The following is a 72089-nucleotide window of genomic DNA, read 5'->3' on the forward strand; positions in this document are numbered from 1 at the left end:
GAGTGAAGCCTGAGGTGGTGTGGAGAGAAAGTAAGGGTAAAAAAGAGGCTTCTGACAGCAGGAAGACGACTTAGCTTGGGGAATTTGGAGGACTCCACATTATTTGATGGAAGCACTTGGTGCAAAAAAAAAACGTGGCAGGAGATGAGGCTGAATTGGGTGAGAAGTTGCCTTTTGTAAAGGGCCTTGTAAAGAGTTTGATCCTAACACAACAAAACCCACAGGAAACTAGTGGAAAGTCCTGGACAGGGAACATAGATGAATTAGACATGTTTTCAAAAATTACTCAGGTCATAGAGTGGAGACAGACTGAACTAAGACAAAAGTAGGGGTAGAAACAAACCGGACAGAGGGGCTATTCTGAGAAGTGACCCTGGCAAAAGAGAAGACAGAGCTACTTGGAGGATAGGTAGAAAGTAGGATCATTAGGGCTTATTGTGAATTAGTGGGGAAACAGAGAGGGCTGGTTAGGGGCAGGGTAGTAGTGACAATCAACATGGCAATGTAGCAGGAGAGACCATTTGGATTTATGGACACTTCTCTTTTCGTGACTGTCCATTTCAGAATGGAAACCAAGTTTAAGAGAAGCACAGATACTTTTGAGATGCTTTTCAACTTCAGTGTTTGGGTTCTATTGCCTAAACTTAGGCAATTTTTCTTTTTCTTTCAGTAGGCTTCAAGCAAGGCAAAAGGAAGGTACTCACCTGTGTAACTTGAGAAAAGCTAGCATGCTGCATGCATTAGGAACTCAGGTGCCCACAAGACAAGAAATGATAAACATGCTCTGTCTTTAATGTAAGAAACTTTCCATCCCCGCCCTCAGCCTAGGCATCTGCTGCACACACAAATCAAGACCATGTTAAGTCATGGAATGAAAAATGAAATGAAATGAAATAAAATAAAAGCAAACAAAACATACTTCCTGTGGGGTGAATGGAAATTTTTGCCTGGTATATTTTCCAGGTACAAGACCAGTGATTCTGAATATTTGAAACCACAAGTAATTGTGTTCTTTAACTGAGATTTTAAAGAAGAAAGGATCACCTAAGGGGACCTTGACGTAAAACACATGGGCATAGAGGCAAGCCAGGCTTCCCAGTTACAACCAGATAGCCTACAAACCAAGAAGCATGATAATTAGGAAAAAGCAACAGATTCACATCAAATAAAACACACACACATCTAGTTGAACTAAAGCTGAATTTGACTGCAACTTGTACAACTTTTCTCCCCTTGAGTTAGAAACACAGCACTTTAATTTTATTAGGAAATCATTTTTTTTTTTTGGATTCAAATAATTTGGAACTTCCTCTAGGACCTAATTACACTTTCTCTCTGAAAATATAGAACCAAAAAAAAGTCATGTTACCATGGCCAGATAAATGAGGACTGGCCTCAGATTGTAGCATGGTAAGGAAGAGTATGGAACCCAGAATCTCATTGGTCGGTTTGACCTGGCTCCATAACTTTTCAGCTATGTGATCCAGAGTTAATTGCTTAATTTCTAGAACTCTCCATGTCCTTGTCTATGATGTGAGAATAATAATGGGATCTTTCTGGTACAGCTGTTGTGAGAAATGAATGGGTTAATGCATGTCAAACACAGGGCATGTGTTCTGTAAATGTTCATTATTTGGTTCCTGCCTTCTATCTTCCTTTGAAACTGCAGCTGAGGTCTAGAATTTGGGTCAGTTTTGTTCACATAAAGTTAAAGCTCTCATTTTAGTTCTAGAGCAGGGCCACAACTAGGGCAGAAAGTCGTTTCCTTTCTACTACCTGTGTGTTTGCTAGAACAGGCCTCAAGCACAATGCCAGTGGGTCTTGGGGACTTCTTTTGATGCTCTTGGGGGACACAGGGGAAACAAAAGGGAGGAAATAAGGGTAGCAAGTTCCTAGGGTCCTGGGGGCCCAGTCTTTATTGCTCACATCCAGTGCTGAGACCCCGGAGTCCTGAAAAAGACACCTAGGGGAAGCCTCGGCAGCTTTAGCCATTACTCCCAGGTTAGCTTCCTCCTTGCCTTTCTGACCCTTTGGCTCTATCCAGTGCCCCTAATTGTGGTTCGATAACCCCAGACCTGGATCTGCTTCAGAACCTGGACATTTGGCTGCTGTACCTTGGTTTCTCTGCCTGACTGAGGTGAGTTTCTCATCTGAATGCCATCTCTGCAGGTTGAGAGTCAATACCTCCCCAGAAAGTCCAGACTGGATTGAGAATCCTGGAAGCCAGGTCAAACCTCTGGGTGGCAGGGTCAGTAGGCCTTGGCATAAATAGTTCCATCTGCTTTGGTTGAGTGAACCTCCGGAGCTATTTTCCAAATCCCAGTGCTGACACTAACTACATGACTTGGGCCAGGTCAGGCATTTTACCTCTCTGTGCCTTAGTTTTTCTCATTTGTACAATGGGGAGATGAGTGATTCCTACTTCACAGAGTGGCAGAGAGGATTAAATGAGTACACAGACACACACGTTATATATATGTACACAAATAATAATCCATTTAAATACATGCAAGACATAACATAAACATAATATTGGACTATATTCATGGTATATTTTGTACATATTAAATATTTTATGTGTGACTTTACATTTAATTTTATGTTTTGCACTAAGATGTATTTCATATAAAACATTAAGTACACATAAATATAATTATTTATATTATTCTTTTTGTCATCTCTACTTTATTTCTCTGCTGAGATAAAGGAACCATGAAAGCCTTTTCAACTTTCTTGCTTTTATCTGTGTCTATAACTGCAGAATCCCTATGATCTACAGATTGCTCTATCGTGCAGAAACTTGCCATCATTTGGAAACTTACAATCTACCATGAATGTCATGCAAATATAATTTCTAAGATTCCTGGGATGCTCTTCTTTCAAATTTCTTAATTTCAATTTCTGCAATAATTTCATTTATTTCTTGTCCTATTTCAATGACTTTCTCTTCTCTGGAGCAAATAACGTAAGACAGAAATGTGTCAAAACCTATGTCTTATTTATCACATAGTCTTTGTAGATCTTGTTATTCCCAATAGATATTGATTCAGTGGTACCTCTGAATGAAGTGGTTGTGAAAATAGTAGATTTTGTCTTTTTAACTTGTTTCTTTGGAGCCAGAATAAGGGTAAAGTTTTTTTCCTGTCTTCTCAATCATCAATAATCCATGGATTAAATCCTTTACCTCCATAAGCAGTAACCCTTCCTATATAGCTGTTGACATCAATGAAAAGATACTCCCTTGACTTGACGGTAAGTGTGACACTACATCAACTCCCACAGAAGCCACTTCCTTTTTCAGCAAATAGAACATAAACTTACTCTCATCTCTGAACACAGAAGGAAAGGACCAGATCTGATTCTTGCAAACATGAAGCCAGTCTTCTGGTATTTCTTTATTTTCTGCTTCCAAATTGAACTTCTAACGGGTGAGTGACCTTTTGAATATTTCTTACTAAGTTATAATTCAAGAGAGCTTAAGAAAAATGAAAAGTAGAAAAATAAGGCACCAAATAGAAAGTGGTTTTGTTTTTTGAAATTAGAAACTATTTCCTTGCAGCCCAACCACATGGTTGAGACCACCCTGTCCCTATGTCAGTGTGGATGGCACTGGGTTTGCATTACTGCCTTTGATACTGTGCTTTAAGATGAAAAATATGTTTCAACAGACCATTAAATTTTTAAATTACCTGCATGGAGTTACCTGTCAGAGGATGAAGTAGAAGAGTGGCTTACTGTTCTCAGAGAAAGATGAAAGGCACAAAAACTTGTGTCAACAGAATGAGAATTAAGTAGCCCTGGCATTTGGGATAGGAATTGTTCTATGGTAGAAAATAAACAGAAGTGCTTCAAAAGAAGGATTTTGATTTTAATCTTACCTGGATGGTCTGTTGTTGTCTAAAATACATAGGCTGTCATAAGGTTTTTATTGACACTAAGTTTGAAGATCCCCCTAAAAGGCCAAGGAGGAGTGAATGATTAAAAATCTTTGTAGCTCCTGTAGACATAAAAAAAAATCATTCTGGAGTCTTTGATTCTTCCTTTCATGTGATATACATTAGACTCTAAATGAACAACTTAAATAATGTGATGTGTAATGTAAATTAATATATGGGCTTCTGCTTCTTCTTACTCTGTACATTTTTCTTTTCTTTTGAACTCTAGGTTCTATTCTTGAGGCTGGGGAAAGCCAAGTAAAATTATGTTAAGTGGGGACGTTCTCTTAACAGGAAAAGTAAAGGCAGAACTTTTAGTAAGTCTAATTCCATCTAGAAATGCCTTTTTTTCCAGTGGTACAAAGAAATACACATTACTTTTCTTTTGAAAAAATAAAAAAGTTCCAAACCCAAACTGGATTGGTTCAATGTTTGATTGTGTCCTGTTTCAGAGTCATTCAAATGCTCTTAAGACTAATGAAGCATAAGGGTTTACTGTGTAGCAAGTCCCAAGAGCAGTTCTGGGCTACCTATTTGTTCTGGCCTTTCCTGTAACCTCACAAAGTCCTTCAGCATCATAAATAACGTGAATAACTCTGGAATTGAAATTCATTCATTCACTCCTTCATTCCCTCATACAGCACCAGCATTTGCCCTGTAGGAGGTGCTGTACTAGCTGCTGCATGTAGAAGAATGAGCAAAACCAGGTCACTCCCTGCTGTCCTGAAACTAACCGAATGCTGGGGAGAGAGACACTAATTAAACAGTCCCAGGAATTAACAATAGTTACAGGCAAAATGCAACCAAGAAGCCTGGCTAGATGGGGTGGGTGTTTAGGGGGGTTTGGAGTATAGGGTCATTGAAGTTTGTTTCTTTTTTTCCTGTGGAAATGGCACTTGGGACCTCAGCGACAAGCAGCAATCAATGAGGAGGAGGGTAAGAAGGTAGGGAAGGCCATTCTGTAGCATTTAGAGAGTGAGTTGTGACAGGAGGGAATGAAGTGTGGTCAGAGAGCTGGAAGGAGGTGGCTGAGCCTGAGCACAGAGAGGAAAGAGATTGGTGAAGTCACAAGGTGAGGCTGGGAAGGAAATCAGAGACCTGACCATTCAGATGCCCGTGTTAAAGATTTTGGATTGTTTTCCAAGAACATTTGTGCAAGTCTTTGAAGGGTTCATTTGTACTACTAAAAACCATTCCAATATGCCAAACCCATTTTGGCAGTTATGCTGTTGGTACTATACACGAGAGCTTTGAATTGGCATTAGTATTATTTCTGTGGAAGAATAGATCTAGCCTGGGGTAGGATTATTACCGTTGCCAGACTAAGCTGAGGAATAAATTGAACATTTGGAATGATATTCATCTTAGATCCCAAATAAATAAAACCAGTGTTCACTCTCATCACATGGAAAACCACACTATGTGACATGCTGTTTTCTAATCTGACAGGCAGCAAAATTAAGGCATGAGTGGCTAAATGATGATAATAAATACACTAAAAATCATCATATTCAAAATACCTTCATGATGATGTATCCAGCAACTACCATTATAAACACAATAAACACAAAGAACTAAAACAAGGTAAACTAAGCACCCACAGGTCCTCGGTCATATATTTTTAACCCTTCCAGCACCGAAGCCTTTCTCATGCTATGTAGACAAAGGTTTGCTTATCTTCTGTCAATGCTTGAAGACTGAGGCTCAGACCAGGAACGGCTAAATAGATTGCTACACAGCAGTTAGTGGCTGAACCAAGATTAGAACTCCATGTGTCTGATTCCAATATCCATGTTCTTTCTACACTCTGTGGAAGTAGCACAGCTATAACACAAATTTCAAGTGATAGAAGTTCTGGTCAATTTTGTTATTTGGTTGGTCAATTAAGAAGGTTGGGAATCTTGGCAATTTCCATTCTTTGATGGATCTCAATGTAAAATTTAACCAAGTCTTGATGTTGATTTAATGATTCTGAAATAGTTAAAGGCTCTTCCTTAGAGAAGAATTTGGAAAATGTGAAGCTCTTACTTCATTCAGAGGAGCCTCTTCCTAAGCTTTATGGGCAACAGAGACCTTGTGGGTGACCTGATGAATCCTGGTTTGGGGAAGCAGGGTGCAGAATGCAGCAGTGGGAATGCCAGATGTCAGATGGTGCCTAATGCATGTGTCTCAGGAGGTGTTGGGTCAGGAAGCAGGGAGCCCATCTAGAGCCTTGCTTTGTGGAGGGCACTGAAGGATTCTTGAATTCCACCTTCCCAGGGAGGACAGCACTGGGGGTTTCCAGCGCCTGGTCCTTCCCGCAGAGCTCAGAGGAAAGTCTGTGGAGATGAGTTGACCTTTGATTCTCTCCAATCTTTCAGGTCTGGGCAGAAATATCCCCTGAAACCTCCCCTTTCTATGTTTGTGCTACATTTTAAAAAGTTCAAAGTGCCAATGATGAATTTAAGCCATGTCCATCCAACAGGATAAGCCTGTACTTACTTGGTTTTATTCCTTCAACAGTATGTGTCTTTACTACTTATTTTCTATCATCTGTTAGTGAAATTATATTTATAAATATATATAATATATATATATATAATTATAAACATAAAATATATATAAAATATAAATGAAATTGTATATACACATACATGTGTGGGTGATTATACACACACACACACACACACACACATACACATATATATGTATTAGCTCTTCTCTTCTTGCCTCTGGTGAATTTGGAAGGTCAACTACCTTTCTCAGTTTACTAAGTCATTATCATGTTCAGAAGATCTTCATTGAATGTCTATATTTATTTATTCTTGTATCGAAACAAATATGACAGTGTCCTTGCCTGATATGTCTAGCCCCCTACACTGGCCTGAGAATTTAGGAATGTTCTTCCCTTCCCACACTGCCCCCGTAGTGCACCCTTGCTGCATACATGGATTTTGTTTAAATAATTTAAAACATCCAGCTGCAGATCACTGCTAGGTTTTCTCTTACAGTGTTTCTCTTCTGTTCCAAGAATCCTTTCCTGACACTCACATCACATCGCATCTCTGATGTGATAGCTCTATTCTGGAATTTGGGTCTAATCTTCTAATCTGTTCTGATATAAGGATCAGAGGATTCCCATTAATTTTTTTTTCAGATACTCCAAACTCTCTGAATCCAGTGCAGGTAAAGATGACTTTCTTTTACCCTTGTGGGTGACAGGTGTCTTTTCTAGCTACAGGATCCCTGGACTACAGTTTTTCCTGTCAAAGGTCTATGGATTTTCATCCCCTATTTGTTGGCTTGTAGGGTTGTGAGTGAATAGTTTTATGCTAGTTTGATTCTCATTCTTTTGAAAGTAATTTTAAAACAAAAAGTCTCTAGAATTTTGTAATCTAGAAAGTTGTTCATTTCGATATTGGAATGCAGGAAATGCATCTGTGTGTGCCTCTGTTTCTCTGTGTGTTTTCATTAATTTTTTTTTTTTAGGATTGGTTGAGCCTTTTAATCTGTAGACTCAAGCTTTATCTTTTATTTAAGGCATTTTATTTTCCCTCCTGGTATTTGTTTAATCATAGTTTCCTCTGTTTCTCCCCTCCCTTATAGAAATGCCCATTATTCTCATATAAGTTTCCAACCCCTTGTTTTCTCAATAGTAGGGAACAAAATAGATTTTATAACTTTGGTTGCTTGTTAACCACAACTCCTTCAAATGAAATGGAATGATATAGTTTTTAAGTCACTAGTAGCATATTCACTTGTCTTGGTAGACAAAAAATATAGGCATGTACTGAAGTTCTCGAACTAGTTTCATTCACAGTAAGTTCTTTAGTCTAGTTTGACTTAAAAAAAAATCAGACCATTATTCACAGTTGTAAACTGAGCAAAACCTCCATTTTATGCTAATTCCTCTTTTAAGAGTATTGATTTTGATATGTAAAAGGACTTTTGTTCTTTCCAAGTTAAAAAAAAATCATTTGTGATCTGCAACAACTAAAGAAAAGGTTGTATTTTCTAAGTGACACCTCTGTGCTACTGTTCTTCTAATGAACTGAGTCTGTCAAGTGGCATTTTTGAGGGCATTTTAAGTAAAACAAAATTTTTGGCATTTGAAACCATCTTATAAAAGTAAATTCAAAATTATATTGTTATATTTTGAAAGGTGAATCACAGTAGGTATAGAATATGAAACTCAAAACTGCTAATCAAGGAATTATTTTCCTTCTCACTGGTTTGGCCTCTAAGGTTGACAAAAAAAGATGAAGATTTGCCAGTTTAAAGAGTCAGAAATCAGAGCTAGGAATCTCCTATGTGTTGTGCAAAAAATAGTGATGCTTGTATCTATTTTGCTTGAGCAAAAGTGAAAAAGAAACAAGTTGTCTCCAAGCAGGGTGACCCCCAGAGCTGATATAATCTGTTTGAGCTATTTTGATACAGATATATCACTTCCTGTAAGCAACTAAAGACTGTTTAAAGGCAATGATTTTGAATTTAAGAAATCAAACTTTTTGCAGCTCATATTTATGTTGTTCTAGGATTCAGGATCAACTTATCCATTCATGCAACGACAGCAATGCTCCCTTTACTGTTCTCACAAATAAAGTTTTATTTATATTGTCCTATCTGGAGCTAAAACAAAAATTCCCATAGAAGTGCTAGTTTGAACTTGTTTAATGACAATGGAAAATTTTTTTTTGTATGTGTGAATCCCCTTCTGTGCATTTTTAGAAGCAGATAAGTTCCTGGGTGATCATTAAGAATTTCAACTCTGCCAGAGCCAGGATCCAGACTTTTATGTGGGTTAAAATATACAGGGCAGTGTAAAATACAATAGTCGGTGGATAAATGTCTAAGGGAAGGAGAGTGTTAAGCTCATATAACTGTATATCTATGAGATTGTTTTATGTATGTTGAGTGTGTAATAATACCTTCAATCACAGAACACATTATGTGGCACCAATCTGAAAACCATTTTGAGTATTGGGGGAAGTAATATATCTAAGATTTATTATATGATCTATATTATATAATACATTATTTTAATACTAAAACATAATATAAAATAAAGTTAATATAAAAAGAAATATCTGAGCATAATTTCCATATCTAGCCTGATGCTAAAAGCTTCTTTTTGTTTCTTATTCTGCAGCAAGTCTCTTTAGATCCTATGTTTTAGTTTCTGTAAAATGAGGGATTTGGATGAAGTTTTTGGACTAGGAGATTCATTAAGTTTGTGGACTCTGGAGTCAGATTGTCTAGGTTCAATTCATGTCTCTACAATTGAAACACAAAATTTGGTTTTCAATTTTCTCTGACTCTGGTAGAATTTCTAAATTGGAAAAATGATAATAAAGTCTACTTTTCAAGTGTTAAAAAAAAAATTCATGTCTCTACCAGATATTGGGTTCTGTTACTCTGGAACAGTTACGCAGGCCTCAGTTTCCTCATCTCTAGAATAGAAGTAAAAATAGGCAATCTGACTTAAAAGCTACTATAAGAAACAAATGGCATATTTTATGTAGTGCATCTCACACAGGACCCTACACATAAAGGCACTTAATACTTACAAGCTGTTATTGCAGCTATTATTTGGAAGTCACTGAAACTATTAGATTTCAAGAACTGGTTGGGCATCATCTGGGTTGAGTCTTGGTCTTTGGACTGGGAAATAAGTGTTCCCCAGTATCTAGTTAATTCAATCTCTTGCTGTTTTTCCTAATCTGTTCCTCAGACCATTCCAAGAACCTTTTTGCTAATATCATGCTCAGCCTTCTTTTTAAAAATATTGCAGTTCTTCTACTCTGTTCTAGGTCCTGGACTTATTTAGGTAACCATGATACAGACCTTATCCTTGTGGAGCTCATGGTTAAATGAAGAAGAAAGGCAAGATTAATTATGTTGTAAGGTGCTGTGCATTATTAACATATTGGTTTAAATAAGGCATTATTGAGAGAATAGAGATTGAAGTTTTGGGGGACCTTGAGAGAGGAGTTGGAATTTTAAATGGTTCTTAAAGAATGAATAAGGGTTTCTAGTCAGACAAAGGGGTGATAGGATATTGCAGTTTATGGAAACAGGTACTGATGTTGAAGAAATGGCAAAAATTTCATTGTGGTTTGCACAGATGGTCTATGGAGCACCTTGTGTCATGTCAAGGAGATTGGTTTCTTACTTTATAAGCAATAGGAGATGAATGGAAACTTTGAATCTGGGGAGTGAATGCTCTTTAGAAGCACAACTGTGGGAGCACCATGAAGGCAGGGAGAGAACTGGTTTCAAGAAGGCCAACAAAATAGCCAAAAAGATGTTTCTACAGATGAGGGAAGACATTAAAGAGGTTTAGACTGGCTGTAAGAATGGAGAAGAACAGAATTCAAGAGCTATCCAGGAGATAGGGTCAATTGAACTTGATGACCAATTAGATGAAGAGAGTCAGAGATAGAAATAAATGAAGATTCTGAGGGTCATAGGGTCTGAGTAGTAACTCCCTTGAAGAATAGGGTTTGGGTGTGATGAATCTTGAGTTAGATTTGGAAATGTTACACTTGATGTGTTATTGTGTATCCAGATAGAGACGCTAAAAGGAATTGGAAACCAAGAACTGGAGGGTTGAGTTGGAGATATAGAAGTGTTATTGTGGTCAAAATGAGAGCTGAAGCCATAGTAGTAAATGAGTTCACACAGCAAACACCGAGTCCATGTGTCCAAAAACCTCTACACAAGCAGCCGAGGAATGGGAAGCAATGTGTCTTTTGTGGAGTGTGGATAAACTCTCTCTCCTTGCCCCTCTATGGAGTGGAGCTGGGTTCATTTAATCTCTTGAGATTTACCTAGTATGATGGTTTCAAATCAATAGCAACAAAATAACTAATAGTCACAGTTAATTACTTTGTGACTATTGCTTCAAAGTTTTATAACACCTTTGGGATTTTTCCATTTTCACAGAGAAAATAACTTTAAAGGAGGAGAAAATGGATCTTTCATTTTTCTTATTACACATGGTTAGAGAACCGAGGGTTGTTTTATGCCCCCTGTGGAGTTCTTTAGAGAGTAAAAAACAATTTACACATTGTGTGTGTGTGTGTGTGTGTGTGTTCTTTTGGCTTTTTGGCTCTGTTTTCACTTTTCTTCACATTTCTTCGCTTTTTTCCACCCCCCTTCTAAATGTTATAAATTTAAATTAGATTGAATTTATCTTGCATACCCTCTCAACCTCCTTGAACTCAATCACTTCTTTAGAATATGAATGTCTTTGAATTGCAATATAAGTATAGAAATGATGCATATATAAAAATCTACGAACCAAGATTCTAAAAGTGTTAGTCAGTAAACTCATATGAAGTGATTTTGTGCTTATGAAAGGTGGAAACAAAGTGTGGGAATCACATTTTTGCAATGCCTGAATTTCTTTGAAAGTATCAAATGTGACACAAATGTAATATAAGCATGGCAATTTTAAGAAGTTTGCATCTTGCCTAACATTCTTGTGCTGTACCAAACTGAGGCTTATCATTGTTTGATTACAGAAAATGTGTTTAATAAGCACTATCAATAATTGCAAACTCAGGAGATCTTATCTTTCTATCACTCTGAGACCTTTGTAGAGGTTTGTGGTTAGCAGTCTGAGTTAAAGAGAATAAAATCACATTGCTGATCTGTTTTGCACCCTCTGCATTGTGTAGGTTCTCCAAATGTTTTCTCCAAAGGATTATCAACTAAGGGTAATACAGCTGCTTATAGAGTCTTTGCAGTATGGGTGAGATAAAAGAAATACTTTAAATAATAAAATAATCAACTTGCAAATAGATTCTTAAGCCATGGTACAATTCTCAGATAAATGATCTTTCTTCTGAAATTTTCTTGATAGCACCCCCAAAAAAGAGATATAAAGGTTCTTATCTTTGGAAAATTTGAAAACCTAAAAATCTCAAAAATTCTGATTTTACTCTTGAAAACATTAGTCTATTGATGTCCAAAACAGTATGATAAAAATCACAGTAGCCATCAACAGGTGGAGCCTCTATTGAGAAGAATATACCCTATTGGACATGGTACTCAATGTGATTAAGAAAATATAGTACTTATTCTCTGAGAATACGTTAGGTGTGTTAACTGAAAGTGAACAGATATCTTACATATAGTAGTCAGGTTTTCAGACTCATTACCAGGATTGAAGATAACATCTTCCTGTTTGTGTTTCTGACTATACATCAAGTGCTAAAAGATGTAGTGTGGTGTTTACCTTGAAAATCATTAGCATGCTGTAAATAAACATCTGGGAGTATCAGAATAACCACTTGTCCAGTGCTCACTGTCCTGGTCATACGTTGGGCAAGCCTAATTACTGTGCATGTTGAGGATCTAAAAAATCAACTAGATTTGAACTTGCCCTCTCCTCTACAGGCATCAATGAGCCAAGAGAACCATCAATCAGCTAAACAAGTTTTTATAAGCCTAGTGAGTATTTTCTTTAAAGCTCAAACAGATGATTTTTATTAGAATACGACATCCCAGTTGGGGTGGTGACTTGTACACATGATTGTATATCTTCATGTATTTGTTTCTAGAAGAAAAGAAAATGGTATATCTAACCTTGGGATAACATTCTAGCGATGAGTTTTTCAATCCTGGGCAAGATGCTCAGAGTTGTGACCCCAGTTTTACCTAATAAATATAATTGGAGAATATAAAATAAAAGTTTCAACTTGATCATTTCTAAGAGTTCTTTTAGTTCTTATATTCTATATTTCATGCTTCATCTCCCTATATTTATAATGTCTCAGAGATCTGTATATGCATTGCCCATCCATCCATCCATCCATCCATCCATCCTTCCATCTAATAAATATTTATTGGAACTTACTGTCTAACAAGTACTACTGTAGATACTTGGAATGGATGGTTGAATGCTCAACAAGGTCCCTGATTTTATCCTTACATTATAGTGAAGTAGCCAGACAATAAACGAGTAAACACACAAATAAACCATATAATTTCAGACAATGGTAAATATTTTCTCTCTCAGGTAATATGATAGAAAGTGACTTAGGTGGGTTGGGTGCCCAGTGGTTGCTGAAGAAGTACCCTTATTTTTTAATAAAGAGAAAGAAGCAGTAATATAAAGATTAGAGTAAATATTTCAGCTCAAAGCCCTAAAAATCATCTTCATGTGTTTGTGGAATAAAAACAGAAGGGCAGTGGGACTACAATGTGCTGAGTGACTGGTAGAAACAGGCAGTAGAGAGGTAGGATGGAAATTGGAAGTCATGGGGAAACAGGGTCAGGGGATAGGTTTTATTCAGCGTGATATGGGAAGGTCCTAGAAAATATGTAAGCAAGGCAGTGATACTATCTCATCCTCTATATCCGAAGATCATTCTGGTTTCTCTTGGTGAATAGATTATAAATGGGCAAGAATGAAAGCAGAAAAATTAGTGAGCTCTTGCAGTACCAGAGAGATGATGGTGATTTGAACCAATTGTAGCTGAGATGGAGAAATGGATCAATTCTGTTGGACATAAAACAGAGGAACAGAAAATTAGGCCTTCCTGCTGACAGATTTTTAGCAGTGGTCCTTTAACACTCAGTTATCAGCAACCACTCTCTAGGTTTACATGGCTTCCTGCTTTTATTACACTTCTATTTCATTGCTGCTAGCAATATTTTGTGAACAGAACCAAAAACCTTTCATGCACCCAAGAAGTTGTACAACCTCAGACAAATAATTTATTCTGTCTGGGCCTTCAGTTATCTGTACACAAGACTTTCTGTGTGATTTCTAAGTTCTCCAGGTTTGACTGTATTTGATGCTGGGAACTGTTGACTCATATTACAGGAAATAAGGAGAGTGAAAGTGAGGGTGTCTACAGGATGGAAACATGGACAGGGTGTATTGGAGGTGAAGGTGGTACCTTAGGAAAAGTGATGAACATCTCAAAGATAGTGTAAGAGAGGATATTTTGGAAAAGAATTTTATATTAAGAGACTGTATGTGAAGAAAATGTAAATATGAGAGAAATGAAAAAAATGGCAAGAAGAAAGAGCTCAAAGAGGATGACACTCATAAAGCTTTAACTACTGGTATAGCAGAGCAATTAATCAGACAGATTTGACATCCAACCAATCAAAGCAGACACTGGATATTAAAATTATACCAATTCTCCAGGTTGAATATTAGGTTCAAAGATCAGAACATCAAAAGGGGCGAAGAAACAATTCTAGCTATTTCTGCAGTTATAATACATGAACATATTCAGATTTCCCATAAGTTGTCTATTCACTAATTGTTAATCATTGTTGTAATGAGTGCTCTCCTTTTGATATTATTTTTACAAAATGCTATCAAAGACTGAGGAGAATTATTTGTGGTTTGGTATTTGAACATATCTGTTCTATAGGCATCAACATAATTTTGAAGTAATGGATTAATTACCATGGTTGAAAACCTTCAAATTGCAGACTTGGAGTCACCAAATGACTTCCAGATAGAAAGCTTAAGCATTGGGCATGGAGAAACCTGAGTCAGCCGTCTTAACTGCTACAGAGGTGGTTTTATAGCAAAACATGATAAAAGGAATAGTTAAGAGTGCCCAGTAGAAGTGGCAAGTTGGAATCCCTACTTGATGTCAATGGCACACAACTTGATACTATCATTCAAGAAAAATGAAACCCTTCCTGGCCCTTCTAAATACTTTTGTGGTAAGAAATGTAGTTGCATTCATTTTAATTTTCCTGACTTCTTAGAATATTCCATTTAAAGACAAGATTATGGGAATGTGGCCTCCTCTAAGGAGAACTCACCCAACTGCAATGTTTTAGCTCTCTTGGTTTTTTTGCAGTCTCAGGAGGGTATGTTCTTATAATCCAGAGAAAGTAACTTTTGGAAAGATATTTCCATTTTATTTCCTATTTCACAGATGAAGAGACTGAAGTTTAGAGGGGGATCCTAGTCACAGAGCCTCACTAGACCAGAATTTGTTTTTGGTTTCCTTGAGAAACAGTGCATTGTACATCCACCATTACATTTCAACTTATGTTGGGTGGTAGATCACAGAGTCTGCACAAAAGGGGGAAAAACTGCTGACCAAGTTATCTTCAAAAACAGAACACAATGCATCTATGTTCGTTTGTGTATACAGTGGCAGCAGACACCTTTGCCCCAAGACCTCTTTGTGGTTTACTTGCTGCCATCCTAAAGTCTCTGGGAAATTTGCTCTGAACAATTTCAAGAGAACCAGTCTGCTGATCTTATCTTCTGCAGTAGATGGTAGAGAAAAAAGCATCAAAATAACAATTGTACAACAAAATTCACTCTAGGACAAATAAATCCTCAAGCAAAATACCCTTCATTTTTATCTAATGTAGACTGCTGCTATCTTCTGCTGTCAGTTCTTTCCTTTTTGATTAATTTGTTCCTTCTGTTTAAAAAAATGAAACAAGGATTATTTCCTCTCCATATACTTGACATTTATTGTAAAACAAAATGTCTATATAGAAATGTGACCAAAACATAAATGCACAATTTAATAAATAATGGTAAGGCATATTATCCCACTCCTTATAATAACCACAGGCCAAGAAATAAAACATTGTCCACACACAGAAGGCTTTTCACCTCTATGTGTTTCCTTCATCATTCTAATCCACCCCTCCCAACTTTAGACAAAACTATTAGGCTGAGTTTTGTGATACTTATTTAGGGTATAAATTCTAGTTTTGTTCTTTTAGTGATCATGCAAGAAGTCTCAACATTCATGCTTCACCATCAAAGTTTCAAGTGGCAAATACCTTTACTGTCCTCCTAGAGAGAATGTTCTAGGTTGACAGGTAGTTTCTTTCAGCACATTGAAAATATAATATGTAATTCCACTGCATCATGGCTTTTGTTGCTGATGCTGAGATTTCACTTGACAGTGTAACAGTTGCTTCTTTGAAAGTAATAAGTCATTTTTTTTCTCTAGCTTCTTTTAGGATTCTCACTAAGATATATGTAGGTGAAATATAGTTTGCTTGTGATTCATTGGGATTCTTGTATCTGTGGATTGTGAGTGCATTCTGAGCTATCTTTTAGTTCTTCAATTCTCTCTATATCCTTGTCTAATATGCTTTTAAACTGTTCATTGAGTTTTTAATCTCAGTTTGTGCCATGTTTTTAACAGTTCTAATTGGTTCTTTCAAATTAGTTAACTTAAAAATTTTTCTTGTGTTCTGCTGATATTATTATGAGTTTGTCATTTATTTCCTTTAACATAACAAGCTCAACTGTCTTATTTCAGTCTGTTGTTCCTATTGTTGCCTTATTCCTTGTGTGTTTTGCTTTTTAAAAATAGTTTTCTGGGGATGTGGCTCAAGCGGTAGCACGCTCGAGTGGCATGCATGCGGGCCCGGGTTCGATCCTCAGCGCCACATACAAACAAAGATGTTGTGTCCACCGAAAAACTAAAAAAAAAAAAAATATATATATATATATATATATATATATATATATATAAATAGTTTTCTTGTCATTATATTTAAATGTTATTTGTAGTGTTTAAATCTTATTCTTAGAATAGATTGCGATTTTGCTTTTAAAACCTGTGGTAATAAAAGTTAAGTATCTCCTCAAATCAAATTCAAGGACTTAGGTTTTTTGGAATATTGAAGTGACTTGAAGGTGGAATAAACTCCTCATGAGAGTTTGTTTACTTCTGATTTCCTTTACTTCAAGTATGTAACTCTTTGGGGAACCAAGATTATTGAGGATAAAGTCTGCTAGATTCCTCACTTTGCAGATCCTACAAGATAAAACACATATAAAAAAAAGTTTGAACTTGGGAGAACAACAAATGTTTTCAGAGTGAAAGCAACTTCTAAGTTCTATTCCTTTGTCTGGGTTCTGGATCTCTTTTCAAATTTATCTTGATATTTTCTCCTCTTTTGGTCAACTATTTATCCTTTTAATATTATATTTAGACATTTTGTTCAGGATTTTTGGTTATTTTCTTGTTGAATAATCTGTTCTGCCATAACTGAAAACTGAGACATTTGTGCTTTTTTCATAATCAAATCCCCAATCTGAAAATCTATTCCCTAGAAATACAAGGGGCATAAGTTTAAGCCTAGAGATATTAAGGAAAATAAATAATTGTGGTGAACTTTAAATGAAATTGAGGCAATCAGTGCAAGAAGAGGTGTAGCAAATGGATCCTCCTGTATGATACTGGTCTTAATGCAAATTGGAACACTTAATTAAGAAAGCTATATGAAAAGATGCACTGTTATCATAATATATTAAATGTTTTGACCAAACACCATAATATTTACATAAAAGCTAAATGCTGAAAATCCCCTGTTATCCCACCTTAGTGAATTAGTTTCATTAGGTTATGATAGATTAACATGATGGAACATCATGTAAACATTTAAAAAGAAAATCAAAACAATTACATTAAAAAATCAAATGTTCATGATATGCCATTAAATGACAATAGCAGAACACAAAATAATATTTGCTGTGTAAAATAAGCATGTATCTGGAAGATAAAGAGCAAAAACATACAAACAGTATTTCTATTTCACTGGAGAATTGGGAATTTTTTCTTAAAAATTTTATACTTATTTAATCTTAAGAAAAAAGATTTCAAAATGTCAGTAAAAATTATCATGCTAATAATTTTTTCCAATATCATAATGAAACTTTATCATATTTTTAAAAATACAATTGAATATTACTCAGCTTTAAAGAGTAAAATTATGGAATTTGTTAGTAAATAGTTGAAGTTGGAGAATATCATGCTAAGCGAAATAAGCCAATCCCACAAAACCAAAGGCTGAATGTTTTCTCTAATATACTGTTGCTAATTCACAATAAGGCAGGAGGCACTAGGGAAGAATAGCCTTACTTAGATTAGGTAGAGGAAAGTGACGGGAGGGGAGGGGAGGGGATTTGGGGATAGGAAAGATAGTAGAATGAAACAGACATTATTACTGTGTGTATATATGTGACTGCATGACCTCTGTGATTCTACAACATGTACACTCAGAAAAGTGAGAAATTATATCCCATCTATGTATGAGATATCAAAGTCTATAAATGCATTTTCCTGTTGTGTATAACTAATTAAAACAAATTTAAATTTTTTTTAAAAAAATAAAAATACAAGAATCAGAAAAAGTAAAAAAAGAACTTAAGAACTAGTAGCTCAGAATCTGCAACCAGTCTAAAGCCATTTCAGTTTTCTCCTCCTGTGATACCCATGTAGCTCACAAAAAGAACTTTGGTTCTTTTGAGCTTAAAGTTTATTTAAAAAGTGAGAAAGTAAGCAAAAATCTGAAACCTTACCTTTACTATCAGGCTTTGATTCATTTCTGGGTGCATTTGAACATAATCGATCTGTTCTTTTATTCTGCAGTTGGAGGGTATAATGTAAATATCTATTTATATACATAATTGTTCAATTTTAGCTTTGGATATTTTGTACTTTTAAAAGTGTTTTTCTCTTAAACAGCATCTTTCTCTTAATCTCTCTTTGTTCAACAGCTCTCCACTTTTCAATTTCTATTTTGAAAAAGTCATTTCTTTGAATGGGCATTTCTGATCCTCCAGTCAATATTATAACCTATCCCATCCCAACCAGACATCTGAATAGTTCTCCATTCCTAGCATAAATTATGGTGTATCACTGCATATTGATTAGTTTACCATGAGTCTCTGTTGTGAGGGCCCATGTTTGTTTGATTTAGTCTATTTACACGTGTTATTTAATACTTAATGTTTTACGTATCACTTATTCATATCAGAGAAGCACAGTTCTAATTAGTTTTTTTTTCTGGGTCACAGTTTTACCTTTTGTTATATTCTTTTCTGTGTTTGCCTGTACATGAAAATCTTTCATTTTGGTGCAATAGAGGTGACTTTATGAAGACAAGAGATTAGTTTTATGATTAAATATAATTATTAGGGCAATATATTCACAAAATATCACTTTTGCTTTGTTTTCTTTCTTTTTATCCAGGAGAAATTGATGATTCCGCCAATTTTGATATGTTTACATTTCACAATGGAGGTGTACAAATTTTATGCAAGTACCCTGAGAAAGTCCAGCAGTTTAAAATGGAGTTACTGAAGGGGAGGCAAGTACTCTGTGAACTCACTAAGATAAAGACAAGTGGAAACGTGGTGTCCATTAATAACATGAAATTCTGCCAATCTCAGTTATCCAACAACAGTGTCTCCTTTTTTCTGAATAACTTGGACAATTCTCATGGCAGCTACTACGTCTGCAACCTATCAATTTTTGATCCTCCTCCTTTTGAAGAAAAGATTCTTAGCAGAGAATATTTGCATATTTATGGTAAGACATTGCTTTTATGTTTGGGGCTTAAGAGGACATATACATTCTGACAACTTTTCTCATTAATGAAAACAATTAAGCAAGTACCTTTTCTGTTGGAGTTCATTTAGGTATAGTTGAGGGCAGATCATTTTTGATGAAATATATAAGAGATGACTTATTAATCATAATTGGCATTTATTGGTAATATGTAGTTTAATCACATAGACTGTTAACACTGTTGACTTAGAATTAGGTTATGTTGTCTTTAAAATACATATGCCAATGAAAAACAGAAAAAAAATTAAGGCAATACCTCAATTCATGGATTAATTGTGATTACCTATTAATCGAAGGTATAAAGTGGGTGTGTGCTGCTGGGTTTGTGGAATGAAGTGCGATGATTGAAAAATCATAGTTCTATAGCATTACTTTTCCTACTTACTCTTTTATAAAATACAGTATTGACTACATTTATAAACATATATTTGTAGTTTTTAAAGTATTAGTTTCTGGATCCTTGCTATAATACTGAGGTGATATTGGCTATCATTTACTGAGTTTCTTGATGGTAATGAAGCAAAGCTTTATTGGACTAATAGCTCCTTTAAATTCTATGAAAGAACTAAAGATTCAGCACCAAAAGAGATTTGATTCTTGGAGGTTGTGTTTATTTGTTTTTTAATCAGTGTGTCTCTTTTCCAACCCAGAATCACAGCTTTGTTGCCAGCTAAAGTTCTGGTTACCCATTGGATGTGCAGCTTTTGTGATAGTGTACACTTTGGGATGTTATTTAATTTTTCGGTTTACAAAAAAGGTGAGCAATTTCTATCTCTTCTTGCATATGCTTTCCTGAGTGGTTATTTACAAAATATATATTGCTCTTTGCTAGAAAATACACATTGCTCTTTGCCAGAGTTATTTGATCAAAAGGTTTGACAGGTCCTTTTCCCTGAGATATACCTACTAATTAAACTAATAAGAACTTGGAACAGAGGTTATTTATTTGTTTATTTTGTAGCTCACTTTATTCCAAAAGGACTCAGTAGCTTATAGAGATATGTTATGATTATTATTATTATTAAAAAGATAGAAAATTGGGGTCTATGGAAGAAAATAGATTAGGAAGGAGGTTAAAACTTAAAAATAGATGTCTCTGATTTTTAAAATTACTAAAGGTGGGTTGCAAATTTGTATCTGAGCTTCCTAAGAGTCAGGGAAAAGATGAAACAATTAGTTGAAAGTCTCACATAACTGGTAAGTGAAGAATACCAATGAGAAAATATTATATAATGTACTAGTAGTCACTGAAAAGGAAATTCTAGCTTCTTTCCCTGGCAAGTTACTAGACTCCTTGCTTTTTTTTTTTTCATCTTCTTTTTTTTTTCTTTTCTTTTTTTTTATTGGTTGTTCAAAACATTACAAAGCTCATGACATATCATCTTTCATACATTTGACTCAAGTGGGTTATGAACTCCCATTTTTACCCCAAATACAAATTGCAGAATCACATCGGTTACACACTCACATTTTTACATAATGGCATATTAGTGATTGTTGTATTCTGCTACCTTTCCTATCCCCTACTATCCACCCTCCCCTCCCCTCCCCTCCCATCTTCCCTCTCTACCTCATCTGCTGTTGTTCAATTCTCTCCCTTGTTTCCCCCCACTTTCCCCTCACAACCTCTTATGTGTAATTTTGTGTAACATTGAGGGTCTCCTACCATTTCCATATGATTTCCCTTCTCTCTCCCTTTCTCTACCCCCACTCGACTCTGTTTAATGTTAATCTTTTCCTCATGCTCTTCCTCCCTGTTCTGTTCTTAGTTGCTCTCTTTATATCAAAGAAGACATTTGGCATTTGTTTTTTAAGGATTGGCTAGATTCGCTCAGCATAATCTGCTCTAATGCCATCCATTTCCCTGCAAATTCCATGATTTTGTCATTTTTTTAGTGCTGCGTAATACTCCATTGTGTATAAATTCCACATTTTTTTAATCCATTCATCTATTGAAGGGCATCTAGGTTGGTTCCACAGTCTAGCTATTGTGAATTGTGCCGCTATGATCATTGATGTGGCAGTATCCCTATAGTACTCTCTTTTAAGATCCTCAGGGAATAGTCTGAGAAGGGCGATAGCTGGGTAAAATGGTGGATCCTTTCCCAGATTTCCCAGGAATCTCCATACTGCTTTCCAAATTGGCTGCACCAATTTGCAGTCCCACCAGCAATGTACAAGTGTACCCTTTTCCCCACATCCTTGCTAACACTTATTGTTGTTTGACTTCATAATGGCTTCCAATCTTACTGGAGTGAGATGGTATCTTAGGGTAGTTTTGATTTGCATTTCTCTGACTTCTAGAGATGGTGAGCATTTTTTCATGTACTTGTTGATTGTTTGTATGTCCTCCTCTGTGAAGTGTCTGTTCAGGTCCTTGGCCCATTTGTTGATTGGGTTATTTGTTATCTTATTGTTTAATTTTTTGAGTTCTTTGTATATTCTGGATATTAGGGCTCTATCTGAAGTGTGAGGGGTAAAAATTTGTTCCCAGGATGTAGGCTCTCTATTTACCTCTCTTATTGTTTCTCTTGCTGAGAAAAAACTTTTTAGTTTAAGTAGGTCCCATTTGTTTATTATTGTTATTAACTCTTGGGCTATGGGCGTCCTATTAAGGAATTTGGAGCCCGACCTCACAGTATGTAGATGGTAGCCAACTTTTTCTTCTATCAGACGCAGTGTCTCTGATTTGATATCTAGCTCCTTGATCCATTTTGAGTTAACTTTTGTGCATGGAGAGAGAAAGGGATTCAGTTTCATTTTGTTGCATATGGATTTCCAATTTTCCTAGCACCATTTGTTGAAGATGCTATCCTTCCTCCATTGCATGTTTTTAGCCACTTTATCAAATATAAGAAAGTTGTAATTTTGTGGATTGGTCTCTGTGTCCTCTATTCTGTACCATTGGTCCACCTGCCTGTTTTGGTACCAGTACCATGCTGTTTTTGTTACTATTGCTCTTTAGTACAGTTTGAAATCTGGTATAGCTATACCTCCAGATTCACACTTCCTGCTTAGAATTGCTTTTGCTATTCTGGGTTTTTTGTTTTTCCATATGAATTTCATGATTGGTTTATCTATTTCTACAAGAAATGCCATTGGGATTTTGATTGGCATCGCATTAAACCTGTAGAGAACTTTGGGTAATATCGCCATTTTGATGATGTTAGTTCTGCCTATCCATGAACAGGGTACATTTTTCCATCTTCTAAGATCTTGTTCTATCTCTCTCTTTAGGGTTCTGTAGTTTTCATTGTATAAATCTTTCACCTCTTTTGTTAGGTTGATTCCCAAGTATCTTATTTTCTTTGAGGATATTGTGAATGGAGTGGTTTTCCTCATTTCCATTTCAGAAGTTTTGTTGCTGGTATACAGGAATGCCTTTGATTTATGCGTGTTGATTTTATATCCTGCCACTTTGCTGAATTCATTTATTAACTCTAGCAGTTTCTTTGTAGACCCTTTTGGGTCTGTTAAATATATTATCATGTCATCCGCAAATAGCGATAATTTAAGTTCTTCTTTTCCTATTTTTATGCCTTTAATTTCTTTTGTCTGTCTAATTGCTCTGGCTAGTATTTCAAGAACTAAATTGAATAGAAGTGGTGATAGAGGGCATCCCTGTCTTGTTCCAGATTTTAGAGGGAATGCCTTCAGTTTTTCTCCATTTAGGATGATGCTAGCCTGAGGTTTAGCATATATAGCTTTTACAATGTTGAGGTAAGTTCCTGTTATCCCTAGTTTTTCTAGTGTTTTGAATATAAAGGGATGCTGTACTTTGTCAAATGCTTTTTCTGCATCTATCGAGATGATCATATGGTTCTTATCTTTAAGTCTATTGATGTGGTGAATAGCATTTATTGATTTCCGTATATTGAACCAGCCTTGCATCCCAGGGATGAATCCTACTTGATCATGGTGCACAATTTTTTTGATATGCTTTTGTATTCGATTTGCCAGGATTTTACTGAGAATTTTTGCATCCAAGTTCATTAGAGATATTGGTCTGTAGTTTTCTTTCTTTGAAGAGTCTTTGTCTGGTTTCAGGATCAGAGTGATGTTGGCCTCATAGAATGAATTTGGAAGAGCTCCTTCTTTTTCTATTTCTTGAAATAGCTTGAAAAGTATTGGTTTTAATTCTTCTTTGAAGGTTTTGTAAAACTCCGCTGTATACCCATCCGGTCCAGGGCTTTTCTTGGTTGGTAGTCTTTTGATGGCTTCTTCTATTTCTTCCTTTGTTAATGGTCTGTTTTAATTGTGTGTGTCTTCCTGACTCAATCTGGGCAGATAGTATGACTTAAGAAATTTATCGATATCTTAACTATCTTCTATTTTATTGGAATATAGGGTTTCAAAATACTTTCTAATTATCTTCTGTATTTCTGTAAGTGTCTGTTGTGATATTGCCTTTTTCACCCCGTAAGTTAGTAATTTGAGTTCTCTCTCTTCTTCTCTTCGTTAGCATGGCTAAGGGCCTGTCGATCTTATTTATTTTTTCAAAGAACCAACTTTTATTTTTATCAATTTTTTCAATGTTTTTTTTTTTTGTTTCAATTTCGTTGATTTCTGCTCTGATTTTAATTATTTCTTGTCTTCTACTACATTTGCTGTTGTTTTGCTCTTCCTTTTCTAGGTTTTTGAGGTGTAGTGTGAGTTCATTTATTTGTTGGTTTTTTCTTTTTTTGAGGAAAGAACTCCAGGAAATGAATTTCCCTCTTAAAACTGCTTTCATTGTGTCCCACAGATTCCGGTATGTTGTGTCTGTATTGTCATTTGTTTATAAGAATTTTTTTATCTCCTCCTTTATGTCTTCTGTAACCCATTGATCATTCAGTAACATATTGTTCATTTTCCATGTGATGTAGGATTTTTCCTTCCTTCTTTTATCATTGATTTCCAGTTTCATTCCATTATGATCAGATATGGTGCATGGTATTATCTACACACCTTTATATTTACTAAGAGTTGTCCTATGGCATAATATATGGTCTATCTTTGAGTAGGATCCATGTGCTGCTGAGAAGAATGTGTATCCACTTGATGATGGTTGATATATTCTATATATGTCGGTTAAGTCTAGGTTATTGATTGTGCTATTGAGTTCTATAGTTTCTTTATTCAGCTTTTGTCTAGAGGATCTGTCTAATGGCGAGAGCGGTGTGTTGAAGTCACCCATAATTATTGTGCTGTAATCTGTTTGACTCTTGAATTTGAGGAGAGTTTGTTTTATGAACGTTGCAGCACCATTGTTTGGTGCATACAAATTGATAATTGTTATGTCTTGTTGGTGGATGGTTCCTTTCAACAGTATATAGTGTCCTTCTTTATCCCTTTTGATTAACTTAGGTTTGAAGTTGATTTTATTCGATATGAGTATGGCCACTCCTGCTTGCTTCCAAGGGCCATGTGAGTGGTATAATTTTTCCCAACCTTTTACCTCCTTCAGCCTGCGTATGTCTCTTCCTATCATATGAGTCTCCTGAAGGCAGCATATTGTTGGATTTGTTTTTTTGATCCAGGTTACTAGCCTATGTCTCTTGATTAGTGAATTTAGGCCATTAACATTTAAGGTTACAATTGAAATATGGTTTGTACTTCCAGTCATGTTTATTTATTTATTTATTTTAGTTTGGCTAGTTTTTACTTTTTGGTTATTTTCCTCCCCTTTTACTGAGATACCTCCCGCTGCTAGTTTTGGGCACTATTTTTCAATTCTTCTTCTTGTAGTATTTTGCTCAAAATGCTTTGCAGTGCTGGTTTTCTGGCTGCGAATTCTTTTAGCTTTTGTTTATTGTGAAATATTTTAATTTTATTGTCAAATCTGAAGCTTAATTTTGCTGGATACAGTATTCTTGGTTGGAATCCATTATTTTTCAGTGTTTGAAACACGTTGTTCCAGGATCTTCTCGCTTTCAAAGTCTGTGATGAAAAATCAGTCGTTAACCTAATTGGTTTACCCCTGAATGTAATCTGCCTCTTTTCTCTCGTAGCTTTTAATATTCTCTCCTTGTTCTGTATGTTGGATATCTTCATAATTATGTGTCTTGGAGTTGGTCTATTATGGTTTTGAATGTTTGGGGTCCTGTAGGCTTCCAGGATTTGGCAATGCATTCCATCTGTCATATCTGGGAAGTTTTCTAGGATTATTTCATTCAATAGGTTGTCCATTCCTTTGCCTTCTTCTATCCCGATGACTCTCAAATTTGTTTTTTTTATGAAATCCCATATCTCTTGAATGGATTGCTCATGAGATTTAAGCATCTTTTCTGTGTTGATTATATTCTTTTCAAGTTGATAAACTTTGTCTTCATTATCTGATGTTCTGACTTCTACTTGATCTAGTCTATTTGTAATATTCTCGTTTGAGTTTTTAATTTGGTTTATAGTTTCCTGCATTTCTAGGATTACTGTTTGATTTTTTTAAAAGATCTCTATCTCCTGGTAAAGCTCGTTCTTTGCCATTTGAATTTGTTTTTTTAATTCGTTTTCAAAATATACTTTCATTGCTTGGACTTGCTGTCTCATGTCTTCTCTAATATTCCTTTCCATCTGAGTTAGGTATGCCTTGAGTTCTTTCCCTATCCCTGTTTCTGATGCTTCTAGGTCCTCCTGTAGAATTAAGTTGTCCTGCATTGTTTGTACTCCTTTTTTCCCTTGTTTTTTCATGTTGTTCACGTTACTTTCCAGCTCTATTTGATTGATGTATTTCTGCTCTCTCCTATAGATTTGTTTGGTTTTGTATATCTCTGTTGTCTCTCCTTTGTGTTGGTAGACTATGCCTGCTAAAGTGGATTCCGCTGGGAAGGAATTCCGACTGCTGAGCTCCAGTGACGTCACCTCTCCCCTATGGCGGGCCCCAGGCTCCTTGCAGGGGTGTCCAAATGGGGGGGATTGGACTGGACTGTCTCTGGTTGGTTTCAGCTCCCGTTTGCCGGCGGGCGGGTGGTCTCCAGCCTCCCAGTCGCACGGGCAGTGGGCTGGCTGTCGCCGGCGGGCAGGCGATCTCTAGCCGCCCAGTCGAGAGGGCCTGGCCTCTAGTCCCCTGGTTTCTCCTGATAGTCCTGGCTTCTCCTGCTAGACCAGTCTTCCCCTGAGTGATGCCTCTCGGCAGTTCAAACTGTACTCTGGGCCTGCCGTTTGCTGGGTGTGGAGGGTGGCTATTGGGAACCCCGGCACTGTATTGTTTTGATTTTTCCCGCTTGCCCCTCCCCCAGCGCTGGCAAGACAGGTTTCGTTTTCGCCGCTGATGGGAGGGGGAGTTGGAGGTCAGGTGTCTCTAGCTTTCCCCGCGTCTTTATGCAGGCTCCTTCTGATAATCCTTCCCCGGGAAAGCCTAGGAGAGATTTTATGGGAATTCCCTGCTGTATGGGAGATGGGTTGAGTAACACACACCTGTTTTATTGTTGCAATCTGTCGGAGACTGGCGGTGGTTACGTCAGCTCTCCAAGATGGTGGCTGCTGGCTTCCTTGGTGGAGTTTCTGTTGTGGGGGATAGAACTGGACCGTTTCCTTCCCCGCCTGAAATCCCGAACTCAGCCCGGGGCTCAGTGAGGGCACAGCCGGCAGGATTCCACAGAATCTGTAGCAACGATTCTCTCTGCTTGCTGGTCGCTTCTCGGCGGCGCCCCGCCATCTGTAGCTGCGGGGCGGGCCGCACGGATCAGTCAGCCTGGATCTCCGGTCGCACAGTTGGCTGTGTTTGAGATTCAATTACCGGACCTCGGTGCTGGAAATCCTTCTTCTAGGTTTCGGTGCACCCCCATTTTGCTGTAAAGTCCTAACAAGATAGTTTTTTGTCGTTCTAACTCGTTATTCACCTGCGCAGTGACGCGGTACATGGGGTGTGATGCCCTCTATTTGCGGCCATCTTGAAGGGATCCAGACTCCTTGCTTTTAATGAAAAATGCTGAAAAGCTATTTGGAGAAATTAAAGATGGCAAAATAAACAAACAAACTAACTAACTAACAACAACAACAACAAACCCAAACCCATGAAGAATGTCTGTAGGACATCCTTTTTAGTCTTTTACATTGTAGGCTCTGAATCAAAGAACCTATGCTATTCTGCATATTGTGCATGTGTGTTAGAGCTCCAGGGCATACAGGGTGTGGTTGTTGGTCAGATGGTGTGCGTATCTGTGTCAGAACAGAATCTGAAATGGAGGAAAGAAGAAAGAAGAAGAGAAAGTGCCACAATCCAAGTTTACTGGGGAAGGAATAATAAAAGCAAAAATGAGGAAGAAAATTGGGCAGAAAACTCTTTGTATTAAAGCCTTTTTGTATTATTATGTTTAACCTACAGCCAGGAATTTTGTCACATACCTCTTCAACAAAGAATAGAAAATAGGCATGAAGATGACAAAGAGCAGATGATGAACCATGTTTCTGACTTTTTCTTTCAGAAGTATGGATCCAGTGTGCATGACCCGAATAGTGACTATATGTTCATGGCAGCCGTGAACGCAGCGAAGAAACCGAGACTTGCAGGTACAGCTCCACCTGGAGATTTGGGGAGAGAAGAGGGTTGTTTATATTAAGCCTGGAATTTTAATTTTTTTAAAGGAAAGGTAGATATCCCTAAGGCCTAATATTTTCTGTAAAAATGTGGGTTTTCACCTCAATGGAATTGATGCCCTCTGCAGAATATTATTTTCAATATATTAAACACAAGCTATATTTCTATTAAAAGTAAGTAACCAGATAAAAAGTCCACAAGCCACAACTTCATCGAAGCAATTTCCCAATTGTTATTTCAAAAAAACTGGAAGGACTCTAAATCTTCCTTGTTGAAAAATTTATTAAATCATGTGATGAATATTTGAGTGTGAGTTAAGTGACAGTACCTGAATATGGTGCTGTGGGGACTACACTGATGTTTGAAAATCTTGCACTGAGATTAGGAAGAGAGATCTGGACTGATGCTATAGGGGATGGGATTAGGAGAAAGTAATGAAGATATTGTTGTTTCTATGCAAAGAGAAGGCAAGTCTAGGAACCTTGGTTGGCCTCGGAAATGTTAGGTGGAAGTGACCTATTATTTTTTAAATATTTATTTTTTAGGTTTTTTTTTAGGTGGACACAATATCTTTATTTTATATTTATGTGGTGCTGAGGATCAAACCCAGTGCCCCATGCATGCTAGGTGAGCACTCCACCACTGAGCCACAACCCCAGCCCCAATTCTTTTGAGATTTAGAACTGGGTGCTGCCTAGTTTGAGTAACATCCAGAAAGTCTGGAGCTTCCATTGTGGAAAATTTGTATGTCTTACATCTTTGAGGCTGGAATGATGTGAAGTATGTAAGGAAAAAGAAGTCACTGCATTTTTGCTACACTTAGTGGTGAAGGGCTGTATTGAGGGCAGAGACATAATTTCTGTTGTCATGGAACTTTAGCAGTAAAGAGAGCTAAAAATGCACAGTCAGTCCATCTCCTCCTTTTTTTAGATAACAGAAATTGATGCCCACAGTGTTCAATAACTTGTTTGGTTCCCTAGGCAGTTAATACCATAGCTTTGATAGTTGCAAAGAGTTTTGTTTTATTATTTTGCAATTGAAAAAAAAATATCCCAATCATTGTATTCATAATAATGTGTTCTGTCTTCCTTTGGGTCCCTGACAGCAGACTCTGAGATGGGGACTTGGGTTGCCAGTAGTTTACTTGGGAGGTGATCCCAGGAAAAGCGGTGGTGTGGCAGATAAGGGAATGAGACAGCAAGGAAAAAAGGCAACGGGTGGTTGGAGATGCATTTCCAAGGTCTCAGCGATAGATCACAGAGGCCTGACTTCACCACTGTCTGCAAAATGTACAGAGGGCCCCCCAGAATTGTTCTTTTGAAGACGGCATGTGGGGCATTCATTCATCTACTCATTCAATCACCACTGGATTGGAGCTGCCTGCTAGGGCCATTTGCTCTCCCTCATCCCTGAGATGTGCCCAGTGCTTGGGATGAGCCTGTTCTCAATTCTTCAGAAAAAGCAGAGAAGCAGGAAGATGCACAGTGGGGCTATTGCATTGGAGCAGGGACATTCAGGAAGGTGGCCCCCTCCCTGCCAGCAGCAGCTAGAATGAAAAGTTAAGAGAATGTCTTATAGGCCTTGAGAGTGGGAAAAGTAAAACTTAAAAATGAGGAACTGGTGCTGGGTCTTGAAATATAGGGAAGAATTCAGATGGTGTGTGTCTATGTGTGTGGATTAGGGTATGAGAGGGAAAGGGGGAAACCTGTTGAAGGGAAATGGCATATACTTTTAAAGAATTTATGCTTAATTTTTGTTACAGATGTGACCCCATAATTTCTGCCACTCTCTGGTACCCAGGCATGAACCACGTTGACCAGTTCCCTGCAACTTGGAAGTACGAGATGCCTTCAATTCCTAGACCACAGAGAATCTGACGGGTTTTGTGACTTACATCTCCTGCTGATGTTTTGTTCAATCTGGACCAGTGACTCTATCAGTGGATAGCAATTTTAACAGACTGCCTCACTCTTGTTGGGTTCTCTCAAAACAAACACCCTCTTGCAACTAGCCTTATAGAAGGCCCTGCTCATGTGGGCTCAACAAACAGACCTCACTGTGATAGAGTCCCTGTCTCTCTGCTTCTGCTCCTAAAATGCACCAGCCAGTAAAACAAACACATCTACAAAAAAAAAAAAAAAAAAAAAATTAAAGATGCCAATGGTATTAATCTGCAAAGCTAATGGGCAGCCAAGGGCCAGCATCTGTCCTCATTTTTGTGAACAGACTACCTTTTCTTTCTGTAGGCATGAGCATTCCTTTTGAAACCAGACGGTAGAGGGAGATTGTTCACAACTGTAGCTGTTTTATTTCCGGGATGTCACCAATATATTAGTACCTACACAGTACTCTCCTTTAATTTCTGGACCTGAGTCGATCACTCTATCAAGAGTTAAGATGTCTTCTTTTCCCCTCAGTTTTCCTTTTAAAAATATGTCTACGTGCAAACTTGACAGCTTGCACCATTCTGAATAGGAGCTATGTTGACCTTTTTTTCCTCTTCTGCTTAATAAAATTGTATGTATACACACATATATACAATAATATATATTTATCTTGTAGGGAGAATATTGATAAATTATATCCTTTGCTTATATTCTCCTACAAGAAGATTTTTGCTCTAGAAAAACATCTTAGTTCCCCAAATTCATTTAAAATGGTTTACTTTGTTGATATTAGTGGTAGGAAACAGGCCCAGAATCAAAAGCAACTTCATTTTATTATCCTGTTTTCTACCATTATCTGTGTTTTCATGGTGCTATTAATCACAAGCTTGGCCATTTTTGTGGATCATATAAAAATTGCAAACAACAAACAAACCGTGTTTAATTGGCAAGTATTCTCCTGGGGAGGACTGAATTATCCACTTAGCCTGAAAGCTGCAGTTCCAGGAGGCTGCTGTCAAATTTCAGCCATGCTGCCTCTGGGCTTGACAGGTTAGAATGGTTCCCATGAGTCTAGAGCAGCCCTCTGGACCTGGGCGGAGTTCCAGGGTTGAGACTCCACTGAACCAGAGATGGCCAGCTGCTTTACCCCAGAGACTGAAGTCACCCTGGGAATCAGAATAGATCTCCTCCAGCTTGGTACCTCCAGAACCTGTAAAGAAGAACACATGGGTTAGGGGACAGCTCCTTCTACAACCATTCAGCCTGGAAACAGGCCCTGGGCTTTTAAGATAATCTTCTTTGATTTGGCTAAAAAGATTCTTAAATACCTGTAACATGGGATTATTCTTAGCTGGAATATTTTCTCCACTTTCTGCCCACATGCCTAAGGCTTCTGAAGCAGCCAGTGTGTATATAACAAACATTTTAACTTTATGGAAAATGAGGACATTTAGTAGTTTTAAATTTATTGTTCCCTGCTTCTGGTTTACTTTTAAAGTGAGACTTGATATGTCATTATGCATACTTATATTGTGTTAAGCATGTGTAATGCTGGATGTGTACAGTATAGTACTGAACTTATAATTTAAATCAAGTATAGTGTTCTCTGTTTTTAGCTGGCTTGGCCACCTGGCTGGTTTGCAGAGGTGTTCCCTGAACTGGTGGTCAGGGGTGAGGGTGGGGAGGACAGCCTTCATGGCTTTGTTTGGCTGTCCCAAGGTGTGCCTCAAAACATCCTCCTCCCAACATCGAACATTTCAAAATGAATTGTTAAAGGATGAAATTTCTGTGAAATAAAAACTGGTTTTAAGAAGAGCCATTTATTAAGTAGATCTTAGCAGTAGTAAGAATTAAAGAATAAACTTTAATACACAGCACCTGAAAATACCTCACAGTATTTTGCTGGGGCAGAGAAATGATGATTTTTGCTGGCGCTTGCAAATTTGACCTTGTTCTTGAATGACCTTGTGCAATGAGTGGGACAGCCACTTTTTTCATCTTCTTTCTAAAATTTGAAAGAATCCAAATTCACAAAATAGAAGTACAGTAAAAGGACTGCTCTTTTCCTGAGCAAGTTTTTGAATCTAATGTCTTATCATCTCTGAAAAGTACGTAGTTCCTGCAAAAAAGAACACTGTCCTCCAAGACTATGATGTAGTCATCAATATTGGAATTTTAACATTGATACATTGCTACCATCTCATTCCCAGATTGTATTTGAGATTTTCCCTTTGTCTTCATTATGTATTTTGTAGCCAAAGATCCTGCTCAGGATCTCCATCTGCGTTTAATAGCCATGTCTCTGTAGTGTCCTTCAGTCTGGACAGTTCCTCCATCTAGACTTTGTGGCCTTGGCTTTTATGAGGATTACAAGTAGTTATTTCATAGAATGTCCTTTGTTTGGGTCAGTCTGATGTTTCTTCCTGATCAAAATAAGGTAATTCACCTTTGTCAGAAAGAACATAGAAATGATATTGTGCTCTTTTAATTGTATTTCACAGGGCAGTTCACAATTTTTATTTGTTGCATGACTGTAAATGTTCATTTTAATTACTTGACTAAAGTGGTGTCTGTCAAACTTCTTCATTGTAAAGCAACTCTTTTCTCCTTTACAGTTAATAAATACTTTGTTGGAAAGTAGGTTGAACCTTTGTATATCTTCTGTTCTTCTTCAAAATTTCAAGTTATCCATGTGTTCATTTATATCTGCATGGTGTCATGGTCTCCTATGTTATTTGATGAGTAGAATTTTGCCCTTACCATTATTATGTTTTGATACTGAAATTGTCTTATCCTTAACCAGTGGGAGCCCAGTCAAACTGGGACTTGTGTCTTTATGCCATATCTCCATCATTCTTTTAGGATTTCCTTCCCTTTTTATAGAACAATATTTTCCATCCTCAGCTTAAATTCTCCCTGTCCCAACATTGGATCAGCTGTTTCTCCAGCAGCCCTGGTTTCTTTGAGTGGAAAACGATTTTAGAATCTAAGATTTAGGGATTAGTCATTGCTAATGGAATTTTCTTTCTCCAAGGCCAGTCAGAGCTGGGGATATGTATCTATCTAGATAGATACATAGATGGATAGATAAAGGTATAAATATAAATATAGATGGAAATATGTGTGTATATATGTGTGTGTCTACAAGTATATATGTGCAAATATATATATATATATATATATATATATATATATACACACACACACACACACACACACATTTCTGTGTAAGTATGAATCCTTCTATAAATCCATGATTTATACCCCTGACATTAATTCCAATAGAACACCATAGTGTCACCTAGACTAATCTCTTTTTTGTTAATTTGTACTTCTGACAGTGACAAACCTGAATTTTAGATTCCTGGTGAATTTATTTATGTGATTCATCCCTGATATGAAAGCTGGCTCTGACCCTCCCACCCACTCCACACAGTATAGCTATCTCCTCTCTCTGCTGAGGCTCTCCCTTTTCACTCCAGGCTGTCCAATCCTCTTTTGTCTCTTTGTTGGGCTCTGACTCTCCACAGTGGGCTTCCCTGCTCCATGAATGCCTTTTTCACCCTTTTTGGGCTCTCACACCCTTAATTGGGTCATTCTTCCATGAGGATACCCTCCTTACCCTGCCCTGCTGGAGCGCACGGTTCAGTCCCTGGCCCAGGGCACCCAGTCCTATGGCTTGTGCTTTATATCAGCCTGCAGAGCATTCATATGGTGTTAAGTGCCCATTGCCTACAGTGGGAACTGATCTTACCCTATTTATTACTAGCTGTTCCTCCTCTGACTCAGTTCCTAACTTTCCTCTTCTTCCTAACTTCCTTTCTTCCTCTGTCTCATGAACTACTTACCCTGGAATCCTTGTCTTACTATATTTGGAGGAACTCAAATGGAAACCCTCCTTTTGCTCCTTCAGGTTTAGGGGAAATAGTTTATAAACCTGGTGCTTCATCCTTTCTTCTTGATTCATTGACTCCTTGCACATTTTTGGAAACTATGGCATAGATAAAGGTATAAATATAAATATAGATGGAAATATGTGCATATATATATGTGTGTGTGTCTACAAGTATATATATATATATAAATATATTATCAAATATATTTGCATATATATGCAAATATATATATATATATATATATATATATATATATATATATATATATATATATATTATCTTTCTTTCCATTAACAATACTTTTCACTTAACCTTTTCAATTCCATCACTGAGTCACACCAAACTGTGATCTACTCTGTCGTCTCCCTCCTATATTCACTTCCCTGGGACATGGAGTCCTTGCAGGGTCTGACCTCTTGTTTAATGAGTAACTTACATCCTGATGAATAATGTTCCCTACATTATTTTTCATTAAGTTCACATGCTTCACAAGAGGAAACCAGCTTTTCCTTGGGTGATTCAAGTCCTCATCCCACATCAACCCACTCCATTTTTTTCCCCTTTTTTAAAGTGGGTAGATGAGATGTCCTCTGGTGTCACAGAAGACAGGCTGTTACTCAACCTACTTGTTAGTCAACCTTTGTTCTATGAAAAGCATAGCTGAGGAATTTGAAATTTTCCAAAAGGATGAATGCATCAGTATCAACATTTAATCTCCTCCTCCAGGGTCTGTGTTCTGAGTAAGGTGAGGAAGATGGTGAAAGCACTGTCTTCTGTCACAAAAAAGCAAAGCTATGCTTGCATGTCTCTCACTCCATGCCATGTTTTATTTCTCTCTCTACCTTGTTGATTAGTGCTTATGAATTCAGTGTATGAATCTTAAGTATTCGTCACCTTGCCATATGTTCTGTCCAAGGCACTGAGACAGTCTGTGATCAAATCTATAAATAACCTCTACTACCAGTCCTTGTGGACTCGACTTTCTCAGTCTTTCAAACTCTATCCATTCTTGTGTCATTTCAGGGACTCCGACCCATTCCTTCTCCCTTGGGTTCCTTAGCATAGTGCTCCTATGATTTTTCTTTTCTTTTTTTCATTTTTAAGAATGTAGAAGCTGTGGTCAGGCAGTTTCACTGGGCAATCAAGTCTCTGAGGGTAGAATTGGGAAAACCCTTCAACTAAACCACAGTTGTCTGCTCTTTTTTTCTCCTTATAAAAGGGCATCTGACTGTTGAGGAGGTTTAAAAATGAATTCTGGCTTCATATGGAAGAAGCTTTCTTCTTCAGTGGTAATAAATAGTATAAAAGCATCCAAGTACAGTTCTTTGACAAAAATCCTGAATCCTAAAATGTGACCTCTATTTGTTCTCTCTTTATTATTTTCTTTTGGGTTCCTGGTAATAATCCAAAGCAATTGCAGGTTGTGTCTAATGAATGTGGCATTCCTTTTGCATTATTATTTCAATAGTGAGGAGAAAATGCTTCTTTGAGGCAGCTCAAAATGTCACACAAATTCCTGCAAAATCCCCAGTAGAAAATCCAGGTGCCTTTAAGTCCATTCAGAATTACATTCAAGAAGTAACATTTTGTCAGAAATAAATTTTAATTGAAGACTTTATTTTTTCATGTGTTTTTTTTTTAACATGCCAAAGCAAGGATGGGTGTCATCCTGAAAGCACAGCAAAACACTTCATTACAAGCCAGGAGTGGTGGCAGTGCACACCTGTAATCCCAGTGACTTGGGTAGGTGAGGCAGGAGAACTGCAAGTTCAAGGACAGCATTTACAATTTAGTGAGATCCTGACTCAAAATACAAAATAACATGGGATGAGATGCAGCTCATTGGTAAAGCACTTGCCTAACATGTCTGGGTTCTATTCCCCAGTACCACAAAAAGCAAAAGGCTTTGTTACGATAAAAAGAAACTCTTTTTTGTTATTATCAATACCCCTTCCATACTTGGAGGCAGTGCTTGAAAAGCACCCCCTTCTTAGTTTTTTTTTCTAACACCTTTCCTTAGCAGTCTGCAGACCTCTTTCCATTCCTCCCACATTTTCCTATTAGAAACAGCTAATAAATTAGTGTGATCTTTCCCTTGCTATTCATATCATTCCTATATTGGTTTCCTATGACTACTATAAAAAATGACTGTGAACTTGGTGATTTGTGTTGCTTAAAAAACACACACATTTTCTCAGCAGCTCGGGAGGCTGAAACAAGAAGATTGTGAGTTCAAAGTCACCCTCAGCAAAAGTGAGGCACTAAGCAACTCAGTGAGACCCTGCCTCTAAATAAAATACAAAATACGGCTGGGGATGTGGTTCAGTGGCTGAGTGCCCCTGAGTTCAATCCTTGATATTCAAAGGAAACAAAACAAAACACACACATTATTCTCTTACAGTTCTGGAGTCCAGAATTCTAAATTGAGTTTCACCAAGCTGAAGCTAAGGTGTTGGCAGAGCCAGTTCTTCTTGAGGCTCCATTTTCTTCCTTTCTTACCTTCTGGTGGCTACCAAGTCTGTGACAAGTCATTCAAGTCTCCACTTCCTTAGACACATTGCTTTCTCTCCTTCTGTAGTGAAATCTCTGTCTTCCTCTTGGAACAGCATTTGGGATTACATGTAGGGCTTACTGTCTAGTCCTAAAGTGTCTCTCCATTTCACAATTTTTAGCAAATCACATCTGCAAAGTCTCTTTTGACATAGAAGTTAAAATCCACAGGTTCCAGAGATTAGGAGCTGGTTATATTTTGAGGGCCCTTTTCATCCTACCCAGTTCCCTAACCATTAGGCTTTCTCTTAATATGCCCCCCAGACTCCCTTCCACACACATGCTCCTGAATACATGTGATCATTCTGTCAGAACATCCTGGGAAGTACTGCCCTTCTCACCCTGTGTTTGATTTATAACAAATGGCATTGCCTACCACATTATACCTGGAGTTCCAAAAGAAAGCCACCTGGGAACTGGAGCTTTGGAGGGGATGAGGAATTCCTGTGAGTCCTCCCTTCCACTACCAAGAATGGTTTCTGTACTTCCTTCTCTCAGTCTCTTGTTCTGAAACTTTACATCCTTCCTTGGGAAAGACCTTGTTATTATCTTCTTTACAATCTTTTCCTGTCCAGTGCACCATGTTTTGAGTCCTAATCCTACAGGCATGAGCAGAGCTTTAGACTTCAGTCCACTGGGTGGCTGAAGCTCACTGCTCCTCATTGTGCAGATGCTGGAACAGAAGGAGGGCAGGGAGTATGGGCTTTAGAGCAATGGGTGACACTGAATTTGACTCCTTCAATTCCAGTTGCTTTTTCATTACTTTTACCAAAAGGAGTTACAGACTCAGTGATTTATCTGCTAGTTAATAAAGAAAACAAGAACCTGAAGAATAACTGTACTGGAGAGTCAATACAGTCTGAACCCATGTTAAGAAAAGACTCAATTGCCTCACTTAGTCAGGAGCCTGTCTGACCTTTGGTGTCACTGGGTCCCCATCACTTTGAAGTAAGTTTTTTTTTTTCCTTGCTTAATCTGGCAGAGCTTGCCAAAATCCTAAGAGAAGTCAACATTGGCTTTTAATGCTTGCTTGCTTTATTAATGTGGGAAGTAGACTAGGCTTAATTAAATTATTTTGGGTCAGGGTTTCCTATCTAATGGAAATCAGGGTGGGTGTCTTCTATTTTTACTACCCCATGGTATATATTAAATGCTATGGTGTCTGAATTTATTTCCTTGCAATAGTCAAGAAAAATAGATATTTCTGGGAAGCACTCTTAACAGAAAGAAATCCAAGTGAATGAACACAAGAAATATGGGAACCACTGACTGCTTTCCAGTTGGAGCTTGGATCCAGTCTAACTCTTCCTAAACAAGGCTTTGAGAGCAAATCCTTTTGATATGTGAGGATCAAAGAAATGATTTAAAATAATCAGTCTGCCTCTCTACTCTTTTCCTCCCTACCTAATCCTACTCTTTTATCATAATGAACAATTATGTTGAATTCTGGATTTCAAGCAAAGTGCTACAGAAATCTAACCATCCAGATTTTTTTTTTTACTGTCTAGAATAATCAGGTTACATGAGAGAAAGCAAGGTCTGAGACATTGAATCTGATCAATCAAGGAAAAGCATTTATAAAACTCAGCCAAAGTAGTCCTAACTACTGTCTCCTCGAGAATCCCCAGCCCAACTTCATAAATGGCTCAAAGATGAGAAATGATTTCCTTCTCTGTGGTTGCTTTCCTAGTAAGAATCAGAAATGGGCTAGAAAATATCATATACCTCTTTCTCTACTAGCTTTTTTTTTTTTTTTTACCTAATCCAAATCTACAAGACCTTATATCCTCCCTAAACATCCATTCTCCTCCTTATCTCCCACCTTCCTCTAGCTGCAAGGAGAGACTGTGAGGAAGATAAAGAAAGGAAACGGGGAAAGATTCTAGAGAACCAACTGTGGGAGAAGAAACTTCTTGTTCTTCACTAAAACTTGCCCCCGCCCCTCAGCCTCCCTGTTCTACCCGGCCAATATGCTTCAACTCTGCACTCTGCCTTGATGTATGAGACACTGATGGAAACTCCTTCCTCCTTCCTCAACCAAGTTTTTTTTTTTTTTTTTTTTTGCCACACATGAGAAGCCGTGACTAATAACTTTTTATTTTAAATGAAAGTGTGTGTGGGAATGAACCTATCTTTTCACTTTAGACTAAATCCTTCAAGTTATCATAGGTCCACTACTCCTTGTATTTGAGAATTTTGAAATTATCATAACTCCAGCAAGAGCTATAATAATTATGCAATTATCACAACCCTTAGCCTAGGGTTTCTTCTGGTAAGTGTGGAGTGAAAGAAATGCTTTCTATCAGTCACTAAAGCTTCAGAACCTTAATTCGTCCTTATCAGAACTACTTTATTCTCACAGCACAACTCCAGCAGGTATAATTTACTTACTGAACCACCAAAAGTAATGTGGCCCATCTTCATGCTCTGGGCCCACCACGGGTTTGAATTAGCTCCTGGACCAGGTGGAAATGCACTAACAGTTTGCTCATAAATAATTACTTCTGTTTTACTATTTCCTGATAGCTGTTCTTTATGCCTACTTGCTTATCATGTACCTGGTGATGAAATATTCTGGGTCATTCTGGGTAACTGAAAAATAACGGTGAAGATAAATGTTGTATATATGGGGACAAATAGGGAAGAAGACAGAACCCATCAGTGAAGTTTGGGGATCACTCCAGCTTTGAGGCAAGAGAGACATAAAATAAAAATAGACCCAAATCTAGAACAATCAAGAGTGTACATAGTCAACAAGTGACATGGATGTTCAAGTAGGAAGAAATTAAATGTGTCATCTAGGCTAATTTAACATCTTAGTCAATGTCAGAATTGTTTCTAAAGTAATGTTGAAAGAGTCATTTAACTTTTGCTTGAGCATAGTAACAGAGAGCTCACTGTCATATGAGGTCACATTCCACTATAAAAACTCTAAATATTGGTAAGCTCATGTTGAACTGAGGTTTGTTTCTGTGTAAGATCACTTTTAGATTCCAATTCTCATTGTAGAGTAACACAAAACAAACCTTCCTCCATAGGTAAGCTCCATGTATACTTCTTCCATACTCCTTCCTTCCATTGCCTTGTTTATTCAAGGAAAAAGTTAAGTCTCCTTAATAGTGCATGCAAAGCATTCCAATAGGTACTATAGGGAATAAAAAAATGTAGCTCTTGATTAGTGCCTTCAAGGTGCTACAGCTTAGTAGAGATAAAATACACAATATAGAACATAGTAAGGACCCAGGCTAGGAGCAAATTATGTATTGAATAGTTGGCAGGCTGGGAGATACAAGAGAGGTAGGGATCCAAATTAATAAGTCATGTGAATTGAGCCGTAAAGAATGAGTAGGACTTTGCAGGAGGAAATATGGCAGTATCAGTGTATATGTATGTTAATGGGATATTCCAGGTGGAGGAGGTTAGGAGGAAACAATTACCCCACTTTCTATATGATTTTATGTGTAGAAAACTTGATTACAGTAACATTCCTAGCCTTTGACCCACATATTATTTATTCTTCTTTCACTGAAGTGATAGGCGATAGGCATTTTTGAGCAAAATAATATATGAAGATTGAAGCCCATGGATGAGAAGTTCCAAATTTTGTTTTAGTAAACATGGATCATGACAAATCCTCAGTTCTGACTGAGCAATTAACTGAAGTAAGTATAAATTATGAAAAAAATGCCACACATTAGACTGAATATAATGGATTTTATTCTTTGAAAACTATTATTAAGAAAATGAAAATTCAAGTCACATACTCGTAGAAAATATTTGTAATTCATGTGTCTGACAATGGACTTGTAACCAGAATATATAAGCAATTCTTATAACTCAATAATAACAAGAAAAACACTAATTAAAATAAGAAGATTTAACAGGCACTTCACTAAAAATATATAAATATATAGCCAATAAGCAAGGAAAAAGGAGTTTAGCATTACTATTTATCAGGGCAACACAAATTAAAATCACAATATAGTACTACTCAATCACTAGTATAGGTGTAGATTAAGATTAAGGTGTAGCCACTTGTAGAACAACTGAAACTTTCACACATTGCTAATGAGAATGCAAAATGACAATGCCATTTTGGAAAACAGTTTGGCCAATAATTATGAAGTTAAACATAGTTTTAGCCTATAACCTAGTAATTTCACTCCTAAGACTTTCCAAAAGAAATGAAAATGTTTATGCAAAAACTTGTGTGCAAATTTTCTTGATAGCATTATTCATAATAATTAAAAACTGAAAACAACCCAAATTTCCCACCAACTGGTGAATGAATAAAATAATTATGAAAAAATCTATACAATGGAATACTACTCAGCAATACAAATGAACAAACAACTAATTTTATGAAATTACATAAATGTATATCAAAAACATCTGGCTCAATGAAAGAAACCAGACATGAAAGATAATATGCAATGTAATTACATTTATATGATATCCTAGTAAATGCAAAACTATAGTGTCAGAAAGCACATCAATGATTTCCTAGAGCCAGGAGTAGAGGGAAGATCCTGAGAAACCTTGATGAAATTACAGAAATATGCTGTATCTTAATTTCAATGGTGGCTACATTATTGCATACATTTGCCAAAACTCATCAAGCTGAATGCTGAAAATTTGTGAATGTATTGCATATAAATTAAACTTCAATGATGCTGTTAAAAAAAGAGGAACTCTATTCCTTCCTCTATCCCAATAACTCTTAAATTCAGTCGTTTTATGCTATTCCATATTCTGGAATATTCTTCTCATGGTTTCTTACCGTTTTCACTGTGTTACCTACATTCTTTTCAAGATTATATATTTTGTCTTCATTGTTTGAGATCCTGTCTTCAGAGTGGTCTAATCTGTTGGTGATACTTTCAATTGAACTTTTAATTTAGTTTATTGTTCTTTTTTTCATTTCAAGGATTTCTGTTTTTTTTTTTTTAGAACCTCTGTCTCCCCATTAAAGTAATTTCTTGCTTCTTGTATTTGTTTATGTGGCTCTTTGTTAAAATGATCTTTTTGCTGCCTGTATTTGCTCTCATATCATCCTTTACTTTGTAGAACATTTTAATCATGTACATTCTGAATTCCTTCTCTGTCATATCTTCTGTTCTGCTGTGCTGGCCATGGATTCTAATAATGTAGTATCTTGATATGTTTGGGGTACTTTCTTTCCTTGTCTTTTCATATTGCTTGTGTTTCTTCCCTGCTAGCACTGTAGATCCAAGGAATTATCATTTTTATCCTATAGGCTTACAGAGCCCCTGTAGGGATCCAATCCCTCTCCTTTGAGGTGAAGGACAATTATCAGATCCCAATATAAACAGTATACACCCTAAAAAAATGTTTGCTATTAAGACATTTACAGTTTGGTCAGAATACAGAAATGGTGAGTTCAATTATTATGTATAATATACTCAGTAGGTTTGTAAAAGGGTTTACAGTTTCTAATGGTGGACAAAGAACTGGGGGTGAGGAGTAGGATGATATGCTGAAGAGGTAGGAGGTGAGTATATAGAGTTGTTATATCGTAGAACGTGTGAAAGAGAAATCTAAAGAGGAAGATTAGTAATAGGAGAAGGGAGAGGAAGTAATTTGGGGTAGACAAGTAAGTGGGAAGACAGTAGAGTACATAAAACAAACACACATTTATATTAAGAAAAACAAAAGATGTTAAAATAGTAGAAATTGGTAGAATAAAAGAAAAAAGAATATATAACATAGCTGTAATATACTATTTAGATGTCCCAGTCCTCAGAATCCTAATTTATTCAGGTAAATGGATGGAGTTGGAGAACATAATGCTAAGTGAAGTTATCCAATACCCTCAAAACAAATGCCAAAGGTTTTCTCTAATATAAGGAGGTTGATTCATAGTAGAGTTGGGAGGGGGAGCATGGGAAGATTAGATGAACTCTAGATAGGACAAAGGGGAGGGAGGGGAAGGGAGGTGGCAAGGGAGTAAAAAAGATGGTGGAATGAGATGGACATCATTACCCTAAGTGCATGTATGAAGACACGAATGGTGTGAATATACTTTGTACATAATCAGAGAAAAATTGTGCTCTATATGTGTAATATGAATTACAATGCATTCTGCTGTCATATACAACAAATCAGTATAAAAAATTAAAAAGAGGAAATGATTATTCTTATTGGAAAGAGATTATTTCTCACATGTTTTGTTGAGAAATAAGTCACTGAAATTATTGCAAACTCAAAGGCTAAGAAGTCTATTAAAATGTGTCCTCCTCTGACATTCTGCCTCTAGGACTATGATGTTCTTAAGAAATTCAGAAGGAGCTGAAGTGGTTTGGAAAATATGCCTTGGTCTTCCTTTTTGAAATGGAACAAATGGATTAATGAAGACTATGGAGGGAGACTATCTAATTCAGCAGGAGGAGGCAAGATATTTCCTCCAGGGAAATGCTGACATCCTGGAGGATGATGACATGGAAGAGGGAAAGACTTATAAAAAAAGAAAAGCAGACAGATCTGGGTCCCATTGTTCCTAAATGGGACACTGGGCAGGGGGAGCCATTTTATTTGTTAATAGATCAAAATAGAATAGTGAATCATCAATAGATCATTTGAAGCAGTATGGTTTTAATGGAGTGAGCAGGTATCAAATACCTAGGATTGTAAAATTATGATGAAATTAAGATGCCATCATGCCAGACCCTGGCAAGATGAGGTCTATTAAAGGAGAGCTAGGTAGGAAAGCTATAAATTTAATTGGGACCTTGGTTATATATTGGTTTGATAAATGAATGTCTCCAGAAGTTGGGATTATCCAAGTCAGGTAGGTGGAGCATGAGCAGTGAGTCTTGGGCAGCCTGACAACCTGCTGATTTTGCTTTTCTCTCTGGTATCATTTAAAACAATCAAGTCAAAACCTCCATGCTAAAAAGCTAAGAGAAAGTAAAAGAAAAGAAAACGCTCAGCTACTAACATCATGGTAGCCCTATTTTGATAAATAAGGAAGTATCCACTTAAACATTGGGATTCATTTTTGGAATCACAATTAAGCTATGGTAACAGAAGAAGCAGAATAGGGGAAAAACATGAGCCCCTGAAATATATCATTGCATAAAAATATGAACAGATGAAAAGCTACTTAAATTTGAAGGTGCTTTTCAGCGAGTGCTTTCAGGAGACAGGGCAGAGAAATCAGCTTTCTCTAGATTTCTAGAAGAAAGATGTTCTAAGTCTTTATAGGAGCTTCAGTTCAGTGATCTGCTGAGTTGAAATTCCAGCAGAAGAAAATGTAGGGAGTAGAAAAATATATATTCTAGGAAACAGGATTCATAGGCCCATGGAATTTTGCTTCATGAGATAAGGGATAACAGACATGGTGTCATAGAACTGAAAATACATGCGAAAAAGAAAGCATGGAAATTAGGGTCTTAATAGAAAACCACATTCAGGATGATACCAGGGAAACAACCAAATTGGAAGGGGAAATGGAAATAAGACCTGTGACTTGTGCAGAAATCAATGTAAATTTCTAAACTTTCCTAGAAGCCTAACATATATTCAATACCTCTTTGTGAGAACAGAGAATATGCCCTGAATTTTCCCTCAGATGTAACAATATTTTATGAAAATATTCTCACAGTTGGATTTAAGTTTATGGTCACAAACTTTAAATTTTTATCATCAGCTGACTGGCATCTTGGCAAGACTAAAATTGAGATTTTTTCCTCTTTGTTTACCCTTCTTTCCGCAGTACCCCTGGCTCATTGCTACTGTCTTTGGCCACATTCATGTAGGTGTAGACTAACCATTGTGTTCATTTGACAGTTTTGCCTTAGATGACCTCTCTAGGACCTGGAGTTTGTCTTGATCTCTAAGTGTATGTGCATAGTGCTGCTGCTGTAGTGATCCTGGTATGTCTTTGGATTCTTTTAATGTGGGGAACAAAAGAAATTATGCTTCTTTCAATGACAAAAATCTCAGTCAGGGGCTGGGGTTGTGGCTCAGTGGTAGAGCGCTTGCTTAACATGTGCAAGGCGCTGATCCTCAGCACCACATAATAATAAATAAATAAAATAAAGATACAGTGTCTGACTACAACTAAAAAAAACCAAAAAACCTAGGCAGCAGTAATTGAAGGAATCCAAGCTATTGAATAGTTGAGCCTAAGTCCTTTAGCTGAGCCTATGTGGAATAATAATGTAGGAAGGAAAAATTAAGGATATTAATTCTTTTGCATGTTAAATTATTTGGACTTTAACTTGAAGGAGAATTTAATCTCTGGACTTCAGTTTCTTCTGGGAATTTCACAATGCGAGGGAGTTTATATGCAAATTTCGGGCATGTTTATGTTGTTGGAAATTTATTAGTGGAATACATTACTGTTGCCATTTAATCACACTGAATAACCTCTTGTGAGTTATATTGGACAGTATAGTTTGGGCTGGGAAATAGAAGGCGGATCATATTCCCAGGTTTGAAAACAGCACAGATTTGGAGTTAATCTAATTAGCGTACAGTCTGGGAGCAATTTCATGCTTCAAGTTGGTAGTCACAGGAGGAAGCCAAAGCAGTGGGTGGATTGAGGAAGCACCTTGAAGGTGAGAATAAGACTGTCTCAATGAACAGCTGATCTGTCTTGCAGAGGCTAGTCACACTCTGGTTAATAAACTTTATAGTTAATTCTAAAGGATATGAGAAAAACTGATGAAAAGTGCTTGGGAAGTTGCACCCACCATCCCTGTCAATCTGTCAACTCTCTCTCTCTCTCTCTCTCTCTCTCTCTCTCTCTCTCTCTCTCTCTCTAATGTGAGGGTCCTTAACTAACATCTTGTCATTCACCCATCTTTTTTACTTTACCCCTACCGACTAGTAGGAGATAACCATTGGTTCATGTTGATCTATTTGAGGGAGCTGATCTAAGCATTAGGATGTTAATCTCTATTACTTTCTCTATCAATGTGAGGTCAAGGTTGTTAATAGTGCTTTATTTTGCAGATCCAAGTTATTCCCTTGAACCAGGTCTAACTAGGGCATGAATGGGCAATAGTTCAGTAGAGAGGATCAATATAGTCTTTTAATAAACCTAAGATTTTGATCTCCATTTTAAAGTCTCTCATTGAGAGATTATTTCACTATCGGTTTTTTTTTTATCTCAGATACGGAATTAGAATTTCTTTTTCATTCTCTCAAATTAGAGGAGTCAGTGCAAAAAATCACATAGATAGGGAAATGTAGGGTTTACCAGAAATTAGTGACTTGAATGTGCATGAAACTGGTGGAAAATGAGTCTGGAAATGTAACCTGGGGTCAAACAATGGGAAGAGCTCTAGATTTAATTTTTTTTTAACCAAATGATAGGGGCATTGGAGGTATTTTAGCAGGTCAGAAGCATTTCCTGACTTGAGTTTTTCAAAGAATAGCCTGGTAGCAGTATGTTAATAGACTGAAGGCAGGTAAGAAGAGATGGTCACGTTGAGGCAATGTTGGGGGAAAAAGCAGAAAAGAATTACAATTTATAAAGGTTTAACTAATAAAATTTGACATTAACTCTGTATTGAGGATGAAGGAAAGAGGGCTGTCCAAATAATAAAACTATTAAAACAAGGGTTGGCAAACTTTCTCTACAAAGGGCTACATGTGTATTTAAGGGCTTATGAATGATACATTCTCCATGGCAGCTATTTGTCTCCATAATTGTAGCATGAAATTACCAATAGACAATATGGAAATGAACGAATGATGCTATGTTCCAATGATACTTTATTTACTAAAATGTCTGGCTGACAGGTTGTAGTATTTTGCCCTATGGTTTAGAGGGTTCTAGTACCAGTGCTGGGTACTAAACTCTCCTCTTTGAATTCTAAATTCACACCTTGTTCCTGCTCTGGGACATGGAGGCTGGAACGCTGCAAATCACAGTTCTAAACTCCATTTCCATTCTGCCAGCTCTTCCCTGTGAGTTCTGGGTTTGCTCACTCCTGTTGTGTTTACAGTTCCTGGTGAGGTCATTGGAACAATGGTTTTGATCATGGCAGCTACAGTTGGTTATGATTTCCAATAGTTCTCACTAGAATGCATTTTTTATTTGTTTAAATTCAAACTAATTCCTTTAGTCATTAATGAAAATAGCTTACACTATTACTAAATACCTCTAGGACAGGCCAACCAATCCTCTCATAATATCCTATTTTATTCTTGAAGACAACTGGCAAGCCTCTTCTTTACCTTAAGGTCAAATAGACTCATTTTTTTTCCCTTTATATGAGTTCCAAAAGATAATTTCAATTTCTCTTTTTTAAGTGCATTATTGGGAAGTCAGGGGTGGGGCATTAACTAAATCAATCTCAACCCACAAAAGATCCTTAACTCAAACTAGCAGCCTTTTGAGTCTTTAGATGTTTGAAGTCTAGGCTTATTTGAAGTCATTTGGGTTTTTCCCTCCTTTTATTATCTTTTTCACCAAGAGCAAAGGCTGGTGTCTAAAAGTACTGAGTATGACATTGTCAAGCATCCCACCCAACTCAAGCTTTTCCTGCTGTGCTCTAAAAGGCACCTTGAACTGCTGCTGACTATCGGGGCCATTTAGGAGCCATTTTTACTCACAGCACAGCAAAGGTAGGACACAATGCTCAGCGCAGATAATGAGACTCTGTTCTGATGTCTATAATCTAGAAACTCTTCCACCCCCGCAAAGAACAAAATAGAAGCTCTTGCTAAGCACTTTTTTCCATAGTATAATTTGCTTTTCTGAAGAAATGGTACTTAGTGTTGCTGTAGATCAAATTAACATATGAATCTTAAAAAAAAGACAAACCTGAATTTTAAAATGACATGTTCTTAAAAAATAAAAAAAAAAGATTAGGACAGGTTTTTTAATTACATGCTTGAAAGAAAGTTTACAATGTAGCTATAAAATTTTTCCCTAATAATTTGCCTAAAATTAGTACATTTTCTGTTCTCATAATTATCATGAGGTTTTTGACTTTTGCACTTCGGATTTCTTCATTTTCCCACATCTATTCATTTTTCCATAGTTGTCCCTAGCGCTGAGCCTTCCAGTTTCTTTATCCTACCCTCTTCATGTTCTCCAGCCTCTCTGTACTCAGGGAGAGGGGACAGGGGGTGTGCTGTAGGAGATTCGGGGTTGTTGAAGACCAGGGGTTGTTGAATACCAGGCCTCTTCATCTCATCCCAATCATACCCAATCCCATTTAGTTGAAATCTTTACATGTAATTTTTCTTACATCTCAAAGCAGATTACCTTTTGTCTGTGCAGTTATCTTTACACAGTCATTTCACGACTAGTCAAATATACTTGAGGTCTCAGTTTCCTCTGTAGGGGAGAAAAGATTTCTTTTCTCACCCATTGGTATGTTCACAGCTGAGGCCCTTATTAGCAAAAGACAAATTAATGAGAGGAAAATGTTCAAATTTATTTAGCGTGTTTTACCTGATGTGGGAGTCTTTAGAAATGAAGAGCCAAAGAAAGGGGGATAATTTAAAAATAAATAAGGTGGAAATGTGGCTCAGTATTTAAGTGCCCCTGGGTTCAATCCCTGGTACTCCTCCCTGCAAAGAAGAAGAAGGAGAAGGAGAAGGAAAAGGAGAAGAAAATTAAATAAATAAATAGAAAGGGGTAAATGCATTTTTATGCTCAGGTTTGATGAAGAGTGGGCACTAGTGGGCAAGCACAATTGGACAAAGAGGGCGGGTCCTATGAGTAATAAACTGGGCCTGTTCATATTCTTATCTGTGTCCCTATGTCTTTGGAGATAATGATGCTTCTTTCCTCCAGGTATAGAGAGGGCACCTCTCCAATGAGAGTCTTGTGACCCGCTTCAGAGGAAAAGAGAAATTCAGAGAATGGCCTTCCTGCATCTGCTGTTTTCTCAAGTGCTGACAATGCTACCCCTGTTTTGGGGTAGCATGACTTGAACCCCATCACCTCATTAAAAAAAATGATTTCTGAAGTCTCTTCTATCTCTACAACTTAAAAAAGTCTTTAGTCCAATTCCTAGGATTTTAATTTCAGCATTTAAAAAAAATCTTTACTGGATGATAAATCATCTGTTCATTTTTCTCAGGTGGGTAAGAAGACAATATTCTGTATGCCAAAGCACATGTCTTTTTTTCTTTTTGTATGATTGTGTACTTTTTAAAGCCTGAGAGTCAACCATTCACAATTTGCTTCCTCAATATTTGAGAAAGTCCTTAAGTCCCCCATATGCACTGTGGAAATCACTGATATCTTAAGATACTATTTTCATTTTTTACCCTTTGATAACTTATAAAAGGGATAATCTGTTTAGATTTTACTTCAGTTTGGGAATTCCCACTTTCCCATTATTACATCATGTTTTTTGTATCTCCCCCATTGAAATATCAATTGATGGGGAAGAAGGGGATTGCCCCTGTGAGAGTGAAGAGGAAGAAAAGACTTTATAAATACGCCAAGCAATTTTTATTTGTGGCATTCTTACATGGAGAATATGTCCAACTATTCGATGTATTTCCAACAATTTATCTATTTTCCCCACAGAGGATGACCATATCTGTAAGTAATTGGGTATTTTTCAGAATTTCTTTCTATCACTTCACACATTATACATGAATTATTCGGTATAGGGAGTGGGGCATAAAGATGACTACACTTATCTGTTCATGTGCTCATTCATTCAATAACCACTTCTTCAGTGTTTAACAGATGCCAGACACCATTTGAGAAACTGGAGATACAGAAATAATGAAGATAAATTTCTTATCTGCAAGGCTCACTGCCTAGGGTAGGAGTAAGACATATAAGCCCCCAAAGGCCCCAGAGGCTTAGGTGAGTGACTATAAATAGCTTTAAAAGCACTTTGTGACTGGACACTACCCCTGGCTGCATCCTACTTTTCTATCATTTGCCAATTTGATTTTTTTTTTACTTTTCTATATAGTGTATATCTCTGAATATGGCATTATATCCTCTTTTTTGTCATAGTGTGTTATAAATACAGGCAATTAATAAAAATTATTCATAGAAGATGATTTTTGAGATGGGCATTGAAGGATGAATGGGTATTCCAATGGCAAGAAGGAGAAAAAGGGCAAAGGATACACATGTGACAAAGTACAGGGAGACAAGAGGTCTTGGTGTGTTTAGATAATGGCAAGCAGGTTTTTTTTGTGGGGGTATAGAGCATCTAGAAAGGAGTGGAGAGGAACTTCTGGAAGAAAAGAACTTCCAGTCCTACTAAGGAGATTGGATACTATCCTATAGACAATGGAGAAACTTTGGTGGTTTTTCAAGTGGAGAGGTAAGACATTTTGGCTGTTTAATGGCAGAGTGAATAGATGAGTTATTTGGAGAGGAAAATAACTAGGAGGCAACTAAAGTGAGCACCTGAATTAAGGGAATGATTGGTGATAGTGTATAAATGAAGTAACTGATTGAACAATATTGAGGAGACAGAGTGACGTGACTTCAAGAATGTTTGGATATAGGCAGTGTGAAAAGGACAGAGGCAGGTTCCATGTGAAGGGATGGTGGACCTTGTCCTCATTTCTGCAGACATCAGGGTGCATGGATCTTGGAAGTAACTCAGATTCTTTTGAGGGCAAAAAGGCACCAGAGCATAGAAATGAGTTAGTAATTGTTTGTTTTCCCTCATAGTTTGCAATATGCCATGTGTCTCCATTCCCTAGTTGGATACCCTGTGAACGATGTCCCAAGGCAATGCATGATTAAATGTCACATACACGTTCCAAACAGGGAGTGTTATGCATGGACAGACCATAACAGGTGTGACACAAAGAATTCTGGGCTCACAGTAACTAAAGGTGTGAATTTTCACAACCACACACAGCCTTTGGACTTCAGTTTCTCATCTTTAAAGTTTGTCTCAGGTGAGAATTACTCTAGGTGACATTTAATTTTTTTTTTTCAGATCTATCAATTTATGAGTAAATACTCATCTCTCTTCCCCAAGCTAGTTTCTCCTTCTGACTAGACTGCTATTTCCTGGAAGGCAGGGACTATTGTGCTCATCTGTGGATCTCCATGGCTTGGTACACGGTTTTGGGTAGCGAGTGTATGTTGAATGAATGACTGGATGACTTTCATATTTCAGTATTGATACTGTACCCATTCTTTCTACCTCCTGGTATTAAAGTAAAGTATTGTGGGCCCTCTTCTTACAAACACCCTCCCTCCACCTTGCCCTTACCTGTTAGATCAGAACACATCTTTTCCCTTCAATTATCTTTCAGATCTGGCTCCCTTTTTTGACCTCCAGAGAATTAACCAAGTTCTGTACGTCACCTTATATTGAGCCTATTGCAATGATATATTCTTTCTGTTGTAGTCTCTTTCTCCTAAACTCATCCCATATAGTGCTACCATATTAAACTTTCAAAATGTTGTAGTTTAAAACCTGGTGTCTACCTACAGTATACATTTCTGCTCACTGCTTGTCACAATCTGGCTGCAATCTACATTGACATGAGGTTTCCGGGTAACATGTATTCATGGTCTTTAGACACTTGCACCTTCCTACTTCTGCATGTTGCTTATTGTTTTTTCTCTATCTGCAGTGCTCATCTTTGCTCACCACTAAGTACAATTCATCTGTCAAAGCCCAGCTCCTTACTTCTCCATCAATCTTCCTCTGAAGTCTTTCCAGACTGTATTCTAGCTCACACTATTTTGTCCTACGCTCATAATAATGGCATCATATGCTTATTTAGATAGTTCTTATCTTGTCTTTGTGTGTGTGTGTGTGTGTGTGTGTGTTTGTGGTTCAGGGGAATGAACCTAGGGCCTATGCATGTGAGATAAGTGCTCTACCACCCAGCTACATTTCCAGCCATTTTCATTTTGAGACAAGGTCTTGCAAAGTTGCTCAGGCTGGCCTCAGATTTGTTGTCCTCCTGCCTCAGTCTCCTGAATAGCTGAGATTACAGGTGTGAGCCACTGCACCTGACTTTGGCTTATTGCCTTATTGCTTGCTTATATTTTATAAACCCCATGTATCCTCCAAGTACCTCGAGAGTAGGGAATATGTCTTAGATATCTTTATATTGCCCATTGTCTAATGATGAACAACAGTTATTACTGGCTGATTATTTGTGTGTGCTAGACACCATGAAAAGCCCTTTGTATTATCTATCTTAATATGGATGGGCCCCAGTTTATGATTGTTCCACTTGTTTTTCAACTTTATGATTATATGAAAGTAGAAACTGTACTTCAGATTTTGAATTTTGATGTTTTCCTAAATCAGTGACATGCTTTATGAAACTCTCTTGTGATGTTGGGCAGGGCCACTAGCCACAGCTCCCTGATGGCTGGGGCATCTGTGTACATGGTATCGCTAAGCCAGGATGTTCAGTAGGGTAGGTGTATTCGGTGAACTTTCAACTTAGGATATTTTCAACTTTTGATTTTTTTTTTCAGGATGTCATTTCATCATAAGTTGAGGAGCAGCTGTACTCAAAATCACCCTATGTAACAGGTACCATCTCTATCTCCTATATTAAGAATTGTATGCAAAAAAAAAAGAGAGAGAGCTCATGTATAATGGCATAATTTGGTGTGAACATACTTTATATACAGAGTTACGAAAAATTGTGCTGTAAATGGATAATTATGAATGTAATGCATTCCAATATTATCATGTATGTAAGAAATAAATAAAAAGAAAGAAAAAAAAGTAAGCTTAGCAATGTTCAGTAATTTGCATTAGGTAATCTATAAAGTCACAGAATCTAGTTCAGTTTTTACATGCAGCAGGCACCCCAAAGGTTAAATAATTAATTGTCACAACCTATGAATAGGTTTGTCTTTTTCTTTTCTTTTTCTTTTTTTTCTTCCCAATGACTGAAGCAAAGACATTGAAAAGGATAGTTTTGCAGTAATTGCTGGAACAACCTTGTGGAGATTTAGGGGGAGACAGTAGGAGAGCAGCAAACCTGCCAGTGAGGGGTAAGGGATTGTAAGATGAGGAACATATGCTTCTGAATCAGTGAGATCCATATCTGGGAAAGTAGCAAAATAGAAGATTACTCTGGGCCAATAACATATGAAAAGAGAAGAAGTTTGGAATAAGCATTACTGCAAGATGGAGCTTATGTGTTTCTTTAACTCGGATATTTGGGTAGTACGGAAAGTTTTATGTTAGATTTTGAGGAGTAAGCATGTTAGTTAAAATTAAGACAATATTTTGTAGTGGGAAATCTGTGACTGTAAGTAATATGACTCAATTACAAGAAGCCTGTTGAATATGATAGTGTAATGTGTTTAGGGCCTAAGTGGGAGTTCAAGCTACATTCTTGGTTCATTCTTGCCCTTGGGAACCATAAAGTGAGAACAATAAACTTTTATTTTCTATTCAAAATACTTCCCAGAGGTCTACCCTGAGCTTCTCAGAGTGGAACATTCATAGTAAAGATTGGGATGACTACTGGCTTCAGGACTCAGTGAAGTGTCTCCTGGATTAAGGAAAGCCCTGGTTAATCCTAGCACAGTGACCACTGAACCCAGGTCATAGCTCACCAAAGGGCACAATTCTAGGGACCTGAGTCCCCACTGGCATTCTTGCTCTGGAAGTGGAGGAAGCAACTGGGAACCATAGGTTCTGGTCAACTACCTGGGAGGGACCTCTTGAAGCCCAAAACCTAAAAGCTGTGCCTGAAAAGGACGGCAATTAATACTTAATAAACAGACTATGTACAAGTGTAGTTTTTAGCAATGTGCACTTGTTATCTCACTTAATATTCACACCTGTATGAGGAAGTGGCTTGAGTAGATAAAATAGCTTTGCAATTTTCCTCAGCTAGGAAGTGGCAGAATGGAGATTTACAAAGCTAGAAACAAACTTTGTCCTCTAGTCTTTTACCCCAGTTGTGCTACTAACTGACCTCCAACCTTGATAGATCTCTTAAAGAGACGTTGAACAAGGTTATTTCCAACACTGTGAGTGTTTCTTTGATCATATTACCCAGTGAAGGAATGAGAACAAATCCAAACATTAGGTAGAAATGAAGTGCCTAATCTTGATCTGATTACTCAACCTAAATTTCTTTATCATTAGGGTAAGATAATAAGACCAAAAGAGTCAAATGAGGAAGCCTAAATTTCCATGAATTAGAACTATGGTATTCTGAAGCAGCAAAATAAACAAACAGTTTGGCAAAACAAAACAAAACAAGAACAAAGACACAGAACCCATACACTTAGAACAAATTGACTTTTGATCTGGCCCATTTTCTATGTCAACTAGTCAGGTTTGTGATCTTTGGGTCATTTTACCTCTCAGTTATAAATGGATTGTATATTCATGCATCAATTGACCAGAGAGCTCAAAAAGATGTTGTAAAATGTAAAATGTTGTGAGTCTCCTAAAAAGAAAAATTACAGTATGGTTGTCCTTACATGGGAACTACAGAGATTATAACAAAACCATTATAACATAAATGTTAATAAGAATTCAATGGGACAGGATATTCAATGGCCACAGCAGCTATCCTTCGAGACTGAGGGATTCATCTAAAGTTAAGGTAATCAAAAAAGGAATGAAGTGCTGAAACACGCTACAAAATTGGTGAACCTTGAAAACCTTGACAATGGTGTGATCTGTTTAAAATATTTCACACTTAGGAGCATGTTGAACTTCTAGGTCAAGGGTAGCCATGCCAACATATTCCATCATTATTGTTGCTACTTCTGAAGGTGAGAATGTATATGAAAGGACCCAACAGGGCCTAGCTTATGGCAGATGCATTGAAAGGTTCGTACCCTTTCCTCTAGTGAGAATTGTGTTCTTTCCTTCTCGTTGGAAAAATATAGCAAGTTAAAAACCAGGTATACTGGCAAAGCAAGCAATTTAAAACTCACTCCCCTCACATTCATTCTCCTGAATGAAATGGAAGCATTGTTAAAATAAATCAGGGGACTCGGTTTCAACACATAATTATTCCCTGTCTAAGGAATCACTGAAAACACATTTTATCCCCTTGTCCCAACATGGATTAGGTTCAGGGACTTTATCCAGAACTGAGAAAAAAAGTGGGAGTTCTGGTCCTAGTTATAAAATTACAGAAATCATCTGTTTGCTTCCTCTGCAAGTTTGTTGTTTTCTTTTGCAAGAGTTTCTGTTAGAGGCCACACGGTTTCTGGCTTAGTCAAGTTCCAGCTTCTTAATCATTCAGAAACTCTCAATTCAACTGGACAAAGTTAATCATGTGTGCTGCCTCCTCCTTTCTCTGCAGGAGAATCTCAAAACTTTTATTGATTTTATTTTAGATGACTTATCCTGCTGCTGCATGGAAGAAATCTATAGAAGACTTGATCTGGGGAACAAGATGGTGAAGACATTTGTTTCTTCAGTTTAGATTTCAGAATGTCTTATATTTGTATTTCTGACCTAGGAACCATATATTAAACATCGTCAGGTGAGAGATACTTTCATACATTTTTATACAAGAGTTTTGGCAAATCAAGTAAAGCCATGTGACACATCTAAATACCCAGAAGATAGAGTACAAAGTAGACATGCCTCCATCTTATGGATGGTGTAGGCTGCCCGGCAAGTGTTACTGCTGTCAGAACTCTGACTTCAGTAGTGATGGTTGTTTTAGGTCTTCAAGGTGATTTGAAAGAAAGCCAACAGACTGATGTGACTAACAGAATCTTTGGGGTATTACTGATCTCAGGATATTTGGCTAAACCATGGACAAGGGGTCATGGACATGTGGAGCTCCACCCCAGCGCTACATAGAATGATCAGAAACAGATCATTTCCCCGATGTGATCACAACAGGCTTCGTCTTTCCCTGGGCTGTTGGTTCTGTGAAATCCCCTCTTTTGAATCTGTAATTTCTTGGCATCTTTTGTCATTCAGCTTGTTTCTTCCCACATGTCTAGCCTGACTAGATTAAAGACATCAGATAGGGAAATAATGCGTTTTTGTTTTTCCCCTACCTACATCCTTCCTCTGTCTACTCCCTGCTACCAGGGTTGTGATTTTCAGCACACAGAAATGTCTGTCTCCAGAACTCAGTAGCCAAAGAAAAGAAACCACAGAGAAGATGTTATGTAAATAGAGTCACAGAGCCATTTCACTTTCAGCAAAGTATCTGTCTTCACAAGGAGGCATCAGGGAAGGAATAGTTTTGAACATCTCCTATTTTTAAAGATGATTATTTAATTCACTTTACTTAAGAAAACTTTAATTTCTTTAACAGATTGTTTATTTGACTTGCTCATCCTTTTTCTTCCTATTTCCAGTGACAGTAGGCTCTGTATAAAGGGCTTATAAATTTGTCCATTAACCCCACCTCTTCCTCTGACTGGTCTTTACTTCCTCCTGCACAATGAGCCTTGTTAAAATTCCTGGAATATGGTTTTCATTGTTATTGCTTTTGCTGTTCATGAATTGACAAGATACCTGCTACTCTTCTGTTTATGAGCCTGTATTGAATCTTCAGCATCCAAACACTTTATCCTGGCATTCACCATAATCTGGTTCCAATAATCTTTTTCTGAATCCTTCTTTAACCTTTTAAAAGCCTTCTCTTTACCAAAATTGATTTAGTCACCATATTTCTCCTGTCCTCCTCTCAGCCCCAACCCCAAGTTAATTCTGGTACCATTAGGCTACTGACTTTTAGAACCTCTAGGAACAAAATCCTTACTAGGGGGGACCTGTAGTAGCAACTTCAGGTCTTTAAAACTTCAATTACATCTGCTCATTGATCCATTCACTCATTTAGTTCAGTCTTTTCATAGTCATGATGTCTGACCTGAAGGTACTTCTGTCTGGTAGAGAAAAAGAGGCCTGGGAATAAATATATATAGCAAAGAGTCACAAGTGGAGGCATACAAGCAGTCTTTGAGGCACACAGGGAATGCCTGAATCTTCCAGAGAGGGGGAAATTGGGTGAGAAAAAGCTTTAAAAGGGCATAATGCTTGAACTGAGTCTTGGAACATGAACCAAAGCTCATCTGAGAGTTCTGGGAAGGAGAGTCTAGCTGCAGTAGGTGTAAGGACCCACAGGAGTTGGAAGAGATGAAGCTGTTGCACTAGGAAGCAACTAGATCAGTGGGTCTTTCTTATATGGTATACTAGGGAGTTTGGATTCTATCTAAGAGCAATGTCATGTTTCTTGTTGGGACACCTGTGTAAATTATATTACTAATAGAAAGATATGTGTGGGGAACACATTTGGGGAAAGAATAGATCTGTTTTATATCTGTGGAGTTTGGATGGCCTGTGCAATTCCAGAAGGTATCAGTAGGTGGTTAGGAGCTCAGGAGAAAGATGTGGACCAGAAACTATGAGAGCAAACAACCTATAGGTAACGAGGAAGTGGCACGAGTGACTCTGATTTCCAGTAAAGAAATGTAGAATTGGAAGGGAATATAACAACAAACACAAACTCCAGAAAAGAGACTGGGAAGAAATGGTCAAAGTGGTGAGGGTAAACCAGGAGGGAATTGCTGTAATAGAAGCCCAGGGAGAAAGAGCTTCATGAAGGGAGTCAGCAAGCACTCCAAATGCTACCAAGGAATGGTCTAGTCAAGTGTGTCTTGAGTTTTGTTATTAGTGACCTTGGTAAGATCAAGTGGAATGGGAATTTGAAAGAGTGCAGATGGGAAGAAGATGGGTGAAGCCTGACAATGAATTGTTCTTCTTCTGAGCCTTACAGCAGAAGAGACTGTGAAGGAGACTGATGGAAAAGGTAGGTAGAAAAGAGTAGATCTGAACAAAGCCTCTGCTGGGGGGATCACTGAGAGGAGTGTTGCATTGCATGACTTTATGGAATGTTTGAACTTCTTCTGCAGGAAAGAGTGAGCCAGTTGTGCTGAAGCCAGTGTCTCGGGGATTTGAGCAGGATTGACAGGGTGTGTGGAGGACTAGCCATTGTACTGTTGGCATGGAGCTAAGAGTGATCCAAGAAACTGTTCGCAAAAAAAAAAAAGAGTTGCACTAGATTATCTCTGAGGCCTCTTTCAGCTCTAAAATGTTATGATTCTGTGATTAATTTGCTAAATAAATTAATAGTGCAAACAGTATTTCAAGAGGAATGTTTAAATTACTTATGAGAACAAACTTTTTAAGTACCCTCAAGCATCATAAAAACATCCACTCCCATAGAAATAATTGATACACCAATTATAAATCTTTCTTAGCTGTTCATTCAAGCAGATTTCCTGGGAACTATGTTTGGCCACATTCTATTTACCTAGTTCAAGTTCTTGTTTGTATTTCAAAGCCATCAAATTGCATTTCTTTAAACAACATGTTTCAGCCTGGCCAACCCAGGTTGGATTTATTAAAGTTTTATATTATATGCAAGATGGGTTCTTGATGAACTGGTTCATCTCTGGAGAAATGCCCATCTTCTTCTTAATTTAGGACACAGATATTAGAATTGCAAAGTTCATCAAAAAGTGGCCACATATAACTCAGACACCTCTCAGAAACATTTCCTCTCAATTGACTTGGTCTTTGAGGACAAACCACACTATAAAATGTTTGTGTAACAGGAAAATGTGGTGTTAAGATGATCAAAGTCAGATAGGAAATAATATGTTTTCACAAAATTTGCATATATTATTAAAAATACCAGAAAGTGCACCTACAAAAGGAGACTGAAATATTTAAGGAGATAGACTTCATAAAAATGCAAGCAGATCAAATGTGCAAGGGATCAATAGAACCAACATTAACAGCAATGAATTTGATTCTCTCATTTAGATTTGAGAAGACATCAGCAATAGTTCCTACCACAGAAGAAGCAGATGAAACCTGTTATTTTTCTCATGCATTGGTTATTTTATACTTGGCTGAAATGTTTCAGTTGGCCACTCTGAGCTGTAATTTCCTTAGCTGTAAAATGGAGATGATTAGGCAGGGTCCTCACAGAAATTAGATGGCACATGGAAACTAAGTTTTTAAAGGAGTGTTTAATCAAAGGCTATTTACTAAAGTGGAAGCAGAATTCCAGAAAAGCAACAAGTGATGGGACAATGTTGGGGGGTAGGAGGAGCAGGGATCCTGTGAGAAAGCTCTATGTAGGCATTATCTGAAGTGCTCTGTGACCTTAGGAGAGGGTCACAGTTAACCTGTGACAATCTGGATGGAGGTAAGATAGAGAGCTCTCTCCACCACCCCTCTTACCCTCCACACCTCCTGTTTTTGCCTCCCGTTGGCCAAACCCAACTTTGGTAGCCAGAAATCAAAGGAGTTAACTGAGGCACTCCATGGGGACCCACTTCCAGGGAAGAGAAAAGGGAGGGAAGGAAGGAGAGTAGATCTAGAGAATCATCAGGAAAACACCCACCATACTGAATAGTAGAGGCATCAATATTATAGGGTTGTTGGGAAGATTGTGGAGGAATGGAGAAGTGGTTAACAGAGAACTTGACTTATAGTGAGCACCTGCTTTTATAAATATTAGAAGCTATGTTATCTTTATTAACAGAGGCATTCAGTTGTTTCACTTACAATATGTTTAATTTGCCCTACTGTCAAGAATTCAGTTGTGCTGGAGCTAATGTCTTGGAACTCCAGCCTGTATTGAGGGGGATATGTGGAGTACTGTACCTTATACTATGAGCATGAAGCTAAAGATCATCCAAGAATGAGGTGATATGTTAGTTTACCATTACTGGTGTAACAAATTATCACAAATATTGTGGCTTAAAACAACACACCTTTATTCTCTTAAGAGTTTTGGAAATCAAATGGGGTAGGATGGTGCATGCTTGTAATCCCAGTATCTCAGGAGGCTGAGGAAGGTGGACCACAAGTTCAAAGCCAGTCTCAGCAATTTAGTAAGGCCCTAAGCAACTTAGCAGGACCATGTCTCAAAATAAAAAAATAAAAATGGCTGAGGATGTGGCTTAGTTGGTAAGTGCCCTGGGTTCTATCCCTGGCACGTGCACCCCCGCCCCCTTCTGGAAATCAGAAATTCAAAGTCAGTTTCACTTAGCTAAAGTTGAGTTTCCTTTTGTCGTCCCCAGGAAGAATCCATTTCTTTACCTTTCTGAGCTTCTGGTGGTATCCAACATTCATTGGCATGTGGCCCCCTCCTCCTGTTCTAAGTACATTACTCTAGGCTCTGCTTCCAAGATCACATGCCCTTCTTTCTGACTCTGACTCTCTTGCCTTTCTCATAAGACTTGTGATTATATTCAGGAACTACTTAGGTAACCCAAAATTATTTCTCTAACTCAAGATCCTTACCTTAATCACATCTGCAAAGTCTCTTTTACCATGTTCAGAGATTAGGATGTGGTCAGATCTGGAGAGTCATCATTTAATTTATCACAGGGTAGATCTAGGATTTCTGGAAATAAGCGAAATTTATTTGCTGTGTGATTAAACAGCTGGAGACTCCTACAACATTCAAAATCATTGTCTTAGTCTGGGTGTCCTTCAAAATGACAAGTCCAGGATGAAGGTTTATGTGCAGGTAGCTTATTTTGGAAGTGGTCTCTGAGGGCATATGTAATGGATTTAGAAAAAAGGGAAAGAGGGAAAGATGATTCAAGGACACATCATTGGTTTGGTCATCACTGTAGGCAGTTAGGGCTTGATCCACCAAGACTTTCTGAAGAAGAGATAGAATGTTTTCTGGAATAGTCTTCCCAAGAGAATACTGGGCTGGTAGGAAAATACCAATTCCATCCACCACTGACTAAGAGTTTCCTTAGAGGGTGCTAAATTCCTTGTACTTCTAAGCTGCACATTCATGGGTCCATGTAGGCTCCCTCAGGTGTCCAATGATATATCATAGAAATGCCAGGGCCAGAAGTTTGAAATATGTGAGTGGTTATGGTGTACCAACTGGTTGCTACCATGAGGCTAAAGAGCATCCAGAAGAATATGAGATAGGGCACAAGGTGAACATATTGCAAGGTTAATATTAAAGGCAGAAGGACTTTGAACTGGGATTTATAAATGTGGTTCACTGTACAATGTTACAGAGAGATTCCAGAATCCTGTGCAAAGTTTGCCAAAGTCCCTTCTTTTCTTTGAGGAAACATTAGATCCATGACAGATATGGGGTTACAAATAAAAATATTAAACATGTTTGCAACAGCCTGAAATTCAAGGTTCTTTTTGAAGACCTACTCATGATTTGCTTTTTAGTCTGGTGGAGAAGTGAATGATAATACAGAAATAATTCAATAGTCTCCATTTTTCTAATGTTATACACATGGTCTGGTTGGAAATTTTTCTTTGAGATATTTTGTCCCAGTTGAGACTTGAAGAGTAAATAGAAGTTAGGTAAAGGGAAGACCATCCCATGCAGAGGGAAGGACCCACAAGAAGTGCCTTTACCAGAAAAAAAGCATAGTATGTTCCAGGGACTGAGAGAATCCAGTGTGGCTGGATTAAGGAGGAAGAATGGCACAAAATAAAACTGATGAAGTGTAGGTGACAGAGCAGAGAGAGATTATAAAGGGTCTCATAGACCAATTAATATTTTAAACATCATCTTTGGAAGCCATTAAAGTCTATTTTAAAAAAAATGTTTATTTTTTAGTTTTAGGTGGACACAATATCTTTATTTTATTTTTATGTGGTTCCGAGAATCGAACCTAGTGCCTCATGCATGCTAGGAAAGCATGCTACCACTTGAGCCACATCCCCAGCCCCTGAAGACTATTTTTAATAAATGACATTTAAAAGACAAGATTAAATTTATATGTTTAGGAGGCTGCTTGCTTGTCCAATGCAGCAGCGCTCATCTGTAAATCCAGCTTGTTGGGAGGCTGAGGCAGGAGGATCACAAGTTTGAGGCCAACCCAGGCAACTTAGTGAGACCCCATCTCAAAATAATAAATAAAAAGGGCTAGGGATATAGCTCAGTGGTAGAGCACTCCTAAATTCAGTTCTCAGTACTGGGTGGGGATGGGATCAGGGAGGCTGCTTGCTTGTTGAAGGAGAGGGGACAGAGATGAATACAGGAAGAGAAGTGAGTCAAGTGACAGATAATGATTGACATACTGAAGGCACAAGTCACTGTGATTGGAGCTGAGCCAATCATTTATAGATTCTAATTATATACCAGAATCACTGCTTCTACTCTGTGTCCAAGAGATATCTTATGACTTCTTAAAAAGGCAAGAAATCTCACTTCAGATTACAAATTGGTCATAAACTAAGGCTGCAAATCTTGGTTCAAACTTTAGAGGAACTTTTTAACAGTTGGAACTTCACTGAAATGAGATAGGCAGGCTCAGAAACCAAGTTCATTGAGAGTATTCCAGGAGAGTCTAGCTGGTTGGCTAGGCACAGTGGAAGCCTTTTCTGCATTAGATTCTAAGATCCCCCTCCAAAAGTATTTCTGGAATATATCCTTGATAGGAAAACTTCTGCACAAAACAGCAACTCTAAGAGCTATTCTGCTCAGTCAATATTTTAGTAGACTTTAGTTTAATATGCTTTACTAAAGGCAAGATTGAGTCATGGGAAGGAGAAGATCAGGTGCAATGGGTGTGTAAAGAGAGGCACCCACAGGGGTCAGGTTATGCACTGTGCAAGGGAAGAGAGAGAGAAGGGAGGAAAACAGGAGTGGGAGGAGGAGGAGGAGGAGGAGGAGGAAGAGGTGGAGGGGGAAGTTGAGAAGAGGAAAGAGAGAAGAGAAAGAAAGGAGAAAGGAGGAAAAGAAAGAACAAGAAGAGGAGAAGGAGAAAGAGAAGAGAGAGATCACCCAGAGCAAATAAAGTTGAAGGAAGTTTGTAGATTAACATTATTCTAGACTAGGGTTTCTCAACCCTGTTAACAGTTCACTTTGGATAACTCTTCTTTGCTGGTGGGTGGGGAGGTCTGTTGTGTGTGTCATTTCTCTCCATGCTAGATGCCAATACAATCTGCTTTCCCCTTCCCCAAAGCTGTGAGAATAAAAAATGTTCCCCGGGGAAGCAAAACCACCCACTGTTGAGAAGTATCCTTCTAGACCTTTTATATTTGTGGTGCTATGATAAGGAACATGAACAAATTAATGAGCCCAAAGAGATTATTATTTTTTATTTAACCCCATTTTACAGGTAACCAACCCACTAGTTGGATTATTGATTTTTAATCTTTGAAAATGCTTAATTTGCTTCAGATAGTTTTGATTCATGGCATTTTTCAAACAAGAGTTACATTTCATTGCAACCAACTGGTTCTCTGAGCAAAAATGTTTCACGAGTGGAAAATAAAGTCAAGATGAAAAACAAGTTGAGTCATAGGTCACCAGAACTGTGTGTAAATAAACTTTTATGTAAATTCATCTGCATTTTTGCCACTGAAAGAGAAACATTGAGAAGATCAAAAGGCTGGCACTGATAAAGTTCAAAAACTCATTTTTTTCCCTTCATTTTCCACAGACCAGAAAGAGTTTTAGTGACTTTTCCCATGATGCATAAAAGCAATTTTTACTTATAAATCACCAAATTAACCAATATCCCTCTTTTGAAAGAATGGGCTAAGACTGGAATTTTCTCTGATGTTGCATATCCATCTCTATTTCATTTTCAACACCTAAGCTGAAGTATGATTTTTTTTTCAGCATGCAAATATGATCATGTTCTAAGACTTGTTATTGACTCTCCCTTGCTCTGAGACTAACAGCCATCATTCTTATCAAGGTCCCTGCCAGTCTCCTTTATCATATCTTAAACCATGTACCCCTATTACAAGTGCTTTGGCCATAACAGTATTCTTCAGTTCTTGGGATATTCCATGTCTTCTCCCATCAAAGGACTTTGCACAGGTAGTGTCCTTTGTCTGGGAAGTCCTTCCAAGGCTTCTTCAATCTAATTACTTTCTCTGGTGCTTCAGATCTCAGCTCAAGCAATTTTTCCTTAGAGATATTTCTCTAAGCAATTTCCACCAAACATACAAATAAACAAGCAAATTCCTTGTCAAATAGTCTCACAGCCTCAGACATCTTTTCTTCATAGCCCTGATCATTTTTGTAACTTTATATTTATATGGGTGCTTATTGGATTTACATCTACCTCTTCCACTTAGCGGTCATCTCTATGGAGCAGGAACTAAATCCATTTGTCTTACCATTGTATTGTTAGCACCCAGCATAGTAGGTTCTCAGTAAATAGTTGACAAAATAAAAAAGTAAATTAGTCAACATTATATCACAGGTGACCATCTACAGATGATCCCCAACTTATGATGGTTTAACATATAATTTTTTAACATTGCAAAAGTGATATGCATTTAGCAGAAACCATACATCAATTTTTGAATTTTAATCTTTTCCTGGGCTCATGACATGATACTATCTCATGAAGCCAGGTATTGGTAGTGAACTGCAGCTCCATTCAGCCACACAATCACAGGGGTAAACAACCAACACTCTACAGTGTACTGTGTTGCTTAGCTGTGATATTCAGTCGGTTAGGTGTTTTAAATACTATGGTTTTATTGAGATATGACCTCATTGTAAGTCACACAAAATTTAGTATATCAGAGATCAGAAAACTCTGACTTGTCATCTGTTTTTGTAGATAAAGTTTACTGGACCATAACCATGCATATTTTTTTTTTTACTCTTTCCTGTTGCTGATTATCACTTATAAAGGCAGTATTGCAGAGTAGGACCAGAGACTATATTGCCTCCAAAGCCTAAAGTACTTCCTATCTAGCCTTTTACAGAAAAAGTTTGTTGACTTCTGATCTAAATTATTTGCTTCTTGTTTGTTTCATGCATTAGCCAGTTGCATGCAACCTAATCCCAGGAAAATACAAAATGAAATAGCACAAATAAATGTATTTTCATTGCCCAAGTATTTTATAATAGCGATCTCTTAAAAATGAGTACTTATTGTGCAGCAGCCATTTTCTGAGCATGTTACCTATGCCATCTTGCAAGCTCTGACAGGGCCCCATTTTACTTGAAAAAGAAAGTATTCAAGTGAATGTGATTTCCCAGAATCGTGAAGCTGATATGGAGAAATGTACGCCAGCATCAGTTTTTGTTTTGTTTTATTCAGTCATTAACTAAGATTCTGGGGAGACTAGTGCATGGTGATGATTTATGTTTGCAATGTTTTAAGAGTTACATTTCCTTGAACCGTTTAAAGGACAGAGGTGAATGGGCTAATATGGGTCAGAGAGGGTAGTAGTAGAATCCCTGGAAAGTACTAAGAACACACTGTGGCGCTTATTTTATTTCAAAGGAGTTGTGCATATCATCATCTGACAGGGTCCTTGATGGGAAAAGTGGAAAATGGACTAGGAAAATTTGAATAGGAAAATCAGCTGGAGTCGTAATGGAGAAAGCCTAAAAAGGATCCATATGGTACCTGTGGATCTTAAGAGTTCAAAGAACCCCCCAAAAATCAGATTGGACAATTAGGAGATGACAGGCAAAGGGACTTTGGAAATCAAGCTGGAGGACTGAAAACCCAGAATGGGAAACTTAAAAATGAAAGTCAGAAGGCAGAGTCCACATAATATAGGTGCAAGAAGCCTAGACAAGGATCTGGGCAACCAAATATTGGGATGAAGGCAAAGGGTTTGAAAGAACAGTTGTGTGGTTCAGAAAAGAGGATGCAGCCTGATGGGAACTTGACATTTTGAAGACCTCTTGCCTAGGCCAGAACCAGATTCTCAGAGTGCCATCCTCTAGTTCTGATGAGAGGCATTTTTTTTTCCTACTGTCCTTGGAAGGAAGGAATTCTTGGCAGGTAAAAGAAAACTGGTAAAAGAAAACTGAGATTCTAGTTCAATGTTTCTCTGAGCCAAATGAAGGTTTTGTTAACCTCTGTATCTGTTTCTTTCCACCTTCTCTTCTTTATTTCTGACGTACGCCTTTACTGCCCAAGTTTGATCTATTGATATCATTCCTAACTCTGCCTTCTTCGGTATCCCCAAATACCCACCACCATCTGCCATCCCAATCAGAACGTGATATTTCCTGCTCATGTTTTCCAATCACGGCCAAGTTTTCTTTTCCTTTGTTCATTTTTTCCCACACCATTGGCATTGCCTGGAATGACTTTACCCAGAATTACTGCCTAGAAAAATACCCACTCATTTGATAGAGCCCAGCGCATCTCAGTAGCATTTTCAAACTTCTTCACCTTTTAGGAAGAGTTAATTACATCCTCTCTTTGCCCATAGGGCTTCTAACATATGTGCTTCTGTTATGGTTTGGATGTGAGGTGTAACCCAAAAGCTCATGTGTGAGACAATGCAAGAAGGTTCAGAGGAGAAATGATCGGGTTATGAGAGTCTTAACCCAATCAGTGAATCAGTCCCCTGATGGGATTAACTGGGTGGTAACTGAAGGTTGGTAGGTTGTGGCTAGAGAAGGTAGACATGGGGGAGAAGGGTTTGGGGTATATATTTTGTATTTGGTGAGTAGAGCATCTCTCTCTCTGCTTTCTGATAATTATGTGAGCCACTTCCCTCTGCCACATTCTTCCACCATGATGTTCAACCTCACCTTGGGCCCAGAGTAATGGAGCCAGCTCTCTATGGACTGAGACCTCTGAAACTGTGAGCCCTCAAATAAACTTTTCTTCCTCTAAAGTTGTTCTGGTCAAGTCTTTTAGTCACAGCAACAAAAAACCTGACTTAGAACAGCTTCCATAGTGCTTCATAAATGTTGTATACCTCCCCATTATTCTTAGAATAAAAACAAAACCTCCATGTGGCTCACAGTTTCCTGTATAAGTCTCATCCACTTAACCAGTCTTGCACTCAGACTCCCCCTCACTTCCTGACCCAAGGAAAGCTGCCTATAAGGCATTTTCTCAGTCTCTTTGCTCAGTTGATCCATAGTCTCCTTGCAGATCTCAGCTGGGAAGCCTTCCCTGGGCTCTATGACTAGATCAAATCCCCCACTTTAGGCTCTCATAGCTCTCATAGCTCCCTGGGACTCATCTTCATATCCCGGAGCAGAGGCAATTTTACAATTGCTTGTGCAATTATTTGCTTGGCTCTCTCCCCACATGTTGTATTTGCCAGGAGTTGAAGAAACATTTTTGTTGCTGGCCTGTATTTCCAGTTGTCCAGCCCAGTGCCTGGCTCAGAATAGGTGCTGAGCTCACAGTGGTCAAACAAATGAGTCAATGTTATATTTGTTTTTTGGGGGCTCTTTCTCTTCTTGCAGCTGAGAGCTCCTGGAGGCAGGGCTTTTAATTCTTGGTCCTTTATCCCCACCCCTTTGATATGTCCCAACACATATCAGAATACTTAACACACGCTAGATGCTCAGTCTTTATATTTTACAAGGTTGTTGCCTTCCATTTCAATGACACAGACTGGCCTTTGGTTTGACCAAGAATTGTATCCTAAGAGCTTCTTCAATCATAAGGGTTGCAAAACAAGAGTATATCCACGAAGAAATATGTTCCTATGAGAACTTATTTACTATACATTTTTTTCCCCCAGTCATCCCATAGCTTCTACAATTTATCCCTTTTCGATGTGCTTTTCTTCCTTCCATGACACTCTGGTTATCTATGTGGCATCCTCAGCAAGTGGCTTTTTCTTCTCTGGACCTTCAGCTTTTAGGCTTTCTTTCCTGATAATTTTACCATAATCACGTTTCTGCACCTGCTCCTTCTCTACCCCGGGGTTTCTGCTGCACCCCAGGGACAATTATTTGCTTTCTTAGTTCTGCCAACTGAAGTCTGCTCTCCACCTCCCACTTGGATTTTTTTTAAAATGAAATACGAAGAGAGTACCAAGAACAAAAACAATAAAAAGAGAGAGAGATGAAAAGATTGTGTTCCTCCGTTTGAAGCAAAAGAATTTTGAAGGCACCTGGAAGAGGAATAGGTTTTTGTTGGGGGTGGGCAGTGGCTAACTTCTGCTGTTCTTTCTGTTTGAAAGCAACGGAGGAAAATTACCTACGTGACTCAACATTCTGTTAACAGTGAAGCGCCTTCATGAATGGTTTACTCCTAGACCTCAGATTCCTCCTTCTCAATGATAGAATAAAACTAGATCGGTCTTTGGACTGTTGCTAGAGTCTGCAGGGGGCCCCAGAGTCTGCATCAGGAGGTGACAGGTGGGTCCCTGGAACTGCTAGGCTCCACTTGGGCTTCAACAAGAGCATCTTTGATGAAATTTGATTGTGGCTCCTTTTCACTTCTTAGTTAGTATTTTTTGTTGAATGACTGGCTTCAGCTTACTGATGAGAATTTCTTGTAAAGAATGTATTTGGAGGGAAAAGAAAGTTTCATTGATGAAAAAAAAAAAGAAAGTGTGAAAACCACTGGATTAAATGCTCTGTAAAGCCTCCTGTGTTTTAAATACAATTCTGTGAAGATTTAGGATGTCAATTATATAAAAGATAATAACATGCTAACCTCCCACAGAGTATATTTTCTTCATTTCAAAATCACAATCAATAAAATAGGCATAAAAAAACCTTAAAGCAACTGAGCACTTAGTGACTTCAATGAGAAATTCATTGTTTTATTTTTGCTTCCAATTCCTTTCAGCTTCAAGCCTGCTTCCCCAAGAATGTTCAGGAGCCACAGGAAGTGGTATTTTACACACTCTCAGTTCTGAACCACTTTCCTAACATATCTCTCACACCCCCAGCTCCTTCCTGGATCCATGCCATGTGCCCCACCCATCATGCCCATTGCATACTTTTTGCTATAAGAGAGTTTATCCTCTGCCTGAGATTTCTCCAGTATGATAGTCTGCTCAACTTGATTGTACTAAAAAAATACTAACCTAGTATACACTGTTGAAAGAACAGGTTTTACCTTATAAACTCAGGCCCCGCAGATACAACCAGAACATCAGGCCTTAAGGATCAGTTCTAGGATTCCTATAAAAGTGACTGGGGAACACAGTCATGCAGTTTCTGTGTTTATCTAACATGACATTCAGAGGGAAGGCCACCCCTGAGAAGATCAAGAGGCTGGGTTGGAAGTTCTGGCTAAATGCTCCATTGGCTCATGGTCTTTTCCTACTGGTTTCATGGACAAATATATACATTAGGCATTTTTGTAAGTAACATGACATATTTTATTTTTTTCTTCTTTCCTTTCTTTATTTTCTATCTGTCTCTCTCTCCCTCTTTCTGTCTCTGTCTCTGTCTCTGTCTCTCTCTCATTGATACACTTTGTAAACTGTAAACCTCAAGTTCTCAGTCAAGTCAATCAAGTCAATGCATGTACCAGATTAGGAACCAGCCTGAGGAAATTCAGTATAGTAGGTTCAGTATCCCTTCTCCTTATATTTTCTCCCTGCCTTTTCTAGCAAACAGCATCCACTCTCTTTTGGAGAATGATTCCATCTTATTCTATGTGGTGATGGGGTGAGGGTTGTCAGCACAACCCCTCTTTCACCCATCCCCCAGCCACATAAGGATAAATGACTCAGTCCTGCCACTTTACTGAGATTCCCCTGGAAATAGGGATGAGTCCATGAGTTGAGCACATGAAAGGACCAATGAGACACCTGTTGTGGGATGATAACCAGAAGCTGGGGGAAAGGTGTTTTTCTGCTAGATGTCTGCACTTGGGGTACATGAGTTTCTGGTTGCCAGGGGGGAAGCCATTTGCCACAATAGAATAAGAGCAACACTCAGAGGGAAATGGAGCTAAGAGGTGCAGACCTGAGAACCTCATTTTAGTTCAGGTTCCCTTGTGACCCACCCTACCCATAGTACATGGCCTAATTCTCCTTTTTTGTTTAGGCTTGTTCACATTAGATTTCTTTGACTTGCAAGAAAAAGGGGTTTGGCCAACATAGAAACTGGTGTCTTGAAACAGAGTATTGTCAAAGATAGACTCTGCAGTGTAGAATTACAAGGAACTGTGAGAAGTCCCTCATCCTAAGTTGGAAAGATGGAATATTTGCTGGGCTGTAGCACAGAGGCTGGATCATGATCACCTTTGGGATTTTAGACTATGATTTTACCAAATCTGGAACCTCAGGAGATTTTTTTAAAAAAATATATTAAAATGATAGAGAATGATTCCAATTTTTGCCATCTTTACTATTGCCATGGAAGAAAGGGACAGGTTGGTGAGTTAAAAGCAGAAAATAGCACATATCTGTTGATAGCCAGAAAGCCAAGAGCACAGAGGGTAAGATAATTACATGTTTGTAGAACTGCAAATGTCAAAATATCTGTCCCATTCTCAATTTAGTAGAAAGATGTGAGATTATATTGGAACCAGAGAAAGGCCAGAGAATGTGGGAATGCTTCCCAAGTACTTGCTGCTCTGTGCTACACCACTAAACAAAGGTAACAATTACTCTAATGCAAAGACCTCACCCACTGGGATATGACCTGGGACGAGGGTGGGGGGCATAGGTGCTGATTATCTCTGCCTCACCACCTCAATTTATTGTTTTATATAGTCCTCACACAGTGAGCAAGATTGACACACAAAACAGAGTCCAGGAGCGTGGGCAGAGGAACAAGGTTTGTTGCTAAGAGACAGAAACTTGAAAATCAGGATTCAGATTTACAAATTGTGACTGGCCAAGATTTCTGGCATTGGTTCCAAGCTAATGGAGTTTTCTTAGAGTTGATTCCATTAAAAAATTACTAGAATTTTAAGGAGTTATGCTGTCTTAGAAATTCCACATATAGAAAGGGATCTGGGCTGTCTCAGCATTTAAGATAATCCCTGGGTTTCTGGGATTTTGAGCTGTCAAAGAGACCCTAAAATATTCCTCTATAAGGGAACCCTGGTGTTCCATGGCCAGGGAATAATCTCCCTGTTAAGTAAGACTAAGGGTGGCATGGGCTTCCTCTGAAAGCCCTCCAGCCCTGGGGCATCCATTCTTCTGATTCCTTTCCAGTAGGCTATGGAATATAAAATTTGCATTCTTCCCTCTTCTCTGATTACCAAATGACAGTTTTCCATCATGGCTTTTTTTTTTCTGTCTCCCTCTACTATTTTATACAGGGAATGTTAAGGACAGATAATGTTTTCAGTTAGTTCTAGGTTGTGAGAAACTGTATCCGGACTTAGTCAGGGCAATGTATATGACCCAGAAATGTTGAACTTGGATATATCAAACCCTCAGGTGAAGATACCTTTGAAATTGCAAGCACTGTATAAATGTGCATGCTGAGAAATCCAAGGGTGGGATGGAAGGAGTATCTGCTGTCTTTGTCATCCCAAGATGCATCTTTTCTAGCAATGACTCCTATCTTTTTTTTCTTTTTGTGAGATTGTTCCTTCTCATTCTGTGGGGTGCTAATTGATCACAATACTCTCTTTCTACAGAGATGGGCAGTCTTTGTACCCTCCTTCTAGAAACAGTAATTGGTCCAAGGATTGCAAACACAGTCACGCAGATCCTTACCTGAGATGTTATATGAGTTTCTAGAAGAGTGAATTTTTCATTTCTGCTGGAGCTTTAATACCAGAATGTTCTAGGGTTGGGGTTGCAGTGACCACTTTCCCCTGCCACTTTATAAGGGGGGGGGACTATATATATATATATATATATATATATATATATATATATATAGAGAGAGAGAGAGAGAGAGAGAGAGAGAGAGAGAGATTGCTTAGAAAGAGAATCAGAGATAAGGGAGAGAGAAAGAAAAAGAAATAATGAAATGCCAGAAAACAGACAGGCCTAGATGTAAAGGCTGAGCTTAAGATTTAGTCATTTCTGAAAAAAAAGAGATATATACCCAACCTCCTAATAACAGAAACCAATACATTTCCCAACTGTTTTAAGCTAGTTTGAGTTGAACTTGGATGCTTGCAACCGAGAGAATCCTAACCAATTGGATTGGGCATTGTGCATATATATATAAAGCTAGGAAACCCCTTCTGAAGGTTCTATTAGGGGCCTTAACAGTACTTTTGTCATGTGGGAGCACTAAAGTTACCACTTACTGTCACACTTGGGATTTCAGGTCAGACAGTGGCTCTACCTGAGCAATGCATAAATATAAGTGACTTATACTGAATCATAGCATCTTGCTAATGCAACTCTAGAAAGACCTCTTTAGAACCTTCTATGATGAACCACTTTGGAATGCTAAAGTCAGCAAATTAGACCAATAATTGAATCATATATATGACCAGAATACTGGTTAGTCTTCCAGGTGCCTCCTGAGACTCAAGATGATCTTTGGCAAGGAGAGGAAGGAAGTTATTTAATGATTCATCTAAGAAAGTCCACTAATACCATGGAAAGCTGTTAGTGCCATAGAGTGGCCAGCAACATTATGTCTGAAATTCTATACCTGGGAAGTCATAGCCCATTTACAGAACATGAGAATGAGTAAGCTTGCCAGGCATTGCTCTGCTTTTACTCTCTGCTAATACAACTTATTTCATGATATGTTCTAAGTGTTAGAACCTCCTACAGAGACACATTATGTATGGGTAGCTGTTAGAGTCTGTAAACAAGTCAAAATAACACCTGGCATTTTGCCAGAGAAATGTTAGAATCTGTAAACAAGTCTGGATGGCGCCTGGCAAAATGCCAGAGGGAGTGGTTTGTGAAGTAATGCCATCGAGCCATTAAGTGTGGAGATTCCTTATTGGTTGACTGATGTATCTAGTTTATGCTAATGAAGATAAGCTGTGTGGAATGTATAAATACCTCTGTTGTCCTACAATAAATGGCTTCCACTCCTGCTGTATCAATGTACACAAGTTATTCGTCACCCCCCGGTTAGTTTGCTGCAGCCGGACTGTGGCAGGTAGCTGCCAATGAGTCATGGTTTTGTTAATCAATAAGACCAGTTATAAACACGATCCAGGTTTGGATGGAGATGTCAGCCTTTACATCTATCTGCTGCTGTGATAGGATTCAGGCTCAGAGAGACCGTGAGGCTGTTCTATGCTCAGGTACTTTGGCCTTCCCTAAGTACCCCTCCTCAGGAAGAAATGGTGACTTACTGCTCTTTCAGTGGTAACCTTCTGCTATAATACTGTTTTGCGGCAAGGTAGGGGGAGGGAGTTGTGGTATAATCTAATTAACTGTATTCTAGTGAATACAGAGTCTTAGAAC

The 72089-nt window shown here is 37.8% G+C and overlaps 1 protein-coding gene across 2 annotated transcripts; it reads left to right on the plus strand.

The window, feature by feature from the left end:
* The first annotated feature begins 3322 nt into the window (after positions 1–3322).
* Positions 3323–32329, plus strand: Icos (inducible T cell costimulator). Of its 2 annotated transcripts, none has more exons than XM_046463136.1 (5): positions 3323–3428; positions 18911–19249; positions 19939–20045; positions 27691–27775; positions 29566–32329. In XM_046463136.1, the coding sequence occupies exons 1-5, from the start codon at positions 3371–3373 to the stop codon at positions 29577–29579; spliced, it is 603 nt and encodes a 200-aa protein (XP_046319092.1). In that variant the 5' UTR covers positions 3323–3370; the 3' UTR covers positions 29580–32329. The 2 variants fall into 2 exon arrangements, with proteins under 2 accessions (XP_046319092.1, XP_046319091.1); XM_046463135.1 differs by having other exon boundaries at positions 29604–32329.
* Positions 32330–72089: the final 39760 nt, after the last annotated feature.

Source organism: Marmota monax, unplaced genomic scaffold, assembly GCF_021218885.2.
Source record: "Marmota monax isolate L192 unplaced genomic scaffold, Marmota_monax_Labrador192_F-V1.1 WCK01_AAM20220418_F8-fsc00095, whole genome shotgun sequence".
NCBI classification, from domain to species: Eukaryota; Metazoa; Chordata; class Mammalia; order Rodentia; family Sciuridae; genus Marmota; species Marmota monax.

Coding starts and splice junctions, on each gene's coding strand:
- Icos (XM_046463135.1), top strand. CDS start 3,371: ATGAAGCCAGTCTTCTGGTATTTCTTTATTTTCTGCTTCCAAATTGAA. Junction 3,429..18,910: donor CCAAATTGAACTTCTAACGG/GTGAGTGACCTT, acceptor CTTTTTATCCAG/GAGAAATTGATGATTCCGCC. Junction 20,046..27,690: donor TTTTTCGGTTTACAAAAAAG/GTGAGCAATTTC, acceptor TTTTTCTTTCAG/AAGTATGGATCCAGTGTGCA.